The 71,070-nt window shown below is 43.5% G+C and overlaps 3 protein-coding genes across 7 annotated transcripts; all 3 read right to left on the bottom strand.

Annotated features, from left to right (window-relative positions):
• Nucleotides 1–13,072: 13,072 nt before the first annotated feature.
• LOC130252290 (organic solute transporter subunit alpha-like) lies at nucleotides 13,073–25,241 on the bottom strand. Its single transcript, XM_056489717.1, has 8 exons — nucleotides 25,092–25,241; nucleotides 22,895–23,046; nucleotides 22,699–22,772; nucleotides 21,207–21,365; nucleotides 18,328–18,439; nucleotides 17,313–17,459; nucleotides 15,874–15,979; nucleotides 13,073–15,403 (listed from the first exon to the last, which is right to left on the bottom strand). The coding sequence occupies exons 1-8, from the start codon at nucleotides 25,168–25,170 to the stop codon at nucleotides 15,216–15,218; spliced, it is 1,017 nt and encodes a 338-aa protein (XP_056345692.1). The 5' UTR covers nucleotides 25,171–25,241; the 3' UTR covers nucleotides 13,073–15,215.
• A 13,627-nt stretch (nucleotides 25,242–38,868) lies between these two features.
• LOC130253401 (collagen alpha-1(VIII) chain-like) lies at nucleotides 38,869–40,921 on the bottom strand. Its single transcript, XM_056491955.1, has 2 exons — nucleotides 40,832–40,921; nucleotides 38,869–40,353 (listed from the first exon to the last, which is right to left on the bottom strand). Exons 1-2 carry the CDS (start codon nucleotides 40,919–40,921, stop codon nucleotides 38,869–38,871), a joined length of 1,575 nt encoding a protein of 524 aa, XP_056347930.1.
• A 4,934-nt stretch (nucleotides 40,922–45,855) lies between these two features.
• Nucleotides 45,856–69,056, bottom strand: ZFX (zinc finger protein X-linked). Of its 5 annotated transcripts, none has more exons than XM_056485165.1 (8): nucleotides 68,967–69,056; nucleotides 63,111–63,199; nucleotides 62,102–62,668; nucleotides 53,589–53,738; nucleotides 53,251–53,394; nucleotides 53,026–53,160; nucleotides 51,088–51,228; nucleotides 45,856–49,684 (listed from the first exon to the last, which is right to left on the bottom strand). In XM_056485165.1, exons 2-8 carry the CDS (start codon nucleotides 63,169–63,171, stop codon nucleotides 48,498–48,500), a joined length of 2,385 nt encoding a protein of 794 aa, XP_056341140.1. In that variant the 5' UTR covers nucleotides 63,172–63,199; nucleotides 68,967–69,056; the 3' UTR covers nucleotides 45,856–48,497. The 5 variants fall into 5 exon arrangements, with proteins under 5 accessions (XP_056341140.1, XP_056341149.1, XP_056341157.1 ...); XM_056485174.1 differs by lacking the exon at nucleotides 68,967–69,056 and adding an exon at nucleotides 68,758–68,877; XM_056485182.1 differs by lacking the exon at nucleotides 68,967–69,056 and adding an exon at nucleotides 66,465–67,193.
• Nucleotides 69,057–71,070: the final 2,014 nt, after the last annotated feature.

Here is a 71,070-nt window from a genome sequence, read left to right as displayed (position 1 = left end):
TCGAGAGCATCCCAGAGTGGTCCAGATTTACTGCAAGCATCCTTCTTTGCTAACAGAGGCACTTAGAACCAGCTACAATGGTTTTGCTTTGCTGTAATCATTAATCAAAGGCAAGTAAAATGCATGAAGGAAAGCAAACACGCACTCCATCCCACAAATACAAGCAAGTATTTGAAAAGCAGGGTAGCTTACCATGGCTAATTTGGGGGAATGGAGGTAGGGAAGAGGGAGGAGAGGACCTTGGAAGGCAAAAATTTGCTTACATTGAGGAATTTCATTCACAGCAGAGATTCCTGAGTTTTTGCTTCACATGAGCAAAAAATGTCAGTCTGCTGAAAGTGGCTTGTTGCAGAATGGGATTAGGCTGTTTGATCTGTGAGATTTTAGTCACCCAGGTGCTGGAAACATTCCTGAAACTAGCTCACCAAGTCTCCTCCCTTTAACAGCACTAATTCTCTTCTGTCACTGCAGTCTAGCATCCTCAGCAATACACTACTGCAAGCCCATCTTATTTGCAAGGAGTACATCAGCACTAAAGGCTAACCTCTCTGGCAAGTCTGACAGTGCAGTCCTCTGAAAAAAAGGATTTGATGAGCAAGAAGAGAGTCCAGGCTGGTCTGCCATTCACATTCTTACTTTGCAAATGTTTTCATAACCATCAGTCCTGAAAACTGAAAGTGAGATCCAAAAGAAGAATTAGGAAGGGGGAGAGAAAACAGATTGTTTCATTGATTGCAAGATTTGTAGATTATGGCTATTAGTAAAAATGACAGCACCTCTAGTCTATGAGGTACAGTCTCAAAGCCTATTAATGCACTAAAAGTATCATGATTTGGGGATCTGAAAAGAGAAAAATCACAGTATGAGATTTAAATCCTACTTTGTACTTTGAAAGCCCCTGTTTCAAGAGGGAGATGTCCAATATGCCCCATTCACATGCTAATTCACTTGTTTCAACAAACTGGTATTCTCCTTCACCTCTTCACATTAGCATAAAATGAGAAGTTTGAATCTGCATTTTTCAAAAGAAAACCAGGTTTCAAAATCTCCAAAATGCAACTATTCAACAATGGTTCATACATGCTAAATGCCAGAGTATTGTAAATGCAATACTCATTTGCCTCCTGCATCCAGAATGTAATTTCCATTTTTATTTTAATCGCTAGTGATCCATTGTTCCAAGTTTCTTTAAATAAATGTCCCCCACTGCTGCCCATAGCTTCTGCAGAAACAATTTTGAATATTTTGCAGGCAAAAATAGCAGATGTGTTGAAATTTATGCCATTCCTCTCCAGAGTAGATGACTGATGAAATGCATATATCCAGGCCTGTGGAAATATGAGCCAGAAATAAATAGCAAATGAGATTATCCTTAAATTGATTTCTCTGCAGTATATTCTGATTAACCAGCAAATCAAAGACTTTTTTTTCCAGCTGCTCCATAAAGATCACACTCTTCATTCTCTGCATGTGTAGCTTCTGGTATATAAGCGATTCTCTCAGCTATCAGATTATCTGAGGGCTTCGCTGCTCTGCTGTCCAAACAGCTTGGTTTTCTTCCTTTCTGTCTGAACTTTCAAGAGGTAGATTCTAATATCTTCTTTGTTCTGCTCAAAAGACCCCACCACAAAATTTGTTGTTCAGATCTGTTACAGCCTGTTTCAAAACCAGCAGTCTTGCTGAAAGCATTCTGGTGCACTTGATCCTTCTTAAGGTGTTAACCCAACCATCACACAATATGTCTGAGCCAGTGGGACATTTTCTATCTAGATTTTTTCAGAAATCAAAATGAGCGTGTTTATCTAATAGAGCACCTGATCTAGTCAGCAGTTACTTCAAGGACTCTGCTGCTGGTGTCACGATGAGCTCTCCAGCCTGAACTTCATGATCATACCAAAGTATCCAGAACTGTGTTCTAACTTGCCCTAATCATAATTTAACACACCTCCCCCCACGTTAATGGCCAGTATGACACCATTCTAGGTGTCACAACAAAAAGCCATATTATGCCTTTTCCTTTGTTCTGGTGTGAATGTGTAGCTAACTTTCAGATGCTGAACAGTGGCCAGATGTTCAGCTGCCTGTGATCCAAGGTTTGTTTGTGCTGTAGCACAGCTGTGATGACTTGGCTGAGTCTTGCTTAGAACATTCTTGTCCAGCTGCAAGAAAGAATGTAGGTTAATGCCACATGAAAGTAAGTTCACAGGCAGAAGTGAAATTGTAAAGGTGGTAACAGTTAGCTGGAAAATCCTAAGGAGGGACAAAAGGTGTGACATCCTCAGAAAGAAGGCAGAGACTCAGCATACAACAGCTTAGCCAGACGGGATCATGGGCCTCTCCAAAGAGTCATGGAAATGGAAACTCCCCCTCAACCAAAAGCTGCCTACTTGTTTGGTAATTCTTGTAGTAAGTACCTGAAGTAGCCTGTATTAAGAACTTAAGTCATAGTTGAGTACTGCTTAGCTGAGTAGCCTCTTAGTTGTACTTGTGAAATGTTGCCTTAGTTGATACAAATACCTCCTGTGTGTTTCTAAACCTTGCAGTCTTTTAGCATAGGAGAAGATGCCCAAGGAAAAACTGACTCACTGAGGAAAGATTACCGGTGTGAGCACTAATCCTGGCTCTCTCCTTCCTCTCACTGCCCCTGCTTCACTATTTGCCACAGTCACACTGCAAGGCCCAAAGCTACCAGATACCATCAACTAAAACAGAGATGATACAATTAAGTAATGCATGTTGTTGCTGTCTAACAGAAGGGGTTGCTGTGAAGAACATTTTTCCATGACTAAGTGGTATCAACCAGCCCTCTCTATCCATATTCAAAGAGATTAAATCAGGGCATTAAATCCTGACAGTGCTTCTTTAACCAGAAGGAAGGAATGGGCTCTCACTAGAGGGCACATTGAGCTTGGATTTTATACATCCTGTTTCAAATCACAATGATAAGGCGACAGGAAAACCAGCCAGGTTGAAAACATCTGTCCTGTGTGACTGAATTCTCCTAAACCCAAATTGCAGCATGCCTTTAAAATGTTTCATCCCCTTGGCATCATAGGGTAGGACAGGGGGTGATGCTGCTTCTCTGTATGAAATAGAGTTTTTCTTGGGTCTGGTACCATGTCCATCAACACTGCAGAAGAATAAATCCATGGGGCAGTCCTGATTGGTACTTTATAGAGACAAGGAGAAAGGAGGGAAGAAAAGTAGCACACAGCAGGCATGTTCTTACTGATCAGTGGCAAAATTCTCAACAAGCTTTAATTTAAAGGCAACAACATACATTATAGATATCACCAACAGACAAATTCAAAAACTGCTCCTACATGAAGACTGGGAGAAACTTCACAATAAGTATCAGAAACAGTATCTCCACATGTATTTGACCACTTGGGTTGCACCACAGGGCTATGCCTGTACAGTGCAGGGGTTTGCTTTGAGGGTGATATTTCCAATTGTTCACATTTTGGACTAGCTCTAGATTAGTCCAGTGGGCAGGAGCAGCCTGCTGGCAGCTGGGGGGAGCTCTAGGTGCTCTCCTAGGCCCTTCTCCCCCTGTGGTTTCCCACAGCAGGCATCCTGCTTGGAGGTCAGCCCCCCTAAGGCATCATTAGAAACACGATTAGGAGATTTGCTTCACACCCACTAATCCAATTTAAACCATTACTGTGGACACAATCAGACTGACAAACTGTAAAAATGCATCCCTGAGGAGCTGTTTGCTTTGTGCCAGGCAGGGAGTGGACTTGAACACAAGCTGGAGAACCAGCCCAAGGTCCTGGCACGTGTCTCCGTGTGGAGGGCAGGGTTCAAGAGCTGCATGTGTATAGCCTCACATGCCTTTAACCTTCTTGTGCTAACAAGGATAAAATTCAAAGCAAAAGCTATAATAGGAGTAATTTCACTGAAATTGTGATTATTGCAACACACAGGAGGACTGTATGCTGGAGGAGATGCAGAGTCCACCTGGCAGGACTAATAGAGTAGGATCTGAGCAGAGCTGAGAATGGCACCCCCTCACCTGCTTTGATTTACATTTTTCATCTACAGGGATGGTTAAGAGGCAAATAAGCCTTAATTCTTACTGTTTATAGTATTGCTGACAGCAATCTTAGGTCCTATTGGGAACTGCAAGTGAAAGGATGAAAATGGTAAAAAGATTCTGTAAAAATTGTTCTTTCAAATCAGCACTCAGGAGGGGCTGCACCACACATTATTTCCCCCCAGATAAATCACAGATTCCCCTAACCTTCCAGATGTGACTGCTGCAGGAGTGGCAGCCAGGGTTATATCACTGCTTGCAGACATTCTTCCAAAATCCAGGACGGCAATATTACTTAATTCTAACCGAAGGCAATGAAATTGAGTTTTGCGTGTTAATAATAAGCTGTAAGGCTGCCAGTGGAGGCAGGGAGCAGCAGCAGGAGCCCAGCACGCCCAGAGGCAGGCTGCTGAGGAGGAACGCGTGTCCCGTGGAGCGCTCTCAGTGTGCCATCTAGTGATGCAGGGACTGCGGGCACCGCCGCGGCCGCGCATCCCTCAGCAGCTGTGCGCCCAGATGTGCGCCCAGATGTGCGGCCGGACGCATCAGCTGCTGGTAATCTGCTTGTTGGAGAAGCTAAGAGGGAGTGGGTTCAGCCTGTAGAGACCACTTATCCTTCGGTGGAGTCCCTGAGCATTCTGCGGGGAGATTTACTCTAACCTGTGACATAACTAACATAGGCTGCTACAGTAAATTCCTCACCTGGAAAGAAATGTGGAAACAAAGAGGGGCTGGGTAGAGATGTGACAAAATTACTTGATCATATTCTTTCTGCCCCACCCCAACAGGAGCAGGGAATTATCTCAAATACAGTGATTTTTACCTCATTTGCAGAATTAAGTTTCTTCTCATGGTATGGTAGTGAAACCCCTGGAGAGACTGTGGAATAAAAGGAAGTTAAATGGGGATGAACTGTATTTTCCATCATGGCACAAAGTTTAGCCTCTTTTGCTATCCTGGTGACAGTGTGCTGGAACCTCAGAGGCTAATGATACTAATCATCTCTCACTGCAATTTTTTTAGTGCAGCACAATTGAAGGGGTTTGTTCATCCAGCTTTGGGTGGCAGAAGAGTACAAAAAGAAGATAAGAAAACTTGAAAGTAATTAATCACATGATTTTAAAGAAACAAACAGCCAGCTGACACTTAGTCACATTGTCTCACCTCTCTGTGAGAGTTTCAACAGGATTGCTGAGTCATGTGGAGGAAAAGCACTTATAGCAAGTCTCATCTCAGCTATAGCTGTTTACAGAGAGGATTTGCCATAGTGTCAGGGAAATCTGTTTAGTCTGATAGTGGAAATCCTGCTTGAGGATGGGATAAGGTCAGTAATATTAGCCAAATCCAATTAAACTAATGAAGGACCAAGACCATTTCCTCAAAAAGAGCCATTCAAAGAGAAGGTTTAATTCTAGAAAAATAAGACTGATAAACCCAAATTAAATCCTTTTAATCTCTCTCCATTTATCAGCACTATTTTCCTTTAGTGAGAGACAGGCTAAAACTTACGAGGGGTCGCTGGCAAAGACTAACATTGTCTCTTTTAATGTTACAAAAGCAATTCAAATCCCACTAAAATCATTACAAGGACAATTTTAATTCATTCCTTTGCAACGGATTCATGAATGCAACTTTGCTAAAGATGTTCTAGCACAGGACAGAAGTGAGCTCACCTGAGAGCTGGTTCTTTGTGGCACCTGGTTGCTGCCTTGCAACACGATGAGCCTCTTTGGCTGTTCAGGGTCTGAACAAAGCATACACCTCCCTGTGTTCTTCCAGGGGATGCTGTCTGCTGGGCCAGCACTGAACAACAGGGCTATTTATATGAAAAGCTTGAGACTGCTATCAGCTTCCAGAAGCCATCTGGTTTTCTAACATATAATTATACTGATAGCAAAGACCATCTTAAACTCACAGCCACTTACCTGGGGGCTCAGAGCTGCCTTGGGACCCCTGCAGGCAGCCAAACAAGGTAGCATCTCACAAAGGGACTTTGGCAGACATCTCCTATTCCAGTAAGGGCCATTTTCCCCAGGTAGTCTGGGACAGGAGACTGCCCAGATGTTTGGGTCTCCCATAAGAGAATTTCAAAGGGAGGAAGAAGCATGAAAGAAGAGGATAAGAGAAAAATAAAACTATTGATTAAGTTTCATCTGCTTAATATCATTCCCAGGCAGACAACAGGCAGGACTTATTCTGCCAGATGACCTAAAGGCTTTGATCTTCCTTAGTTATTCAGTGTGGGTTCTTCAGCAACTCCCAAGGCAGCTGGCACTGCAGGAAAAATTATCCCCAAGTTGCCAGGTGTGTCTTTTGTAACACAGTAGCTGTTCAGTAGGAGCCAGAGTGAAATGGCCAGCATTACTTCACCAGAACTTGAAATTCGATCTTTTTTAAAAGTAAAAGCTAAGGTACATAGGGAAAACAAACAGCTTCAGGAAAATAAGCAATCATTTCCTATCTAAATCATGAGTGTTAACATATTAGCCCCTCTCACTCAGTTAACCATGCTCTTTTTACCACATTAAATACAAGCAGTGTGGGGGAGATGCTCAACACAAGAGAAGGGAAAAGAAGGTGATCTCACAGCTCTGGATGTTTGATTTAGGAGATATTGCCCATAACCAAAGCAACCAGATCAGCGGTGAACAATTTCTTTTGAAGCACAGAAGCCACAGCAGCTGATGTCATGAACAAAATTAGGCAGCTGAACAGAAACAGAGCAATAGAAAAAGAGACTTGCAGCCCAGAATTTCACAAGCAATAGTAGTTCATAAGCAATGAGCTATACAAAGCAAAACTGACCAAGAAAAGGAGTAATCTGCTTGCATGAAAATGCAAATCCCTACCACCTCTGTGTAGCAGTTCTGGCAGTGTGAATGGGCATGGCACAAATCACAAATGCTTCCTCTATGAAAGAAGAAAAGCAAACTATTTACATTCATCAAAAAATGCATTGAGAAGAGAAAGCTCCAGACAATTATGGTACTGGAAATGTTCAAAATACGTTACCTAAGTCAGAGATAGTACGCCAGTAAGGGAATTCCCAAGAGCTGACTCACAAGTACCTGGAACACAATTCCTATCTCAGGGCAAACAATTGCCAAGGATATCTGTGGACAAGCAAGAAGACAGAGCTGCCCAGAAAGAACCACATTTCTGTCCCAGGGCTTCTCAAGGCAGCCCTTCTGCTGAAGAAAGCTGCTTGACAAAGCTTTGGGAGATCAGATGCCATGTAAAGCTTCCCTACCTTTGATGGCTTTCTTTTTTGTGTGAGGCTCTAGTTGGAGGTCTTAGGAGTTTAAAGGCAATGCTGTGAGAAAAAGCAAAGAAAAGCCTCCCATGGCAGTCGTAGGCAAGCAGAGCTTACATACCACGCTCTGTGCCACTGCTTCCCTGGCTGACACTGCACCTCTGGTGGGCTGCCTGCTCACACGGAGAGCGCTCTTGTCCTTGTCAGTACCTGGCAGGTCACACCCTGCTTGTCAAAAGCACAGCAAGCTAACAGCAGGACTAACATTTGGGTGGAGCTGGCTACCAGAGATTAAAGCCACTCCTCTCCTTTTCTAGCCCTGTGCTGACAAGGTCACTAATGCACTGAGTTGTCCTAGTGCCATCCTCTGAGCTGCAAGGGAAGCATCATTTACCAGAAGATAATACCTGGTTTATACCACCAACTGCTACTTAATAATACAGAGCCACAGAATATATTGAGTTTAAAGGGACCCACAAAGATCATCAAGTCCAACTCTTACATGAATGGCCCATACAGGGATCAAAGCCACAACCTTGGTGTTATTAGCACCATGCTCTGACCAACTGAGTTATGTCAAGATGTTAGAATTCAGGGTTGCTGAAACTAAGGTGGAAAATTTGTGTTTTCCAACTAAATTTGTTTCATCCGTGTACACATCTGCTTTTCTAATTAATTGTCCTACCTAGACATCCTTTGTTTCTAAGTACTACAGGGCATTTACACTCCTAGGAATGCTCTGCAGGATCAGAACATGGGTGTCTTAAGAAGGTGCATTTGAAAGTTTGCAGAAATCAGGCTAAAGCCTAATCAGCTTATTGTCTTCTCTTTAGGGAAAATACAAACAACTAATTCTAGGAAAGTCTGCACTAACAGGAAGAAGAAGAAGAAAGAAATACAGCATATTTCAAATTTTAAAAAATACCCACAATTCTGGAGGATAATGGTTTAATTTTTCAAAATTATCATTAAAAAGTATATCTCTTGGGAGGAACAGTTGAAGTAAACAAAAGAACAGCTTACACAGCAGATAACAATGCTGAAAGAAGAGTAATAGAACTCTGAGGAAACCAAGCATGCCACTTTCATGCCAAGGAAATTAGTCTTCCTACCATTAGCCTTTATATAGGTTCTGATGTTATACCATGTGTTAATTATTTCCAAAACACAAGTGCAAACACTCACCCTGATTGGAAAATTAGCAGATTTCAAACTCAGGTAATTTCACCCTAATGAGGAACTTGTTGAACTGAATTTAACAATTAGCTCACACCCTTTGCTGGCTGGGTATGACAAGGTTGCAAGAAGACACTGAAAAACTCACATTTTTCAGTAATTAGCAATAAAGGATTAATATAAATTCAAAAACTGTTGTCATACTGCTTCTAGTTCCTGCTTTGGCTCTTAAGGCAGGGATTTGCCAAGGGGGAGAGATGAGGAGGTGCTGCCTGTACTGAACAGCTCTCCCTTTTGCTAGGTACCAAGCCTCAGCAAAATGGACTTCACAGCTTAAGAGAGTTAAACTTCTGATTTATCAGTCAATATGCACAACACGTGGGTGGAGCTAACAAGCCAAGGTGCTTGCCACCCTTGATAAGGCAGGAGCAGGCTGGGCTGCTTCAGCCAAGACGGGAAGGACTGGTCTCTGTAGCTGCTTGGAGAAGGCTGAGCTTTGACATTGCTCAGCTGCTATTATTGGGCTACCCGGTTTTGCTTCTACAGAGTTTTGAATGCTGCTTGCCTTGTTTTTTCCTCATTGAGAGCCCTTGAGCTGCTGACTGTCTCTGTGTCAATACTCTGCCCCTTGGCTGCAACCTTCCTTTTCTCCCTATGGCTCTGCAGAATGTCTGGCAGCACCCTCTCAGAGCTTAGCAGTCTGCACTAGCTTCAGCTTGTGTGGAAACTGTTCCTTAGTCCCCAGATGGCATCTGTGATCTGATGCCTGAATCTCTAGAGGTGACACTTCTCAGCTGCTGAATTGTATTGAAGGAAACAAAAGAAATTTTATCCTACCACTAGTTCTCTACACATGCTGTGATCCTACCTGGACAAGGGATGCTGTGCAGTTAGGTCTTAGAGACTAGGGCCAAAGGGTAGTTGTGAAGGGAAAAGGCACCTGCAAATGAAAAGGAAGTTGCCTTTGGATGCTCCTCTCTCCTCAAACTAATCAAAACCGTCAAAAATATTGTCAAGATTTGTCTGAATTCTCCCACAAAAGTGTAAAGGCTATTGAATAAAATCTTCCTGGTTTTCAGTGCACTTTCCACAGGAGGGATTTCTTCTCCTTGTTTGAAGAACAATAAAGGCTATTCTGGGACTTAAGCAGCACACCAACTGCTCAATTATTTCTCAGGAAGCAGTATCAGTATAGGTGTAATAAACTTCTTTTGCATGCAAAGAAATGGCAACAAATAGAGAAATGGGGAGAAAGAAAAAGAAAATTTTGCAAAAAATAGGTTTTGAGCTCTTTCAATCTACTGCTTTGTCTTCATATTGTCAACCAGCACAACGCAGAGACATAGTCCTCTAGATTTCCCTGCTTTGGGTCCCTTTTGCTAAAACAAAGGTGATCATGCTGATTCAGACAATTGTTAGAATCACTTGGCTAACACTTTGTAAGGGATCTAAAGCAGTTAAGAGGTCAGTGTTGTTAGATAAACCTCTTCATCCGAAATCCAAGTCTTAGCAATAGCCTGGGAGCTAAGTAGGTGCAAGTAGTTTCATGAGCTGTCCTGAAGGAACATGTGAATGGCTGTCAACAAAAGCACCAGTCAGACTTTTTTTGAAAGGGTAAGGAAGCCAAATGCCTCCAATTATTCAAATTATTGAATAGGTGGAGTTGTTGCAACAGACCTATTCTAGCATTTGCCTTAGGTGTGTAGCAAGTGCCTGCTGTCTCCTCTGTTATCCATGAGTCTTCAGGGCTTCTCTACTGCTTACTCTAAATCTACCTATGCCCTAACTTGTCCTATTTGCCATTGATTGTATTCCAACAGAATCACAGGATATGCTGAGGTGGAAGGGACCCATCAGGAACATCAAATGCTGCAATTATGTTGAGGTGGACATGGCTGGTATCACCACCAGTCCTTTAGTAGCAAACTCTACTAAGGCATCACTACATGCTTTCTCTTAACAAACTTCTTTCCTTCGAACTCTCACTCCTTCTTTCATAGACCTCTTTCAGGCAACTAAGTCCTTTTCTTATAGGCAGCTTCACACAGTACTGATTCCTTCTTTCATTCTGCCCAACTGGCTAAACCCAAGCTGTCCCTTTCCTGGCCACCCAACCCTGTCTGTCCCTTGCAAGACCTCATGTCCCTTACCTGCTCACAGCACAGCCAGTAGCCTCCTGCTCTTACTCCAGCAGCCTCTGAGTCTCAAGCTCTAACTGCAAGTACCACTAGCTGGTGGTTAGCTAACCCACTCTTTTATAGCCCCCAAACTGGTTGAGCAGTTATAGATGTTTCCAGTGGAGCTGCAACTGGGAATGATTCCCTCCTGCACTATCCTTTCAGCCTAGCTACCCACAGTAAAGTCCAGCTCCTGGCCATGGACAGTACATCCCCAAAATCACACCCTGTGCCTGAGAGCATTGCCCAAATGCTGCTTGAACTCTCTCAGGCTAGTGCTGTGACCACTTCTCTGGGATCTATTCCAGTGCTCAGCCACCCTCTGGGCGAAGAACATTTTCCTGATATCCAGCCTAAACCTCTCCAAACACACTTCAGGCCATTCCCTCAGTCCTGTCACTGTCACCAGAGAGAAGACATCCGTTTCTACCCCTCTTCCTCTCCTCACAAGGAAGTTGTGACTGCAGTGAGGTCTCCCCTCAGTCTCCTCCAGGCTGAACAAGCCCAGTGCCCTCAGCCCCTTCTCACACAGCTTCCCCTCAAGGCCCTTCACCACCCTCGTGGCTCCTTTGGACACTCTCTAACACCTTAATGATGTTACCCAAATTCTTCCCCCTGCTCCAGTTCTGGGAACCATAGGATCACAACTGTTGCTGTGGGTATTTTTCCTTGGCTTTTCTTTGGAAACAGACATTGCATAGGAAGTGGGCTGTAGCTGTCCTGGGTCTGCAGGCACGAGCCTACACCCTTGCACATCCTCCCTGATGGGTACCCACAGGATTTTTTCTCAAGCAAGGGAGAACAAGGCAGAGGCAAGTGTGAAGGAGCAGACAGGACAATTGCAGGGTGGGATGGAGGGATAAGAAGATCTATAGCCAGCAGAGCACCCTCAACTCCTGAAATACATCCTTGGGGTATTAAGTCATGAGAGGCCTGGGACATGACAAACACAAAGGCAGGACAAACGTTGCCTTTCAAGGAGGTCTGCTGAGGGAACCTCTGCAAGGTTCCAGAACTGCCCATGCTGCAGCCAACAGAGCCCACAGTCTTCTGAAACAAGAGGGATTCAGCTAGCACTGCTTTAGAATTAATAGCTTGGAGGACAGGTGGAAAAGAAGAGCATGGAGCAGATTCTGTTTACCAGCCCACCCCTGCAGCACTACAAGGTGTCAGAGATTTCCTCCCTTGTGTGTGGGCTGTGCGCCCCTACATGACCCCCCAGGAGATTTTATGGCCATTGTTCACCCTCCTGCCTGCATTTTAGCACATGGACACCCAAAGAATATGACTCATCTTTTCCCATGTTCTAATGAATTACTTCCACGTGCCTGAAGCCTCTTAACCTCAATCACACACCTCTGTGCATGCTTATCTCTGTTTCATGTGTTAACCACAGAAAACACTGATAATATTACCTTTACCCTTCCTCACACAATAATCCCAGGCAAACGCAGCATAAAGGTTATGCACTCACCCTAACATTTATTACTTTACTACAGATGTATAAAACAAGTTGTGAAGTTTATCTTCTTGCTCTTGTCAACTGTTTTCAAATACTTGAATCACAAACACGTAGTTGAAAGTGACCTGAAAGGGATGGTTATCAGAACTGAGACTGGAGGAATTTCCAGCTCTGTTTTGTTTTTCCATCCCCAGACTGATTAAGGTCCAGCTCAGAGGTGGTGACTTGGATTGTTTTTATTTCAACAGTACCTGAATGAAGGCCCTGCAATGGAGGCCACCTGCCTCTGTCCTGTCCAGGCAGGACACAGCTATTGGTCTGAGACAGAGGAGGGCAAGAAAGTCTTAATTAAATTTAAAAAAAAAAAAAAAAAACAAGAAACAAAAAAGCCCTAAAATTTGTAACAATAAGGCCCACAACATTTTGCTACAGTAACATATGCTGTAAATCAGTTAAGCTCTTAGGCATGTGTTTAAGAAAATGCATGTCTAATTTTGCTCTGAAAAGGCTTCTGTGTAGGTAAGTGATGTTTGGCATGAGATCTCTGTGACTGTACATAGTAAACAGATTTGCTGCCAAAACCAAAGTCTGCCTGACAATCACCACAGCACACCTTATTGCTGAAATATGTCAGATGAAGGTCACAACAAGTATTAAGTAACTATCCAAAAACACAACAGCTAGCGATACCTGTGGCTAAATCAGGTCCACACTGATATTCACAAGACATATTTAAAGGGCTGCAGAGACATGACAGAGACCAGCCCAGCAGTGATGAGTGAAGACTTTTGCTGTGTCCCAGCAGCCTACTCTGGACCTTCAGACACCACTTCTTACACACTCCATCTGTTTTCAAGTGCACTCCCCGTGCTACAGCACATGGATCTGCTTTTCCATGCCACAGATCCCACCCACCAAAGCATTCCCTTGCAGAACTGCTACAGAAAACACAAAGACACCTTATTAACTCAAAATATTTTATTTTCCAATTTTGAAGTTGATTGAACTAGCAGCCAACCACCTCAAAGCTGTTATATGAAATTCAGTATTGCTCTTCAAACCTATGTATGTACTTGTGGCCTGGATTACATTGATATAAAGCAAAATCAGGAATATGCTAATAGTCATAATGTTAAAATACATTAAGAAGATTTCTCATGTTGAGAATAAGTTAGCTGATCCCAGTTAATTCTAATGCACTCTAATGAAGAGTAAAAATTTTCACATAAATTATTTTTCAAGGGAAAAGTGCAGATTCTCTCAAATTACTGCAGTTCAAGAGTCTGTATTAATTTCCCAGACTGTCTACTTAGAAAAAAAAAGATTAAACATAAAAATTGCACCAACCGTTTCAAAACAAAAATAATTCAAGTTTTCTGCTATAATGGAATCCTTCAGTTGTTAAAGAAAATATTGTTTCTGATCTCAATCAGAAAGAAGAAAACATTTTAAGTCAGCCCCAATTTCTACTTCAGGTGGTTCACTAGTTGTTTTCAGAATATTTCATTTCCCACCAACTCTCAAACTGAATGCAATGTTTTAATTCAATGCAAACCATAAATAAAGCCCCACTGTGTGTTGGAGTGGGTCCAGAGAAGGGCCACAGAAATGATGAGAGGGCTGGAGCACTTCAGCCTATGAAGACAGGCTGAGTGAGATGGGACTGTTCAGCCTGCAGAAGAGAAGGTTCTGGGAAGAGGCCACCTTATTGTGGCCTTCCAGTACCTAAAGGAACTGCAAGAAAGATGGGGACACCCTTTTTAGCAGGGCCTTTTGAAATAGGACAAGGGATAAAGGTTCTCAACTACAAGAGTGTAGAATTAGAGTTTATATATAAAGAAGAAATTTTTAAGGTGAGAGGTGTAAAATAATGGAATGGGTGGCCCAGAGAGGTGGCAGGTGCTCCATCCCTGGAAACATTCAAGGTCAGATTGGATGGGGCTCTGAGCAGCCTGATCTAGGTCAAAATGTCCTGCTCACTGCAGGGACTTGGACTAGATAACCTTTAAAGGTCTCTTCCAACCCAAAGAATACTGAGACTCTATCTGCCTGGCTTTGCTCTCTTGCCCTTCTCTGGACACACTCCAGCACCTCAATGTCCTTTTTGTCATGAGGGGCCCAAACCTGAATGAAAGATTTGAGGTGTGGCCTCACCAGTGGGACAGTCCTGCCTGGTCCTGCTGGCCACGCTATTGCTGACACAGGCAGGTGCCACTGGCCTCCTTGGCCCCTGGGGACACACTGGATCGTGGTCAGCTGGGGGTGACCTGCACCCCAACAGTCCTTTCAGCCACTCCATCCTCACAGACCCTGTTAGTGCAAGGATCCTGAGTATCATTGTCCCCATTTTCCAAGCAGAGAACCAAAGCACCATGTAACACCACAGACCAGAGGCAGAAGATATCCCAAACTCCTACTTTCCTTTTTCAGGCCACTGGCAGAGAAGCTGCTGTCCACAAGAACACCTGACATATTTGCAAACAGTAACTGTGTATTTACCAATTTAAGAGGTGAATTGCCAAGGAATGTAAAAAGTCTTGCACTAGAGAGATCATTGTTTCTGTAGGTGGAGAGCTCACATGGGTTTGGGGATTTCAGAACAAACACATGAGACTGTATTTACTGACCAGAATTAGCTATGGTGAGCTCATGGCATAGAGTGAGAGGTGATCTATTGTAATGGAGGAAGCATGGAAAAATGCTGTGTTGGACATATGACAGCAATCCAGGGTGAAAAAAAAGGTTTAAAAGTCAAAAAAATGAAAAATAATCACTCTGAATTAACTCTAAATCATAGCCATTCTAATCAATAAAAAATAAAAGAAAATAAAATCATATTGTAAGACAGATTGGCACCATCAAGTGCTCAGTAACAGTATAAAATGGTATCACATCTTAATAAATTACATGGTGTGAAAAGACTCACACCATGCATACATTCTTGGATAATCAACAGGATTATCTTTACTAGTCCTTTCAGTACTGCAGCTCACAGGCATTTATGCCAGAAGTTGTTTGAACATGGGCAGTGGCGATTTTTGGTGTAAGAATATGCTAGTGCCTGAAGTTGATCTTGCAGCTCCTGCATAACAGGAGCACAGGAGGCTTCTAAACCTTTGGCAATCCATCTTCAACAATTGCACCATTCAGGGTAATCTTAGGAGTCTGCTTCTTGTCCCTGGGTTCTTCAGCCACACACTCTGGAGGCTCTAGGTCATGGTATTTTCTCCGATAGACCACTCTAGAGATTACAGTTATCAGAAACATTTCCATGATGAGCAGCTGATGGGCTATATCTGCCAAAAAAAAAAAAAGAAAAAGGGAGACAAAGAAAAGCCCCCAAAAGGGGAAATTACTATCAGACAAAAAATGAGTAATTGGCTTATTAATTTTCACCTGTGCAAAAGGAACAAACTCTGTCATCCTGTCCCCACATCTCTTGCACTCAGCAATGACATCAGTTACAGAATTACAGTATTACCCATCAATAAGCATCCAAAACACAAGAGATTTAACAGTAATTATGCAGGTTGATTTCTTTTCCTATCATTTCTGATTCCAGCTCTTTTCATTATCAAGTTGTTCTCTATAACCATGACAGCTATAAAACTTTTGCTCTTGTTTTTAAGCTAAAAAATTAGATTCTCCAACAGCTAGTGATACTATGAAATTTGTATTTTGGGAAAACACCAGAGATTTCCATTAGCAGCACTGAACTGGTACTTTTATAAGTAAATGAAGAACATTTTTACCCCAGAAAACTTACATGATCCTCTTACTGTAGAGGAGAGTGGTGGAGCACAGGGAATGATTTTTTGTGTAGCGAGCATGTTGATAATAGTGATCTGCAGGTGGTTCAGAATGACAATAAACTGCACCAGAAAGGGAAAACAAACACCTTAGCTACCAGAAAGGGGTTTATAATTCACACAACAATTCTGCTTTAATAACAGAACCTCTTTTGCCTCACTCCTCCTTGTTTGCCCTCCCTTTCTCTCCATCTACCAGCAGGGTGCCTGCCATTCTGCAGAATTCATCTCAAAGTCAGGATGATATTGCTCTGAATAGGAGTATTATATTAATCCTGGACTTGAAAAGTATTTCTTCTCAGCTCTTCATTTGGGAGGTACATTATACACAGACTTCCCAGCAGGGATTTCAAATGATACTGCCTTCTAATTAATTGGTAACAATGTTTAAAAAATGCCAGTTAATTTGACCCATGAGCACATGTTCTTCCTTAAGAAAGACCCAAAGAACATTTTTCCTGTTGTCTCCTCTTTTTGCCACAGCAGGGAGGTGTAGTGGTCCCCAAATGATATGAGACTGGCTTCTTTGCCAGAAGGTATGAGGGACTCTTCACAGCTCGAGTTCAGCAACCAGCCCTTGCACATCCACTACACTGAGCCAAACCTTCACTGCCATGGAGTTATCCAAGTGCCTCAGTGGAACTGCTGGAGTCTTAACCCTCAGCTCAACAGAGTTTGTCATCCTGAACCTGAATTTACCCCAACACAGCTTTGCAGGTGTGACCATCCTGTTTATTTCCTTTATAAGTGCTTAATCATTTACCTAACCTCAGTGCACCAGCCTTGATGTATGTCCTGTTCAAGAAGGATGCACATGCAAGAATTCTGCTGGATTCTATTCAGAGTGATGTGGAAGAGTGGGGCCTTGTCCCTGTGCTTTTTCAATCTAACCTATTCCTTACTATTTAATGATTCACAGCCAGTATTTTCACTATTATCTAATTCTGAAGTGCAGAATGGCCAAAAAAATAGTGTTAAAACATTATATTGTGGAATGCTGAAACAGTTTGAACAAGAGCCACCCACACAATGCAACATATCCTCCCTGAGGTACACAGCAGCACTTTAACATTGCATTTCAGGACACCACATCTGCAAGGCTTCCTTCAAGCCTCACAGAAAGTGCTGTTGTGATTTCTGTGGTCTTAACATAAATAGATATTATATGGCTTTCACATCTCCAGCACTCCTGGAAAGCACTCAAAGTGAAACTGAACAGCAGCCAAGGAGAGGGCTTCAAAGGGATGAAGCTTTAATAAGGTAAAAATATGGCTTTGCACAGTGTATTTAATGGGAAAAAAATACCATGAATTTTCAACAAAGGAGCAAGAACTAGAGAGGCAGAGTGGTATCAGCAGTTAAGAGAAATTCTTACCAGAAATATTAAAGTTCTCACCTGATAAAGAGCAAACTTTGGGATAATGTTCTTACACTTAAGGAGAATCCTAACTTTTCGGAACATGATTCCCACCGCCCACAGAGCAAAAAGGGTGAGGGCACCAACGATGCAGCTGATCCACAGTGCAGGTCCTCTGGGAGACAACTGAGAAGCAAATCAGAAACCTGATAGAACCTTCACTGTTTCCAGGAAGAACTTGTGAACAAGTTAAAATACTTGTTTCTATCTCCATGAAAGCTGCAGCAGCAGTTGCTGGGTTTTGCAGGGAGAAACTGCCCAGTACCAACTGGAGTGTTGGCTCTCCTCCTGCAGGCACCAGCACGGAGATGTGGTCAGTGCCAAGTGACAACCCCTCAATGGTGCAATTGCCAGCCATGGAGTGTGTGCCTTTTCAGAGACCCCAGCAGCACCTGGCAGTGCTCAACAGCTCATGAGAGCATGTTCAGCCTCACATCTCAGATGGGTCATTTGTTTTATACCATGAAACAACAACAAAAATATTACTTCTAGTCTGAGTTATCCAAGAGGTGCCAAATTATTATCAGATACAGACTTCTCCATCATCTTGCAGGCTACAAGTTGCATGGTACAAAGAAGTACAGTACTATCTTTTCATTTTGCACAGATATAAAAATCACCATGACTTACTGAAAAAAAAAGAATTAGGCTTCCTGTCAACATGCCAGTACATACACTTGTTTTGTAAGGCTGTACCTTACAAAACACAGGGCAGACACATCCCACAGGGCAACTTGCAGTCCTGCTGTTCTAACCATACAAGCTGGGAAATGTATTGCAGCATAATCTGATGCCCAACCCCCCTGATGTCTAATTTCTTTCCAAGAGAGCCAGGGAAAGCAGAAATTAGATGCTACTGGTCTCAAAAGAATACAGGAAGGACTCACTTGGAAGTGGTCCCAGATTTCACAGTTTAGTTGTAGGCTAAGATAGTTACATCAACCCTGAAACCTATGGATTTTGAGGCTGCTCTCTGATTAAAATAGTTACTTACATTGTAAAGGATGTAATTGTCATTAGTCCAAAGTACTATTGATAAAAATACGAGCACAGGCCGAAAGACAGCAAACTGAAAGGTGCTCAGCTGCAGCCAAAAGAGGGTTTTCCTGGCCAAAAAAAAAAAAAAAAACAAACAAAACAACAAAAACCAAAACAATAAATAAGTTAGTTAGGCCAAGATCATATTAGCAACCTTAATAACATGTTCTGGATACTGTCAACTGCAAAATGTTTTCACTCCAGTAGCAGTGGCTAAAATCTGGGGAGGAACAGCTTCAAAATTAGAAAATATTTCCAAGAATTTCCCAATGTTTATTTTAAATTTTTATTTAAAGACTCTTCAAAAGCAATACATTCCCTGCTCTGCAGCAAGTACTACTAACCAAAGCTGGGCAAAACCTGATGTCTTTCTCTGCCCTGAAGCCAACCAGGAGACAGTAGCTGCATAACCGGTTTCTGAACAATGATGCCATTTGCTCTTGCCTTGTTGCCTTATTATTTCAGTGCTCCCATGAAATTGGACAAATCAGCCTGTTCAGCCACTTCCTAGTCCTGTGGTAGATCAAGAAAGGGAATCACACAGACCTAGGTGAAAGGACTGTGGTTTTCCAGTGCATCATGAGGAGTACCATGTAAGCATCTGGGTTTGCTCGTCTGTGGTGTAACAGAAGGAAGGAACAGTCTCTCACTCAGCAAATTGCACAAGGCCAGCAGGACAGCTCAGGATTCCTTCACCTCTGTCAGTGTAAAGTGGGTCCAGAACACAGCCTGCTGGCCAGCCAGCACTAAAGGCCACCAGGAAAAAGGCAGATGAACTTTCTAACAGAGGGCAGGAAAGCTGACTGGCCTGAACTGTCCTTCAGCTTCCACAGAAGTTGCAGCTGCTACAGCTGCCTCATGTTTTAGTGTGTAACTGTGCATTATTTCCCATACTTTCAGTGTTGTTTTCACTGGAGTTCCTTGGGCCCTTGACACTGCCACCAGAGATGTCTCACAGACAACAGGCTGCCATTTAGTGTGCTAAAGGATATAGCCATGAACGAGGAATTACAGAATTGCTCAATGAAAATAGCTAATCTCGTGGTTACAAAATTATCAACAGCACATGTGGAAAAACCTGCAATGGGCCAGCCACTTAATGTGTGCTTTTTCAAAGATTTAATATTCCCAGAGGGCTTTAAAGGATAATACATATGACAAACAGTGCAGTCACTGCAATGCCACGAGTTGTTTCCCTCTTTAACATGGGCCCATCTTTATTGATCACCAGACCTCTTCTGACACATCTCTCCCTATTGCATGGGTTGTTACATTGCCTTATCTGTACCTTGTTGTGTTCCCCAGGACTGCAGATATATATACATATTTTTTTTAAAAAATGGATCTATCCCTTGGGGTAGCTCCCTGTTTTGCCATAAAATACCTATGGAAGGAATGAGAAACTGACTTTTCTCCCTATAATTTGCCAATATATATTTTTTTAAAGGTGCCCTGCAATGGGAAAAGGCTAGAGGTTAGAAGCAGAGAGCAGATGGGTTTCCCAGTAGTACAGACACAGGAAAAGGAGACCTAAGCCCTCTACAGAGCAAAAATCTTTTTTTGTTTTTTGGTTTTTTGGTTTTTTTTTTTAACAGGCAGCTGTCCTTCCTGCCAGCTATAATAGGCACTGTCTAGTTCCTGAAATGAGTTCATATCAGCTGACATTATCCTGCATAAGCTGCCATTGGGCTGAACAACAGAAGGCAGAGTAGGGGATCCTCTCCCAATATACAGAGGGTTCATAGATACGGGATATGTATAGATAGCTATACAAAGGGTGATAGACATGGGAAGAAAAACAAATAAAAGTATATTTTTTTATTGGTTTACTACCTCTTCTTCTTGGTACCCCCTCCATGTAAATATTTTTTGTTACTCTATTAAAATAAAAAACGGAAGCCAAAGTTTAAATTCTAATACCAAAGGAGGCAGTTTAAGGAGAATTTATTGTAATAAAAAATTAGAATTTTTGAAAATGCATCAGAAACCACTATGCTGTGTTCTGTTTGATGCTTTCTTTTAAACAGATCATAAAGTCCCTTAGGTCCCTCTGACACTTAAGTCCACACCCTCATAGAAAACTCTCCTTTATACATTCAGCCCCTCAGATTTTGCTTATAAGGAGAGAAAGAGTCTCCTGTTCTATGCCAGTAGGAAAGCTCAGGGAAATACACGAGGCTTCCAGGCTGTGGAGAGGTGTGTAAGTGACAGGGTGGCACTAACCAGAGGAGGAGCTCTACCAGGCAGAGCTCAAAGGACAGATTTATGTTACAGTATATTCGTTCCTGTAGCTCCCCATCCTTACCCCTCTTCTCAAAGATGCTTTAATACTAAGTTTATAAAAAGAAAACATCTGCTTTTGCCTCACCAGACAATGCCATTTCATTGAGAACAAAGCTTTACAAGAATTACATCTACTTTTTGTTCTAAAAATTATTTTAATCTCAAGTAGTTTTAAAGTCAAAATTAGAATGAAACATTTCCATTTTATCAAAGTGAGAGAAATTTTCTATAAAGAGAAACTCCATTTGATAATTCTGCTTGTGAAAAATACCCAATCTCAAGACATTTGTTCCCTTCTGGAATGAAAAGAAACTGAAATGTCAGTTGTTAGGTTTTCTAGAGTAGAAATTTCTCCTCCCATGCACCTCTGCATTATAGAAATGAAATCAATTAGTGGTGGTGTAAAGCCCCAAAGAGATGATATTATTTAAGAGACAGTTTGAGATGGCTGAGACTGACTTTTGGGAAGTTTTACTGTAATCCTGGCCCTGCCAAGCTGGCTGAATTCCAGCAGCTGTTTTCAAGCTGAGAATCCTTAAAAGGGTGGCTCACCTGGTGATGGGCACGCGAGGGAGGCAGGGGCAGCAGCAGCAGCAGGGCCCGGTGCTGATGGTGAAGTGACCATTTTCAAACCGTCTGAGGAGCACCTTCTGGCCTCCACACTCTTTAATCATCATCATCAGAAACTTGTGGATAACTATAGCAAAAAATCTAGGAGAGGAAGAGAATTCCAGCTTAAACTTGCCTGTGTGTCTCATATGCCTGTGCAGGCCAGTGCCACCTTCTGTACAGGGTTTCTACAGCTTCTGCTTTGCAATCAACAAAAATTCTAACTTTATCTTTGAGACATCTTCTGCTTTCCATCACCTTGGAGGAGCAGAGCTGCCCTAACCTCACTGAAAGAGAAATAAACTGAGACACAGAGTAGGTGTGGGATTCCCTAAAGCCACTCTGGTGGCTGGTGGCAGAGTTGGTATTAAAGCACAGGCTTTCCTGGCCCAAATCAGTCTGGCTGTATTTTTCCATAAGTTATCTACTTCTGACTAGTCAGAACTTTTTTGAACAAGTCCTCTTCCTCCTCAAACATGGCTTTCAACCAACAAACATGGCTAGGTTCACATAAATAGCTATCATTGAATGTGCTGGCCCAGGCAGGGTGTGGCTCCTCAGCAGACAAAGCACCGATTGCTGCAACCCCACCTCTCCCTCCTTTCCCAGCTGCACATTCTCAACCCTACCCAGGAACTACAGATTATGCCACCAGACATGGAAATCAAATCAATAAAAGAGGTCCTCTGCTGCACTGGCTGCAGCTTGGGCAAGGGAGAAGAGGGGATTTAAACATGCTTGAAGTGCCACAGGGCTAGATTTTTGGAAGTTTCTGCAATCTGCACTACCTGCACACACTGTTACATGCCAACAGTATTCCCTACTGTGTTGTCCCTTCTCTTTTAGTCATCTCCAGATCTGGACTTCTCAGGGCCACAGCAAACCCCTGCTTGGTCCTGCCCACCAGGGCTGTGCCATCACCTCCAGAAAGCAAGGACCACATTTCTCCCTTCTCTGTGCATGCCAGAGCTGTCATGCTCACACATAAAGGGCTTTTTTCAGGACAACTGTGGAACATTTTTACATTGATATTCTCATTGGGGGCTCACTTGGCACCCTTAGTAATAGACCTCCACAGCTCATCATTTGTAAAAGTGCAGGGAAGAAGTCACAGGCCAGACTCTCATTCCACATGTCATGCAGAGAGAGAAAAGACAGACTACTGCTCCAAAGAGACTGTCAATTCAAGGAATCAATTACATGCGAGTCATAGATCCTTCACCCTGATGTTCCCACACCAGGGGACTGTAGCACTGGGAACTGTTTCAGCATTTTCCACCTCCCAGGAGAGAGCTGCCAAGAGATTTCAACTCAAACAAAAAAAATTACTGAATTGTTAAATTTACAGAATGACTGTGTTACCAAGAACAGCAGATGTTTAAAGGGAAGAAATTCAGGGTTTGGAGCAACACCTAGAAACAAGCAGAATACTCACATTCCTGCTGTGAAATCTGTGAACATTGCTGAGCGAGGAATCCACATGCCAATGCATGAAGTAGTAGAGATCACCTAAAGAGAAAAGGCAGGAAGGTTGTATGAAAGGCAGAGATGAAGCTCGTGTGGCTCCTGTGGATTTTCAGGGAAGCCCTATTTTCAACACTGAATTTTATCTCATTTCTATGTTAACTTACTGGAGCTGCAGCATTAATCCAAATAATGATTGATCTTTTGGAGGAGGGGATTTTCCTGTAGATGTAGACTGCTTCCTCTATAAACACCAGAATGGCAATGAGCGTCATCAGAGTCAAGGTTGCAAAGAGAAATCTCCCTGGTAGGTCAAGACCTGCAGAGAGAGAAAAGGAAACAGACAGTTCTGATTTATTTCATGAGGTTTTCAAACATTAATGTAACAACACCATCTCTGAGGGGCTTCTTTGCCCCACTCCTGCAAATACTTGCACTCATCCCTAGTTACACAGGCAGACCACTGACTCCACAGAACCCATTCAAATACTGAAGTTCATGACTAAATCTTTCCAGGATCCACAGACAGCAGGTGGGAAGAATACACGTTCTGTGGGAGCCCAGAGTATTCCTCTGGCTTCCCTGGGAGGTTTAAGACCCCCCTGGTGGGGTCCCCAAAGACCCTCGAATGAGACCCAGGTGTCTCAGGAGCTGGATTTAGCTGCTTGGAACAATTTGCCAACATTGAGAGAAGAAATGCAAGCTGCAAAAATAAATAAAGTGTAAATTAGACTGTTAGAATGTAGAATAAGTAGATTTCTAGAATGTTTATATTAAGGGGCTCGTGGCCAACATGGAGAATTTGGGGCATGGATACTTTTTCCTCCTTCTTCTCCATGTCATCCATGCTGGGTGACATGCTGGCACTTTTAGATTGGATGTGAACAAAGCTGGACCATGTTATAAGACTGGAGTGTATTGGGAGTCAAGTGTAAATACCTAGTACATAATTTAGAGTATAAAAGATAAGTCTTGCCTCTACCAGGCAGGTTCTGCCCTGGACGTCTGGCGAGCAGACTGCTGTTCGCTGGACAAAGCATTCCTGAGATAAGCAACAATAAACAACCATGAAAACCTCTAAGAACAGCCTCCTGCAGTCTCTCATCGGTGGGCATCGGAAAAAGCTGGGTTCCAAATCACCTGCATGTCCTCCAGAGGTGATCTCAGGTTTAAGGAGACACCTCGGGTTGTGACAATGTTCACCTTCTCAAAGCATTACGCAATAGTCCCTTGTAGAAAGGGGGAGTTCCGGGACAAATATCCTTAGGTGAATGTAAATATGTAGCAGAAATAAATACATAATCTGGGAACTTTTCCAGGCAGGCTACTAGCAAACATGTATATCACTTAGTATTAGTTCTCTGTTTCCATCATATGTTCATAGGCGTGCTACGTGCAACTTCCTTAGGCAGGCAAACTTACTAGAAGCTCGGTGGAATTTTGCAGGGCACATGAACAATGTAAGGAAAAGCTCCTGATATACCTAGCCTGAGATAAAACTTGACGTCTTCACCAAAACTATTTTTGCTTCTGCCTTAAAGCTGCATATGGATATCAACACCTGCCCATAGGGGATAGGTTTTATGTCTCCATTGACACTGGGTATGGATATCAACTTTGACCCACAGCTGATGGTTGAAATGCATTTTCTCCCAAGGGATGTGTTTCCAGAGACAGAAAGAAAAAGGCACGGCAGTGGAGTCATGTTTAATTTAGGAGAAGTTCATGTTCATCATCAACACTAACTTCCGCTGGCCCTGCAGCCTATCTGAAGGCAAAGCTGAGCCTCTGCCCCAGCCTCTTTAGCCTAATCTGCTTCAGAAAACCCCGGCACTTCCAGACTTGGCTGCAGGCGGGGCAGTGCACGTCTCAGTGGACATCTCCACTCCTTAAATCTCCCTGCACGGAGCCTGAGACCCGGTGCAGCTCCGGGGCCGGTCCAGCGCTCGGCTCCGCAGGTCCCGCCCGACCCCGCTCGGTGACATCGCCGCCGGGGCTGGGGCTGGGGCCGGGGCCGGGGCCGGGGCCGAGGCCGGGGCCGGGGCCGGGGCTGGGGCCGGGGCTGGGGCCGCGCCGGGCTCTCGCCCTGCCCCGGAGCCAGCGCGGCCCCCAGACGGGCGGAGGATCGGCCGGGACGGGCGGATGCCGGCCTCTGCTCGGGGATTTCCTCGCCGGGGAAGGACGGCGAAGGGGCACGGAACGGCAGGGACAGGGACAAGGATAGGGACAAGTGCAGGGCAGGGCCAGGGCCAGGGGCAGGGTCTCTCCGCCGTCCCGCCGCGGGTGGGTGCCGAGGGCGCTGCCGGGCAGGAGCCGCTCCCGGGTGTCCGGCGGGCACCCCCTCTCCTCCCGCCCCACACTCACTCCGGAGAAGATCCTCTGCGTAGGGCGGCTCCCTGGAGCCGCAGGATGAGCGCAGGGTCCCGTTCGCCTCGCCCTCCATGGCAGCGCCGGGGCTGGACGGGCGGCGGGGTCGGTGCGAGCCCGGCCGCCGGTCCCTGGCGAGTGCGGGCGGCGATCAGCGGCGCGGTGCCGGCGGCCGGGCCCGGTTAATGATTACCCCGGAGCCGGGGCGGGCGGGAGGCGCAGGGACCGACCCTACGGGGACCGACCCCGCAGGGACCGACCCCACAGGGACCGGCCCCATAGAGACCGACCCCACAGGGACCGACCTCGCAGGGACCGAGCCCACAGGGACCGGCCCCATAGAGACCGACCCCACAGGGACCGGCCCCATAGAGACCGACCCCATAGGGACAGACCGCTTCACGGGCACCGCCGAGCCCGGGGCAGCGCCGAGCCCACCCCGCCTGCCCCGGCCGCGCACGTTCCCGGCTGTTCCCTGCTGCTCCCCGCTGTTCCCCGCTGTTCCGGCTGTTCCCCGTGTCTCTGCCCGGTCTCGGTGGAGCTGCTCGGGGAGCCCGGCCGGCCCCCCCCGGGCCCATATTCCCAGCCCCAGGGTGTCGGGGCACCTGGGGCCGAGGAGCGCTGGCACCGGCCGGGGGGCGGGCGGGATGCCCAGGGCCGTGTCCGCCTTCGCTCCAGCCCCGGGGCACGGGCGGAAAGCTGCTGGGTCAATAGGGCAGGTGTTGAAGGGATTTTTCATGAAGCCCTTCACCAAAGACTTCCCGATCATCTTGGCTGCAGCGAGGTGAGATGCTGAAGGAGAGCACAGTGAGGGTAGGAATATACCGAGAGACTGTCCACTTTCCCACACGTTTCCTCTGCTGGAAGGATTCTTTCTGCAGCCTTAGCATTTTCAGGCTGTTTCCAGGAAAAGGGAATGAGTACTGAAATGATGGGATTTGGTGACCCACCAAGTTGTTCGGGATACTCGGGCTGAAAGCTGGCTAACCCTGATGGTTACAGCGCTGAGTGATGGAAGGACGGAGACACACCATAACAATGAGCAGAGAGAGGTGTCAGGGGGAGGACAGTCCTAATCACCCGTGCAGTGATAAACGATTGCCCCTCACGAAAAAGATCCTCAGGGTACAATGGATAGTCCTCAAAAATGACAGCAAGAGTCAGTATGGGACAAAATGCAAAGGACTGAGAAATTTGTGGATACATAAAGGAAGACACAAAACAGCAAAAATACATATGGAGGTCTCCCTTCACCATGGTGGTGTTCTAGAAAGTTGAACAAATTGAAGTGAGGTGGTGAGGAATTTAGGGACATTTTTAAGCACCAAGGGCCCCTGTGGTAAGGGCTGCCATCTTGCAGTTATCACAGGATTTCCAAAGGTTTTACAGGAAGGGACACTGAAACACTGCTTGATAGCACAAGGAGCACAAGGCTGCAGGGGAGAACTGGACTGCTTATTGCCTAACACCAGCACCCAACTGAGAGAAGGCAGGCTTCTTCCAGAGTGGCAGGATTGGGAGCAAAACAGATGAGGCTACTGGCAGAGTGTTCTGTTACTGTCAGGAGAGCTTGGTTACAGATCAAAGTAATTTATTTTGAGTCCTCTTTGGCATTGTTGACATTGTTTGCACTGCATTGAGAGGTGAGGATGAAAACCTTCCAGTTTTACCAGAAGGGATGCGACAGTGAGTAGCTGTTGGAATGTGGTATCTGCCCAATTTTCAGAGTCTGCTCAGAGCATTCTCCACCCAGCACATCTGCTGCTGCCCAGCTGCAGAAACATACAGGCAAAATCCATGAAACACTGTTCCAGCTTATTTTCTATTTGAAAGTCTGTTTTCTCATCCTGAGGAAATGGTAGTATAGAGGGAAGCGACCTTAAAAGACCATTCTTTTTCTACACAGTTTGCTTGATTTTTTTTAACCAGCTATTTTCAGGTGGTCACATATTCCAAAATGAAACCGAAAGCTCATTAGGATTGCTGAGATTTAAGGATGGCCCAAGGCCTTTGAATGTTCTTCCTGAGCAGACACAACAGGATTCCAGTCTGTTGCTGTTTTGGTTGCCAGGTCCTTGTATTCCCTGAAAGCTAAAAATAAAAACCCTTACCTGTGAATTCCTTTTTCTGAATGAGGCAGGTTTGGCAATGCTTATGTTAATGACATTCATACACTAAGTAAAAGAGACTCAATAATTCCTTGAATTCCTCTTCAGCAGTGCCCTTTCTGCTCTGCTCTCTAAGCCAAATGCTGTGTCTCTACATCAACAATGGATCCTTCAAACTCCCATAAGCCTGAATATTCTTTCCTCCCAGCTTCACTATTCCAGTTTTTGGTTTAACCTGTTAGTTCAATATATTGTATTTTCCATGAAAAATCAGCCAACCAACCAACAAACCAAACCCCAAAGCACTAGAAGAGTATTTATAAATGGACCACCTATCCATTTAGATGCATCAAGAGATTGTCACAGAATAAAAACCACCTCTGAAAACAGTTCCCTGCCTCTGTTGACCAGGGGCTTTTGAGAATTTTGTCCCTTCCAGACATTTCACAGCTCAGACTTGTTTCTTCTTAAGAAACTTTTGCTTCTACTTTGCCCCTTTTCTTCTACTTGTGTTCATCTTTTAAAGAACATTGCAGATGCTTATCTTTCTTCCATTTTTATGATGACTTTCATTTTCCCCTGCCTCACTGCAGGGATTACTGGGTCATCTCAGCTCTGTGGAACAGGATGCCTGCTGTGATCATTGCCCCATGGCACATGGTCCAGAGGAGCTGATGCCATCTGTGGTGTCTCCCTGAAGGAGGAATACTGGCCTCCAGAAGGGGACACAGTCCCTCTACCCCATACTCATGGACCCCATAGACAAAAAAACTGATGTCAGCCCTGGCTCAGAAACTGAACAGCAGGAGATCCTGCTGCTATCTCAAAGCTCCATTGCACAGGATACGTAGGACAGGCTATTGCATTTTGGTTGTAGAAGTGCAGCAGATATCAGCATCATCAGTGCAGGTGGGAAAGGTGGGAAATGCAGCCCCTCTCACAGCATCATTGGGTCTGGGAAAGACCTGGAAGATGATTGAGTCCAACCACAAACCTAACATTGCAAACAGTTCTGAGGCAAGGTTAACTCACCTCCTGGAGGGGTGCACAGACTTCAAAACCCTTACATTCCTTTAGTCAGTGAAAATGTACATCACCTGGAGAAGGTTCCAGCTGATTCTGAAAGGGCCTCAACAACTTTGAACTCCAGGGACAGATACCAATATGTGGAACAGCTGCATTGGCTAAGTGAAGTTAAAAAACAAGGTAGGCATTGAGTTGTAGATGAACATTCTCCAGAAGTGCCAGAAGGAAAGGTTACAATTCCTACCTGATTCTCTTCTGCTGACAGTTCTGGTCATGAGCTCCAACCACACAGGTAAATCAGCCAGTTTGACAGGCATAAATTATTTTAACTGTTTAACCTCCTCCCACTGTATTTGCTTCAGACAATTTGGAGACTAACTGATTCAGAGTGGTGAACTGAATCATCCCAGAATGAGCCTAACACTCATTAATGGGAGAGGTAATTATCCTTTTAAGTGCTGTTGCTGGATTTGAAATGCTACATTTCTACACTAATTTCATGAAAAAGGAGGTAGAGCTTGAACAGTACCTCTTCTAGAGTGTGGACACAGGGAGCACTATAAAAGTACTTGCAACTATGCTTATATGAAAGGATGTGATCTATACTGATGCAAGAAACTCATGTCAGTAAAAACTTGTGCAAAGGAGTCTTTAAACTTGGGTTAATATTTCAATACAATGAAAGCAACTGGTTCTTCATTCATTTTTCATTCATTTCATTCATTTTGTGATGTACAGAAAGCAAAAAGAAATAAATATAAAGAAAGGAACATTCACAGAAAGGAAAGAAAAAATGAAAGATGAGAGGAAAAATAATACTGACTGATGATTTAAAATAATGTCAAACCTAGACTTAATTAATTCACTCTCAGGAAGAGAGATATCCCCAATTCCCTTTAGAAATAAATTTAAATTCCCTCTGTGTGCTCTGCCAAAACAAAGCTATGTTTTAGTGAAACATGAAGCACTAGGTGAAAATTCAGAGGAACTGGGTGAAATTTCAGGAAAAGAAAACCACTTTTTGAGGTTTTGTCCTGTTGAGCAGAGTTCAAGATAACAGAACAAATTTGTGTTAGAAAAATAAGTCATCAATTTTCAGTGCTATAGGAGACTGTACATCACATTTCTTGCAGGTTTGGATACCCAGATAAGAACCAGGAGTGTAATCTAAAATTGTTCAGATTCCAAGGGAATGTACATGTTTAATAATTAAATTAAATCTTGTTTTTCAGCTATAACACAATATACAGTTGGCATGCAAGTCAGCCTTTTGCACTATAAATCTGTTGATTTTTCACCAACCACCAGTAATAAACTACCCATTTCAGGAAAGATGGGTCATTAATGTAAGAAAAGGAACATCTATATCGCTGTAAAAGGAAGGGATATGCTTGTTATCTGGTTCATGACACCAACCATAAAAATAAATAAATACAGTCATGACAATGAAATAAATTAAGATAACAAAACTGAATCATAATTTTAGTGCTTATTTGGGTGGACAAATTTCTACCTTAAAAAGAATATCAGGTGTGCCAGAAGCTTTTATGCTCTTAAGATGAAAGCTTAGACAAAGCCCCTTATCAGTACAGAAGCAATAAAAAAGGACAGAGGGAAGCTTTCATTAAATCTGAAGCTAACAGGTTTGATTTTATCTTGCTTCCAAAGTAGCAAATCAATTTCTGGCAGTCAATAAAGGGGAGAAATACAGAGACAGAATCAAACTCTTAATTTTTAATGTATTGTTACACTTTCCACCAGTTGCAAGTAATTATTTGCTCTGTCTTACTCTTTTAAAGTAACTTAGGAGCAATTGCCTGTGTCAGTAGAAGAACAGAAAGGAAATTCAGAGTACTTCATAGTAGAACAAAGAGCTGAAAGAACCTTATAAAATTAGGAGCCCAAATTGGTGGTGGGGGGGCAGCCAACAATCAGCATCCTGAGGGAGAGCAGAGGCAGGAGTGCATTTTCCCTGCCACTGCTCTGATAAAGTACACATATTTGATTGCAGAGCTTTTCAGCAATGGAAGAAGTTTTTCCCCAAAGGAGTGTTGATGAGCAGTAAGACAAATACGCCTTAAGGACCAAGTAAATGCCACTCTGAGAGCATCTCATACGTATCCAAGGGCACTGATGGGCAAAGACAAACCTCACAGACCTTGAGCATCAAAAGGAATAGATAAGGATTAGGAAGTTCTGTCTCCAGGGTGAATTTCTGTAGATTTTTCCTTTCTAGTCCTGATTTATAACACCCAACTTCTAGAGCAGAACTGTCAAGGATTTTGAGGTTTTGTGTCAAAAATGCCAATTCATCTGAAGGGAGGCTTCTGATAAGAGGGGGGATTTTTAAAAGATTTATTGCCAGGAAGCTATTTTGTAACTTTGGTTTATGTAAAAACATTTCAGCTTGACATTTCCTACAGGAATCTGCTGTTCAAAGAAAATTTTGAAATACTAAACATTTTGAAAATCATTAAAATAAAAAAGTAATGTAAATAAGTAATGTAAATAAGTAATGTAAATAAAAACACAATGCTTCAAAATGAGGAAATTACACAAATTCATTGATATTGATATTGATGTTGATATATTGACATTTTTTTTTGTGGAAGTTTCTGCTTTTCAGCTTGATTCAGGACACCAGACCCTATAAAAGCTGAGGACCTCCTTATGGAGTAGAGTTTCCAGAGACAAAACCATGCTGGATATAATGGTTTGCAGCAGTTTTCTGCAGGGGAGAGCAGGGTTCCCTTCAGAAGTTACTGATGTTGATCTGACTGGGGCATCTCAGGCACTCTGCCATTTATGACTCAGACTGATTTTTTCACAACAGTCAGGTGCTGGGCAGGACACATCATGCATTTCTTCCAACAGGTCATGACATGACAGAAATGCTTTCTGCTCTCTCTATACTGCTATTACTGGGAAGGAAAAAAAAAACAAAAAAAAAACAAAAAAACAACTAAACCCAAAAGCATAACATACACACACAACTGAAAAACTGTAATATAATATTACAATTAAAATATAGTAATATAATTTAAAACCCAAAACACAACATGCTTCAAAACTAGGGATATACTGTTCTGTGGAGCAAGCAGAGCACTCACCAGCAAATGAGGAGAAAAGAACACACGTGTATGAATGCAAAATATTGTGAGCATGGACTTTAGTCACCATGGCAGTGAGACTGCCAGTGCCAGCAGCCTGGGCATGGGTGAAATCCTGCACTGCCTGCCTACAAAATCAGTGCTACAGCCTGAAACTGTACTTTTTACCTTAATATAAAGACAGCCTGTGAAAAAACTGAAGCTTCTATTTTTTTTCCCCTCTAAGTAATCAATAAAAATTATATTTTTAATGTCACAGTCAGGAAAATGTTTGTTGCTGTTTGAAAACTACCTCAATGCTATAGCTCTTTCTACATGCATGGGAAATTCATGGTTTAGAAAACACTGAAAAGCCACAGGCAGTGTCTGAGTTTGTAGTGAACTGTGAAGGTGAAAAAAGAGCACAAACATCCATATTAAATTTTGAATTTTTGTCCTGTAGTCCATGCACAGAGTCAAATGGAGAGGTGAATAGGTTTGGTAGAGAAGCAAGAGCATTTGGAGCAGAGTTTGGCTGGAAAGAATACAAAATTATTCTTCAAATAAACATTAGGCACACATTTGTAATAGCTCAATGATGCACTGTCTGCAGATGAAAACTGGAAGCTGTGCTTCAGAGGAACACCTAAAGTGTGCAGGGATAGCTGCTGGTCTGGGATGTTATGAAATAATACACAGATCACAGTAAACCAGAAAATCACGAAACTTGTTAGCAAGAGAAAGACTGCATAGCTGTCTGTAGTGCATCTCCCTGTCTTTGTGCAAATGGTGTCTGTCCCTCTGATCCATGTGTTGAGGAAATGTGCCCCAGACATGAAACTGCAAATCCAGGGGCAGCTCTTGTCATGAGGCTGGGGGTGCCCCCACTCGAGGACTTATTAACCTTGCTAAATTTTTTGTAGTTCTGCAGAAAAGGAAAAAAAAACACCCTGAAACACTAACTTGCAAAAGACCCTGCAGCCTTCTTTTGCACACCCCTGGATGTTTTTGCAGCCTCTGACACCTGTGGTGACCTGTGAGGGTTTTCCCTTCTGGAATTGGTGTTTCTGGTGTACCTGCATTGACACCCCTGGGGGTTCCACTGACTCTCCCCCAGCTCACAGAGACAGGCAGGGGCAACCCACACTCACAGAGGAAAACAAGGCATTGAAGAAAGCAATTGGGTCCTTCCCAAGGATACTGCCTTTTGTGGTGATTTTCAGTATAAAACAGCTAAATACCCACATTGTGCTGATATTGCCTTGATAATGAATAACCTCTACCACTCTGAGGGTTTATGATACTGTTCTCTTAAAATATTTTTTTCCCATTGTATTTTCATTTGGACAGAAATAGGGGTCTTGTGAATACAGTGAAGGAGATTCACAATAGCTGTGATATCTGTTTACTTTTGGCAAGAACTGTTTTGGAAGTCAAGCAGCCTGAGTTTGAGCTTTTTTTCATCTGTGAAGTGCAGTTGTGTGGAGGAAAGGGTCCCTCCAGAAATGGATACAGGAGGACAAGAAGCATTAATGTTTCTTTGTCATCTCACAAATAGAAAAGTGAATTCTTCTGATGCTTGTCCTATTTGGAATTGTATCATTTTTCGGCAATATTTTAAAAAGTGGCAATCAAATTCAAATGTTTGTCTTTGCTGGGCAGAACTGCTATGATTTATTCCAAAGTATAGGGTTAAAGGTATAAGGTTTGCAGAGGGAGTCTGGATAGCTTTATTATCTGGCATTTGTATTAGACAAAAGACTTGTTCAGATCAGCTTACTCCTTGAGCATAATGAGCCATAAATTACTAAAAATCCTATCAGCATATGTCACATCATCTTAGTAGCTGTCAGGGGGTACAGCTCAGAATTTGTGGCTGTCCAAAGAGAAAAATGGAGTCTGGAGTAATATAAAAAGTCATCACCAAATAATTGTAAGAATAAGCACAGATCAGCCTTAAAAAATAAACACAAAGTGTTATATAGTGAATATATATTTATAATTATTTAGAAGTTCAATTTTCTCTGCACTTTTGCCCCCTCAAGTCTTTGAATGGAATCTGATAGCCATGCTTCATTTCTTATGCTTCAAGCAAATATGCTGCAAAAATGCCACCTTCTCCTAATGCAGCTCTGCTGAAGCAGCACTGACACACTCCTGACAGCATTAATTCTCATGATCCATTGATATGGAAGACTACAAATTAAGCAAATTTGCTAAGACCTGCCAGAGATAAAAAGCAATTTGAAGTGGAATATGATTCTAATGAGTATTGTCATCTACTATGTACAGATCTTGATTTTATCTGAGTGCAGTTTTCTTCTATTCCTGGCACACATTCATCCTGCTTACTTCAAAGTGTTGATTTGTCATCCCCTTCCATCTGGAGCAAACACATAGGCACACACCACAGCCATCCTGAATGGAGACACAGGCTCCTGAGTGACTGCGGATTCAGGCTCCAGTTTGGAGAAATCTGCAGGGCAGGACTTTCAAGATATACCTTCCACAACCCAGGAGGGGTCTCTTTGGTGAAGGCTGGATGCCCATTTCATTAGGTGAAACTCAGAACCTCCCTTCACATAAGGAAGCAAAAGCAGTATCTTTCAGTAGACAGCTTGGAAGGTCCTAATTGTGTCTTTCAAGCTGAAATAGAAATTCCAACTCCAGGTCCACACCAACCTGGTGGAACACTGGGACAACAAAGGTACATTGAGGTGACTTACCTTTGGCTTGGTACACCTTGTGCATCCCACTTCTGCTCCCTTTGTAGGAAGGCTGGGGCTGAAGGAGAGATCTGTGTGATGTTTCTAGTGAGGACTGGGACCTTGGGTATGCAGGACTTGCTTTGGGCTCTCACCCACAGCCAGCAGCTGATATTTAGCAGGTGACCAGCCCCATCTCTACGGGCTGCTCTGAAGGCAGCAAGCTGATTTCTGTGGCATTTCTACCAGAATGAGGACAGCTGCAGCAGCATATCCCAGATGCCCATCCTGTCTGAGTACCAGCAAAGCCTCTTTTCACACCTGTCTCAGGACACTACTCTCCCAATGCAAATGCACGTACTGGATCAAGGTGAATTTCATCAGCATCTGCTTCAGGAAGGAAGGAGATGATTTAGTGCCACTAGGAATTGCACTGCTGAGCACTTTCTCCATATTTCTTGAACCATTTTCAAAACAGCTGTTACTTATTCCTCTTACATTTCATCATCTCAGGACATGGAATAGATATACATATTCCAGAGTTCCTGAGGGGACAAAATTCATTATACAGAGATTGTTAAAAAAATAGGAAAGAGAAAGAAAAACAGTTGTTTTTGCATGGTAGTGAGGCAAAGTTGTAGGAAGTGATAATTTTATTAGCCTCACTTGGGAAAACCAGGAAAGCTTTCAGATGTAAGAACCATCAGAGGCAGTGGTGTGTCAGTGACATGGCTCACACTGTAACCTTGGGCAGCAACTAAGCTCAAAAGGCAGAAGCAATTTTAACATACTATGAGCTACACTATAGAGAGACATTTTCAACACGTCTTTCTCTTGTCTTGACAAATTCATTAAATATTTCCTGATACTTCTTGCATTCCTGATAGCCTCCTTCTCTTGTCCCCTCATCATTTTGTTATTTTCTTAGAATATATTTTTGCTTCACAGTAGACATTGTTCGTGTTAATGTGTAAGTTGCAGTGTGTGTGGTCTCTCTGACACCCAAGCCAGGTTTTCTACTCTTGCTTGGCAGTTCCCATGGCAGCATCTGTTATCTCTCCCTTAGTCTAACATCTGTCTGATTTATCTCTACTTGCCTCTTCTATTATCTCCTCTTGCCACCAATTTCCTCTTTTCTAGCATCTGACGAGTTGACTAGCACCTTCATACAGCAGCTATCACAGCTCCCCCAGCATCCTTCAGCCCTTGCTGACAGCTGAATAATACGGTACCTGTCCTGGTTCAGAACTGTCATTCCTGCATAATAATTTTCAGAGGAAAATTTCTCTGATGCCCTTTGTTTCTTTTCCCTCTTCCTCTCAATTCTACCTAGTCAGTTTACAGTTTCTCTGATATTTACTCCCCACCAATTCATTCTGACAGTGTAAGTGGAAGCAAGAATTTGAATAAGTTCCACCCAAATGTTGAGTTGTGTATTTAGGGGTAAGGGGGAGGCGTTGAAATCTGACGACAGAAAATTATTACCTTGTCTGACTGACAGGTAATACTTAGGGGGCAATTTCTGCAGTGCAAACACATGCATGTCCAGAAAGTAATTTGTATAAACATTTATCAACAATTGCTTAGAGTTTACTATGACTGCAAACATTCATGACAGTAAAGCATATTCAGTAAAATACTTGCAAAAAGCCACACTGTTATCTCTGTAGAAAAAAAACAGGAGCCTCAAAATACTTGGTATTTATGTTTTAAATTATTTTAATAATTAAAATTTTTCTTGAAGTCCTATACTCTGTGAAAATCTCAGCTGTCACTCAAAATAAAAGTCCAACAGTCCATTTTAAAAGAGGTTTTTGTCCCAAAAATATTGAAAATGTTATCTGTATCCTAAAGAAAAACCAAGCAAACAGACACAATCAAAAAATTAACAGAATACTGTAAAAAGGGGTGCATATACATATATATATACATATATGTGTATGTATTTACATCTCACAGTTGTCTGAAGTAGGCTTTTATCAGCTTAGTTGAATAAACTAGAATACTGGAGAAAATGTATTTAAACCAAAAGCATATTTTTTATAGTTCTTGGCAATTTTTGCAGCACTTGACAAAGCAGTTTCCTTTTTAAAAGTCAGGTATAATGCCTCATGTATAAAATCAGACACAGACATTCTTATATACTCAGCACAATTCCCAAATGACACATGTGCTCCTGGTCCTTGCAGTTCTGGAAGAATGGGTGTCTCCCTTGCCTTCACTCGCTTTTTCCTGCAGTTCCCACTGCCACTGGTGACCTCTTTGGAAGCTGTTTCTATCCCAGTGGAATTCCATTGCCCTGTATAACACTGTGTGGAGCTGAGAAAACAGAATCAGTAACCACTTCAGGAGGTCAAGCCTGTGCCCAGGGCACTCACTGCAGTCGTGCCACTGCCTGTTCTCCACCCAGCCCTATCCTGTGGGCAGAACACCCAAGGACAGCAAGTGATGCTCTCTTGAGGAATCACCTTCTTGTCATGCTGGATTTCATGGCATTTCAGACTGGCTGAGGGCTTTTGAGGACAGACAGCACCCTCAGAGAGAATCTGTTCTGCTTTCCTGCTTGGGGCAGGGGCACTTAGAGCAGGTTGCTCCAGGTGTGTCCAGCAAGGTTGAAGACAGAAAAAACAGAAGAGAAATAGAGAAAAAGGCAGGGTTCAGGCATTGCATAGAATATGAGCTCCAATGAAATTGAAGATGGGGTTGTTCTCATTAAAAGTTCTTGTTTAACCAATATGTGACATTTATGATGACAAAATTATTAAGTAAAAAGTTCTAACAGTATGTATACTCAATTCACATCTACAATTCTTCATTCTTTCATTCCTCAGAAAACCAGTACATTTTTCTTCTTGTTCTCTTTTTCTTTAAAGAAAAAGTACCAAACAAAATGACAGAATAACATCCATAATTTTGTAAAGAATCCTATTCTCTTGCATATTATTTTTGTAAGAGTCAGCCATAAATCAACCTGCCACTGCATTTTTTCCTTTCAGTGAAGTGGTAAAAAATGGAGCTCTCTGTAGCTAGGAATGTAGTTGTAAAGACATAGATATTGTATCCTTAGCCATTCTAGGAATATTTATCCCAAGATGTGTCTCTGTGTCCTTCAGAGCAATAACTGTAGCAACTGAGAATGGGATGAGGGAGCTTAAATGTGATGAGCAAGAACTCATTTGTTCCCAGCACGTGCAGTGCACTACAGAAAATCCACAGTAGTTTTAATGTAAGGGACACTGTCCTGTACTGGAGAACCTTTAAAGCTGTTCAAAATAAAATATAAACCATTAAAGCTGTTCAGGTACTTTTTATCTTCCTGTTTAAGGCACAGACATGGAGGATCACAGTTGTGTTATTCAGTCTGATGTCTAGCAAAGGGCTGTGCTTTCATGTTGCCTCCTCTGTAGTAATAAGGAAAATCAAAACAAGCTGAGCAAGCATCTTCTTGTGATGCTGTGACTATAATATTCATGCTAGATAATTCCATTAGGATGTTAAACACCTTCTGCATGTGAAATAATCTCAGTCTCCCTTTTGCAGCAAAAGGATTTTTATTTGTTACCAAAAAAATAAACAGCTTAACTTGTGGGGTAGAGTTGAAGGTCAGGAGATGTTTGGTAAAGGAGGAGCAGCCTGTGCCCTGTGCAGGAGGAAAGGGCCAGACCCAGAGAGGAGGCAGAGCTGAGGCAGAGCAGGAGAGAAGGAGTTGTCTGGACAGCCTGGCACTGGCACTGCAGCTGCTACACAGAGCTGGCAAATACTGAGCTTTTGTTTTGCAGCCTGTTGAGGAACTGGATGTGATTTTTACAGGTGAGCTGTAAAAGCCCTATACACAGGAGTGTATTTTCCCACAGAACAGAATGGTTTATAAATTACTCCAGAGCCACAGACAAAAAGAATGGGAGACATGCAAGGTGCACCAGATATGGTATGTTTCTGAAAGATAAGCAGCAAAGCTAGAGACAAAGGATCAGATGGATGCACAGTAAAGAGATTTGTTCTTACAAACTGGAGGAAATCAAGATTGTAATTCAGAGTCCTTTAGGATCAATATCTTTTCATGTGTATCTGCTGAGAAATGATGGCTTTTGCTTATGCAGCACTGCCCAAGTTTATAATGAAGACAAGAAGTTTCCAAAGGCTGCTGGACTCCTTTGGCACATCACTTCTTTAAGTCTCTTACAATCACAATGAAAACTGTCACACAGCTTGGAAAAAATTCCCTGCATCAGGTATTATTCTTCACAAGAAAGCTATACTGCAGTTTAAATTAGCTAGGTGCTTCTGACCCCCTATTTAAAATGTGTTTGCACTGACATCCCAAGAAAAGAGTTTCGTTATTTAATTGCACAGTCAGTGCCAACGCTTTCAGCTAAACCCATCTGGAGTTAGACCTTTTAATAGAAAGTGACAACTTAAATTGCCACGATAGCAGCATAAATGGTGCTTAAAGTCATTATTAACCTGATGCTGCAGCTGGCTCCAGACCAGTATATTAAAGCAAAATCAAGGTGGAGGGAGGAGGGGAAGAGGAAATTAAGTGATGAATCATTAATTCCTTTGTTATTCGCTGAAACAACGGTGGCTGTGGTGAACGAATTTGCCTGTGTGAGGGAGACAATGTATAATCCCGTCCTCCCATTGCCTTGAGCATCATCCCTCGCCGAGGATCGGCGGCTGGGTTTTGAGCTTGCTTTCCCTTGGGATGCTGCCCTGCTCTCCTCGCCCACTGCCATGGTCCACAGGGTCATTTTGGGCTTTTGTCCGGTCCGGGGGTTTGGCAGGACACGACTCACGTTGAGCCTGAGCAGAAAGTTTGGGGCAGTCCCCCTCGCTGGTTGCCCGGTCAGCTCCTGTCTAACTCCGTCTGGGCCACGGCAGCTGTGCCGGGGGGGACCAAGGCTCCCACTGCCCGCGGGGCTGCCCGAGGCTCGGCGAGCCCTGGGACACAGCTTTGGCGGCAGGGTCCGGGACACAGCTTTGGTAGCAGGGTCCGGGACACGGCTTTGGTGGCAGGGTCCGGGACACAGCTTTGGTGGCAGGGTCCGGGGCACAGCTTTGGCGGCAGGGTCCGGGGCACAGCTTTGGTGGCAGGGTCCGGGACACGGCTTTGGTAGCAGGGTCCGGGGCACAGCTTTGGCGGCAGGGTCCCCCAGCTCCGGGGCACAGCTTTGGCGGCAGGGTCCCCAGCTCCGGGGGCACAGCTGTGGCCGCAGGGTCCCGCAGCTCCGGGGGCAGAGCTTTGGCCGCAGGGTCCCCAGCTCCGGGGGCACAGCTGTGGCTGCAGGGTCCCCAGCTCCGGGGGCACAGCTGTGGCCGCAGGGTCCCCAGCTCCGGGGCACGGCTGTGGCCGCAGGGTCCCCAGCTCCGGGGGCACAGCTTTGGCCGCAGGGTCCCGCAGCTCCGGGGCACGGCTGTGGCCGCAGGGTCCCCAGCTCCGGGGGCACAGCTGTGGCCGCAGGGTCCCCAGCTCCGGGGCAGAGCTTTGGCCGCAGGGTCCCGCAGCTCCGGGGCACGGCTGTGGCCGCAGGGTCCCCCAGCTCCGGGGCACAGCTTTGGCCGCAGGGTCCCGCAGCTCCGGGGCACTGCTGTGGCCGCAGGGTCCCGCAGCTCCGGGCACAGCTTTGCCCGCAGGGTCCCCCAGCTCCGGGGGCACGGCTGTGGCCGCAGGGTCCCCAGCTCCGGGGCACAGCTTTGGCTGCAGGGTCCCCAGCTCCGGGGCACGGCTGTGGCCGCAGGGTCCCCAGCTCCGGGGCACGGCTGTGGCCGCAGGGTCCCCAGCTCCGGGGCAGAGCTTTGGCCGCAGGGTCCCCCAGCTCCGGGGCACGGCTGTGGCCGCAGGGTCCCGCAGCTCCGGGGGCACAGCTTTGGCCGCAGGGTCCCCAGCTCCGGGGGCACGGCTGTGGCCGCAGGGTCCCCCAGCTCCGGGGCACGGCTGTGGCCGCAGGGTCCCCCAGCTCCGGGGCACAGCTGTGGCCGCAGGGTCCCCAGCTCCGGGGCACAGCTTTGGCCGCAGGGTCCCCAGCTCCGGGGGCACGGCTGTGGCCGCAGGGTCCCCCAGCTCCGGGGGCACAGCTTTGGCCGCAGGGTCCCCAGCTCCGGGGCACAGCTTTGCCCGCAGGGTCCCCCAGCTCCGGGGCACAGCTTTGGCCGCAGGGTCCCCAGCTCCGGGGCAGAGCTTTGGCCGCAGGGTCCCCAGCTCCGGGGCAGAGCTTTGCCCGCAGGGTCCCCCAGCTCCGGGGCACAGCTTTGGCCGCAGGGTCCCCCAGCTCCGGGCCCCGCGGTGGAGCCGCTCGGTGCCTGAGGGCCCGGCCCTGCCCGACAGCGCCCCCTGCCGGCCGCGCCCGGGCAGGGACGGGACAGGGGAAGGGGAGCGGGAACGGGAAGGGGAACGGGAAGGGACAGAGGCAGAGGCAGAGGCAGAGGCAGAGGCAGAGGCAGAGGCAGAGGCAGAGGCAGAGGCAGAGGCAGAGGCAGAGGCAGAGGCAGAGGCAGAGGCAGAGGCAGAGGCAGAGGCAGAGGCAGAGGCAGAGGCAGAGGCAGAGGCAGGAGGCTTCGCCTGGTTCAGCTCGGTGCTGCCGCAGCCCGGCTGGGACCGTGACTCTGGCAGAGCTGCAGCAGCCGGGCTTTCCAGCTCCACCGGAGCCGTTCCTTCCTCTCTCCCCTTCTACCTCATGCTGGCCTCAAAGAGGAGCGCCACAGTTCAGGAGCACCCTTTGCTTTCTAAGAGCACATCAACCTTCCTCTCGTTTGGAGACGTTGCCCAGCGCCTCTCCCCAAAGCTCTCACAGTCGGTCTGGTGCTCAAACCCGCTCTCTGCAGCCGGGAGCATCACACGCTCGCGGAGCCTCCTCCGTGGTGACAGAGGAGGAGAAGCCGTGCACTCCTGACCCGGCCATCACTTGGTCGGTCAGCAGAGCTCAACTCGGCCAAGCCAACCAAACCTGTGATTTCTGCCCCTTGAACTTGGCAGTCCTAGGAGGGAACAGGACTCCTGATACTGGTCCCACTAATGGGATCACTGATTTAAGACCCACAAGCCTCTTAATACTAATAAGCTGGTCTGATAAGGCTTTGGATACAAGAATTTACTCCCTCATGAAATGGAGAAGAAAAGCCCACGTGCAGGGAAGCAGCAAGGTGTGCTGGCACTGGGCTCAGTGGTTCAGATGGTATCCCCAGCACTCCTGGGGTGATCTTGCACCCCAGGAGGGACCCTGGGCAACCAAACAGGCAGAAGCCACCAGGGCGACTAAAGGATGCACATGATGCCCTCAGCATTGATAGTCTCCTTTAGATGTGTTTTTCTATATCCAGATTGCTGATTACTCTAGGCAGAGCCATCAGGACTAGTTGCATGTTACCTGCCATTTGCATTACAGCTCGTTGTATGCTTTTCCAAAAATTATAAATAAATAAACAAGGAGAACAAATGTTATTTTTAGGCACTTGAAGCTCAACTCTATGAGGCTGCTCTGTAATGTGGAATCACTTTCAAGTGTCAGAGTCAAGATCACATTAGTTTCATTTTCTTTTAAGTAAGAGCTGTGTCATACTGAAGAAACATCACTTGCCAAGTCTTTTTGTCTTTCAAGCACTGGTGTATTTCACAGATGAATGTGTATTCTGGGGGACATCACTAGTCCTACTTGTATTTATTTGAAGGCAGATGGTAAATCAAGTTCTTCCCCTCCCTGAGAAGCCAGGGATGGCCCTGCATGTACAGGGCTTTCTCTTTGTTTTAATGGTCTCCTGCATTGGGAAATGCAAGGCAACTGGTGCTTAGCTGCTGGTGCACCCTTCCAGCCTCCTTGTCTCCCTGATGCAAGAAGGAAATCCCTTTTTATCCAGTCCTTTCTGCAACTGGCCTCCTGCATGTGGCCAGGCTGGTATTTGGGTTTCATTTTATTGTCTTCAGCTCATTTCAAAAGCTCCCAATGAAGAAAAGGAATATATAGTAAGAAAAGGAGTTGCTGCTCAGCTACTCTTGCCAGCCCAGCAACCATTCCTCCTTCCAGGTAGAGCCAGAAGAGGAGAGGGGGCTGGTTCCATCTCTGTGTGCAGTTGTCAGGAGGCCCCATGACAAACTGGGACTCCCAGGAAAGTGTCCAAACCAGAATCCTGCTTGCCAGCCTTGCCAGAGCAGGCACTTAATATGCAAGTTGTGGGGAAGGTTTTGGTCTGCATTTGCAGGTAAAGCTACCTGGCCTCAGTGGCATGGATCCATGGCCCCCCAGCCTCATGCAGGAGCCAATCCTGCACTCTTGCCAGGATTTTCTTGAGGCTTGCACAGAAATCCTGGCCCAGGCCTCTTGCAGCACAGGCTCTTTGTCTTTCTGCAGCAGTAACTTCTCCTGATCCTTCAAGGCTCTGTGCCTGCACATGTGAAGTATCTGGATTTGTGGTGACAGCCCTGAGCCCCAAGCTGCTCTAACAGGAGGAGGGTCAGGACTCCTCTTGCTCTGCAGTGACCATGAGATGGTGTCACTATCCTGGCCTGCTGGGTCTTTCTGCAAGGTGTTTTTTGCACTAAGGGAAGATCTTTTGCATGGCAATATAGGGCTGTGGGTGTTTTCTCCTGCATCCATGTTAGGTTTACTGTGGAACTGGTCAGCTGTCCAGTGCTGTGACAGCTTTGGGTACTGCTGCAAAGGAGCTCGGTGAGTCTGGACAAGTGTTGGCATTGCTCTCACTACCCACAGAGAATTCACATTGCTCCATGCCAGAAACTTTTCAGCAAAACTGCTGCATTAAAAGCCTAAGAAGTAAGGAAACCAAAATGTTCTCTTAGCAGGTCCATGACAGATAGGAAAAATGGTATTAATGATACCATAATGACATTTAAAAATAGAGTAAATATATAAAGTATATATTAATTTTCCTCATTTCAAGCACTTCTTTATTCTTAGCATTCTCTGCCTCTGCCAGTCATTTGACTGGCTGTAACACCCCAGCTTCTGTACCTGTGAGTGCTTGTTAATTATGATTCATGCTTTCAAATGGATACAATCCTGGCATTCTTTGTTTTCCTGGGCTGTGTCAAGCAAAGTATCTCCTAGTTTTCTTAGAACTAACTTTACACTATCAGACTCAAGAAAAAAAATTCTCATGCCAGTGCAAGAGAAAAATCAAGTCTGTGTTATGTCCTTTTGTCTGTCATGAAATGTCTTTTCATCTGTACTTGTTTCTGGGCACACTATCATGCACAGATTCCCCTCAGGACCTGGGAGTCCCAAGACAATCAGTCACAGGTGGCTTTTGTGCCTGAATGTGAGCAACTGAACTGTGACCAAGAAATCTAAATAGGACAAGGCAGGACTTTCCAACCCTGTCAGACATTGTGCTCATAGGTTGGTCTTTTAGCTTCTAGACAACCTGCTAGATTTTAGTTTAAAAATCTCAAAATGTGGCTTTCTGCTTCCTAGGGCAGGAACACCTGTGTGGTCCCTGTTAGAAACACTCTCGTTGAGGCTGGTGCTTTGTGTTGGGCTTTGACTACAGAGAGCAAGTTTTTCCATGAAAACCCTGATTTCAAGCACTTGGCTCCTCAGCATTGACTCACTCAGGCTTCTCAGCCCCTGCACAGGAGCATTGTCCTCTCAGGGCAGTGGGCCTGACATTCCCCAGCCAGGAGGCAAGGAGAACAAGCACCACAATGGGAGTCACCTCTCTGAAGCTGTTGACACCCCACCCGTGGCTCCACAGTGGAGCTGGTTAATGTGAACCTCCAACAGTGGTTAAACCACAGCAGAAAATAAGGTGAGGGGTGGAGCAGGGGTGAGTAGCTGTGGTATGTGGGACTTGGCTCTGGAGAGTTGTGCTGTCACACCAGGGACAGCCCAGCACACAACCCTGGACTACCACAGCACTGGAGGAGTTTGTTCAAAGCTGGGGCATATGTGCTGTAACTATAATACAGGATGTGTTTGTTGTGTTTAACTCTTTTTCTGTTCCCTTCTTTACTTGGTCCCAGCAGCTGTAATTCTTTATCCTGATTTTGTCTGGGCTGGTGCTGAGATGATTCTCAAATTTTTGTCTTTATTAGAACAGTAACATTTTGTCCAGATCTGTGGATTTTTCAGTAAATATTACAAAAGCCTGTGTTGTACATGACCTCTGAACCACCTATGCTTGTAGTTTTTAAACGCTCACAGGTCTGGAAAAAACCATCCCTAGCCTTATTTGATACTTATGCTACTTTTATAGAAGAATTAACTATCAAAACACTTGCCTTTTCTGCATCAGCACTTACAGGAAACCAAATCAACCCCCTTTCAAACTTCTCAAAAACCAAAGCAAAAGTTTCCATTTTTGTGTATCAACAGCCACTTCTTTGCCCCTGACCCCTCTACTCACTTCCTTATTGGTTCCAGCCAGCCCCTCCTTGGTCAGTTTTCTGCATGTCCTAATTGTAAATGTATTATTTGTATTTCCTATTAATGATATATTATTTAATTTTAATTTAATTACTACTTTAACAAGCCAGAGAACAGCAGTGAGCAGCTGCTTATTTTCCTCATTAGTGACACAGCCTTTGGCTTGCAAGTAAGGCTGTTAAAGAACTCTCAGGCTGGCATCCAGGCTCTGGGTGCCTTGGCTACTGTCTCCAGTGTGGGGGATGTCACCCATGTGGGCTGCAAGCACCTGGGCAAATGGAGGATCCTCCAGCAGAGCAGTGAGACTTCCACAGCTACAGCAATCCAAGATCCTAGAGGAGGGGGGGACTTGCTACTGTGCAGGAGCCTAGAGCTGGTAACTGCTCCTGGCCCTTCCTCACAGGTGAATGATGCAGGCAGAAGCAGGTACATTTGTTCTCCAGTGCCCTGAATGTCTCTGCTACTCAATGTACAATTTCCTGATGAGTGGTTCAGGAACATCAGGTGGATGGAGAAAACAAAAAACTGAATCAAAGGGAGATTGCTGGCTCTGCAGTGTGACAGATTCTTACTGTGAAGAGCTCCCCAATGCCAGTGGGGCTGAATCACTGAGGAGTAAGTCAGCATTTCCAAGAGATACCAGCGAGTGAACTCACTGGTACAAATGTCCTGAAGGTATGTGGGCCAGCAGACACACCACCTCCTCCCCTGCCAGGCAGGTGCAGATAGAGGGCAGTGACACCCAGCAACACCTCTGGCACTGTGGGACCAGCGGGCTGCCACTGGGTGACGCGCTGTCAGTGCAGGATGGCCTGTGCCAGACAGACCAGTGCCAAAGGAGCTCCCACTGCCCAGCTGGGTTTAACTGGGCTGAGGAGAGCACTGGCACGGCCCTCTGCACCCCCAGCCAGCCACTGCCTGCCCTGCACAGGGAGCAGCGGTGGAGAAGCTGGGCAGAGCCCAGCTCAGGCATCCTCCCTGGGGAGCTGCACCGTGCTCACCCATCCCAGCGGGAAGAGGGGGAACTGGGCTCCTGCTCAGGCTCACATGGCAGGAGCAGCACAGGAAACATTTATTCAGTCCCAACAACAGCAGCACCCCTCATTGGTTTCAAAGTCTGGTGGGGCGTTTTGGGACAATGTAGTAGCACTTAGTAAGTAACCACCTTGCTAAAAAACACAAAGGCATTATCAGAAATTTATCAGATGTGAATTCTTTAATACAAAACCAGGCATTAAAATGGATTTCGAAGACCTGCCATCCCTTTCACTTTTGCCGACTTCCAGGTAAAGGAACATTTCAGTCACAGCAGAGACTGAATCACCCCTGCCCCAGTACTACACAAAACGAGCTGAAGAGCAGGGAGCAGAAGGGAAGTTAAAGCAGAGCTGCAGATGACCGTGTCCCTCAGAACAAGGCTCCACCTCAGAACTGGCATCAAATAGACTAAACGTTCATTAAAAGGAAAATATTTTGAATTTTATTTTTTTCACGTTATTATCAAGTACACAATTACAATAATGTCACACATCCCTATATGGTTCTATGTATTTTGTTTTTTTCTTTTGTCTTTTTTACAAAGTGTACAGAGGGAAGGACATATACAATATTTAACAGGGTATTTTCTACAGAACAATAATTTATATTATGTCCTTGTAAAAATCTGTACCTTTTTTAAACATTAAACTGAAACATCCATTTTATAGCATTTGCTAAGCAAATTATTTAAGAATTAAAACTAACCTGTAACTAATGTCAGTACATTAACAATAACTATAATTTCATTTTCTCTTTATACAGACAAATACATTTTACAAAATCCACTTGACCAAACCCTTAATTATTAAAAAAAAAGTTTCAACATTGTGCTTTAAAAAAAAAAAAAAAAAAAAAGAAGTGTATGATTCCAGGCTACGTAAGAGAAAGAAAATGCGTTAAATTGTGTTCTTTGTCTTTCAGCTTATTTAAAAAAATAAAGTTTAAAATGGCTAAAATCCTCAGCACTACAATGGGAGTTTATGCAGATTTTTTACACTTTCCAGGTTTCCAGTTAGAAAATGCTTGAACATAGGAGAGAAAAAAACGTAGTCACAGGCAGGTATTTTGCAAGAAGCGAGTGGGCATCTCTGCTGGGTTTTACTGCATCAGGTTTGGCATCAGCAGGCAACGGACACTACAGCCATGTAGGAAATCCACTTGCTTCAGCGGGGATTTCAAGGAAGGCACAGTGCAGCACAGCCAGGAATTACACACTAAAGGGTCACGGCCTGCTGGTAGCAATATTACACAAGAGCACACCTGGCAAGTCTGGGGCACTGCAAGCAGGCAAAGAAACAAAAATCCATCCTACAACACAGGCAGTGACATGGCATTGGACTCTCCTGAACTGCACACTACAGACGAGAATTTCAGCTTACAGTGACACAGGAGGGATGAGCAGTAGGGGCAGCGCTCAGTAACAAGACAAAACACAAAAGGCCTAGAAGATGCACATCCAAAAAGGAAACCTTTCTCCCTCAATCACCCCAGATTTGAAACCATCACTAAAATTCCTGTTTGATTTCAACTGGAAGTTCACCTGCCTAGAAACAGGAATTAACACTGGCCCAGTCTCTGAAGCCTTTCCATTAGTGAATTGTTGGTTACAAATCTATCCTGATCTGGCAGGCAGCCGGGACTGAACTCTGCAATCCAACAGTGGCTGGGGTGGGAATTTGACCAAGGGGAGCAGGGCCAGGTTCTAAAATCTGGCCTGTAATTAAAATGGTTTGGGCTTTTTGCTCCAAGGCTGTTCTTAAAGTACATGACTTTGTGCTTGGTACATTACACTGCAATTAGCAAATGATATGGAGCTACTTTATAATAGTCTTCAGGTGGCAAAATTACATCTAATAATTGTAATATTCTCCCAGCTGTTTATAAACAGATTAAAAGAACTGGGTTAATTCTGGATACTGTACTAATTAATAAACAGCAGCTGAACACAGCTACTAATGGCTCAGGAAAAACATTTAATTTAATAACAGAACTGCATCTATCATAAGTTACTTTTCTTATTAAGGATATCTATGTTACAACATATCTACTCCTTATGAACTCATCTGCTCCGCTCCATTCCCTTCTTAAGCTCTCACTGCCAATACTGGTTTCCAAAATTGAGGCACCTCTTGGTCTTAAATTTTATTCTAAAACAACTAACAATAAAAATGTGACTTGAACCACAAACTGCTCTTTCAAAGAAATACCAACATACATAAAAGCATAAAGTTTGAGGTACGTTTACCAGCACATACAGACAGTTGTGATCTACTGTTAACTCTGCAAATGGAACAAGAGTACTTTACTTTTCCAACATTTAAGACAGGAGTAAAGTGGAAAAAACTCAATTCTTTTGTAACACACAAAACCTTTCAAAGACAAAGAAGCACAGAACAATAAATGTAATATTTGCGCATACTTTTAAATTTGCCCAGGAAAGATAAAAACTGCCCCAAACCATTTTTAAAAATATTTTTCTCTCTGAAACCAGAATGAAAACACGACATGAGACTTGTAACTCCTCAACCGGAATATAATTAACCTGCCACAAAGTCTGTATAGTTAAAACAGGACAATAAGGTGGGCCCTAGTGACTTTACTGTCAACATGACAATTCCCCATTTTATACACACCTCTGACAATTTTATCAAGAGAAATTTCGTATTTCTAAAATTCACGACAAAACTGCATTAACATGGACACTGTGAGTATCAACGAGGTCAGTAAGATAAATATACTTAAACTATTACGGTTGAAAAATTCAGTAAGAGACAGGGTTTACTTTATTAAATGCAACTTTATTGTTGCCATCTTTTCTTCATTTATTAAACAAACTGAATAGAATTCAGAACACGCTATTGAACAAAAGGTATAAAAGTCAACTACAAGCAATAATCCTATTTTTATACAGCAACAAATCAAATGCACAGTATTTTTTTGTTGTTTTTTTCTTTTTTGTGTGTGTGTGTGTGTGATCGCAGGTGATTGGCTTTAAAATAAGCTAACTGCCTGAAAGGCAAATTTCTTTTATAATTCCAGCCATAAGTCTGTGAAAGAGACTTTAAGGCAGCCCAACATCTTTATGATGTCGCATAATGTGCTGGTTCTTCTCTGAAGGCCTTCGGAAACCTTTCTTGCAATACTCACACCGGTGAGGGTAGTCTTTTGTGTGAATGGAAATCACGTGCCGTTTGAAGCCTGAGGCGTCTGTAGTGCTATACTCACAGTACTCACACTGATAAACTTTCCTGCCACTGTGTGTTTTCATGTGTTTTTTCAGCTCGTTTTGTTGCCTAAAGCCCTTTCTACATCTCTTGCACCTGAATGGAAGATCCTTTGTGTGAACCGAGAGTATGTGGCGACTCAGAATGAATGGATCTGCAATTTTAAAGTCACAATGTCTGCATTGGTGCAATTTTTTACCTTTGTGAGCCGCCACGTGTTTTTTCAGTTCCGAAGGCCTGTGAAAGCCTTTATCACACATATCACACTTATGAGGATAGTCTTTTGTGTGGACTGAAATAATGTGTCGTTTCAGATCACTCGAGTTTGAGCTCTTATGGTCACAATGCAAACACTGATGTGTTTTACTCTCTTGATGCATAAGCGTATGCTGCTGTAGCTCTTTGGTATCTGAAAAAGTCTGGAAACAAATATCGCACTTCAACGGCGTTTCCTTACTGTGTTTAGTCTTTACGTGGGTTTTCAAGTTGGAAGAGTCAGCAGATCGGTATTCACAATATTGGCACTGGTAGGGCTTCTCGCCGGTGTGGATCCGCATGTGCTTCTTGAGCTCCGACGGATGGCGAAACCCTTTGCCACACTCCACGCAAATGTGAGGAAAGTTCTTGCTGTGGACAGCCAAAAGGTGGTGACTCAGTAACCCTTGTTCTGCTGTCTCATAATCGCAGAATTTGCACTTGTGCATTTTATTAACTCCTTTGTCCCTGTGCACCATCTTGTGAGTAAATAAAGTTCCTGCATGAGAGAAGGTTTTCCCACACTCATCGCATTCAATAAGCTTTTCTGTTTTGTTGGTCAGCTTATGACTCTCCAAGTGGTTATGTAAACTTATTTTTTTATTCGTAGTGTAATCACAGTCTGTGCATCTGTATTTCTTCTTAGTAAGAAGGTGCTCTGGGTGGTTTTTCATGTGCCTTTTCAAGAAACCTCTGGATTTAAATTTCTTTCCACAAATCATGCAGGGGTAGACTGTCAATGGATGACCATCAGGGCCAATGATTATTGCTGAAAAAAAAAAACCTTTTATCAATATTATACAACAATACTACACTTCAGTAAATGAGAAAGACAGCATGTATATGTTGTACTATACAATAAACAAGCTTGTTACTGAGTTAGGCAGAAGAAACTGAGGGAATTACTATTTTCACTAGTTTTTATTACTAAGGGAAAGGAAACACAGTTTTTTGATTGAGACAACCAAAGATGTTCTTCACCTCAATTAATTATGTTTTGAAGAATTCAGACATTTGAAGAATTCACATATTAAATACATGCAGAAACCAATGGCTGGTGCAAAGAACAGCAGCCAACTTTTTAAACTGAGTATCATCTAGTAAGCAAAGCACACGATCTTCTCTTGACTCTCCACAAATCTGTAGATAAAAGCTTAATCTGGCAGTTTAATCACCTACCACTGACTACAATTCAGATGCCCCCAAACTAACACCTCCTTCTTACACCATCTGTCACAGCTACAGTCTGAAGAGGTATCAAGCAGGAATCAATAAGAACATGCTTCACATACAGAAACCTGAAAGCTTTGGAAATGCTTTGCACTCATCTATCACCCTGATTTGTTTACCCTGAATTTGCCTAGGCATGTTAAAAAAGCTGTCTTATCCAAAAATGTTTTATAAAAAGAACTGACTAGCTGGAAATAGAAAAGGCCAACTTTAATTTGCACAGTTTACTAACTCGTGCCAAACAAAACAGAACTCCTACAGTTAAGTCACAATTTGGAAAGAAACTTTTAGTATTATTTAAGGCAAGGCTACTGAAGAAAAAAGTTGTGTTTTTTCAGCTTTATCAAACCAAATAAATATTCTGACCGTAACACAGTAACAGCAGAAACCAAATTATGCCATAGAACACTTTTGTTCTTACAAATGAAAGGAAAAAGATAGGCACAGACACCAAGGAAATTTTATTTTACTATTAAAGCAGGAAAGGGTATAGAAGCTGTACTACTGAACATTAATATACAATGTTCAGACTTTCCAGTTACCTACTAAGCTGATATAACAAAATGCATTGTTCCATACATTTTTCAGTCAAGACAAAAAGGGTTTTTAAAAGGCAGTATTACAGAACATCATTTATCTAAAATCACCTTTTAAAAAGTTACATTAAACATTAAAACGGGTGTGGCAATTTAAGTACATAGCTTTTTAACCTTTTGCTATGATACTTTTTCCTGTGTCAGAGATGGCTTCCTTTAAAACACGTGCCACAATCCAAATCACCCATGTATTTAAAATTTGTAAAATAAAATATGCACTCATTTATAAAGCAGAAGTGTTGTCAACCAAGTAATTTCCCAAAATGCTCTTTTTATAAGACATTCCACGTGCATCTGTTTATGGGCAAGTGCCTGGATGAAGGAGAGCCAGGCACCACATACTCACCTGTCTGATACTGTCTGGACTCAGGTCTCCTCTTCTTCTTTGGTTTTTGCTTGGCCAGTCTCCCAAGTCCAGATGACTCATCTATGTGCAAAAGAGCACTCGCAGTGCCATTCCGACTTTCGATGCCATCATTATTATTACCTACCAAGGGAAGTTAAAAAGTTACCTACCAACACTGCAGGTAATTCAAGCACAAATTCTACAATGGTAGCAACAGAAATGATAAACTATGATCTGGACATTTAATCAAACTGTAATCATGTACAGCAAAAGCTGCAAAACGTTCCACCATTTAATTTAGGAATTATGGAATATGAGCATTAGCTTTATTAACCTAATTTTACAGCAGTGCATAATGCACAAGAATTAATGGCAATTAATACACAAATGGTATCACTGTACGTAAAACAAACATAAAAACTACAAATACATTCAAGAAGGTATTTATTGGTAATCAGTTTAACATTGGTGATTTAAGGACATAAGTAAACTTTTAATAATAAATTTTGTGGTCAAGTATTTACTTGAATCAATAAAAGCCAAAATTTCCTAGTGAATGCAAAGCACACAAATAAGACAGGAAGACTCAAGTGGAAGAAAGTACAAGATGCTCAATAGCTGTTCCTTTCATAGAGCACTGAGAATGAATATTCATGATTAATGTAAGGAGACTCAGAGCCAGGCACATGTGTAGAGCCTGAAGATTCTCATCTATGTGCTAGCTCAAGTGTTCCTCTGCCATTTTCAGGCCTTCAGGGCATGCTTAATTTCTCCCTGTCCCCACCATCTCTCACCCTGAATGCTAGGTTGCTTACTGCTGACAATACAACCACTCCACTGTTTCCCACATTCTTAAACTCTCCTTTCAATTATATCTCACTGTTTTTAATACATTCTGCTCAATTTTCTCTGCCTCCTCCAAAAAATCACTTAATGTTTAGAATCCAACTTTTCAAGTTCATTTAATTTCATTTTTAATGCCCACTCAGAACTGGCTTATGTAATTTCCTTCTCATTCAAACTGGGCTCACCAGTACATGGCCTAAAATAAGACTTTGGGTGCACTACCATCCATCCCCTAAGTAACTTTTAAACACACACTGCTCCCTGAAATCTCGCCCTTCCTGACTTATATCCAAGATTCCAGCCCCCACTGTATTCCCAGGACAGTATCTGCTGGCACCATCACCACAATCCACATCATGCAGACATGTAAGTTTTGTCCTCTACTCCACTATTTCTTTTGTTTTGTTTAGAAGAAGAAAGGGGCAACACAGAAACATTTTTTCAGATGAAATTCTGGTCTTAAGCTTACAAAAGTTTGGGAAATCAGTTTGTGCACCAGTTGGTGTTCACATACCAATGACCAAGAAAAGCAGTTCTGCATGCTGGAAATACTCTCAAGGTTCTGCTACAATTTTAGTATCTCCCTCCAACTTCTTGTCATTAATCAATTAATTATTGTTAGTAATGAAATCATGTATTTATATGATCCTTCTAGAAAGCACCTAATCAAACTAGAGCTCAGTGCTGCTTTTCACTGCTACACTGAATCTTATATATTCCCATCTGCCTTTCTTTGCGCCCCCCCGAATAAAAATACTCAGTTCCACTCCCAAGCCAGCTCTCACTGCATCCTATAACTCTGAGGAACAGATGTACTTGAGATTCAATTTTTTAGCTGGAAGCTCATGTATTTCCCCTTTCACATCATGAAAATATGAAGGAAAATGTCTGTTAAACAAGAGCAAGATTAAGCTGGCCTCACAATTTCCCTCTTCCTTTCTTTTTAAGGCTCACTATGCTAAGAAACCATTCTTAAACTAAAACTCCAGAAACAAACACAAAAGCATGAATACTGTAGACTACCCTCCAAAAACCAATCCCTGGCACTTTGCTGCGGCGTCACCAAGAATAATTTTTTTGCGTATTACTTACCATAAGCTGCTGCCCAAGCTATGGGCATGAAAGTTTTAATTTCTGTGTCATCAATTTGCTGTTCATGGGCGGCTGCGGCATCCTCCTCTCCTACAATCACCTCCATATAAACCTCATCAGCTATTTCTGCAACATCTAAGAGAAAAAGAAGTTTAAAAAAACAATAGGAATGCTGCACTGCTGAAAGTGAAAATCCCTGCTCCCAAAGGAAAGCCACCTACTTACTTAAGTCTTCGTCTTCATGCTGAGAATCATTTACAGTCATATAAACCATTTTCTCCCTTGGAATACGAATACTGCTATTTTGATCCAGCAATCCAACTGCGTGGTCATTCTCTGGCTCACTCTCCACAATGTCTACTGTGCCCCCTAAATTAGGAAGACCAGAGCAAAATATTTTAAATATGCTTGACCAAAATCTATGCTAAACCACAAAAAATTGGAAGTTTGTCAACTCTTTAGTATCAGACTCACAGGTCTTTACAGACCACTTGAGAGAAACCACAGTCTCATGCAAAATTTCAAGTGTCAGGTTGGAGTATTCTCAAACAAGTGTATTTTACCTAAATCGTCTTCTCCAGGATCTGCTTTGAATATATAGACCTTGATGACTTCTGGACAAATGCCATCCACTTTACAAGAGCCACTTTCTGACTCTGCTTCCATGGTAATTTCAGCAGAACCTTCGTGTTCTATCTTACCAGCATCATCCACTACAAAAACAAGTTATTACAATTACCCAGTCATATGCAGACAGACATATATGAAAGACTTTATTAATTTATGACTCAAATTTGGAAGCAGTTTAAAATTAAAAAGCTGTGATAAAGAACCTACCCATTAATATTTTTTTTCATATCTTTGAAAACAGTGACATGAAACACAAAAATAAATTCCAGCTGTTATCTTCTAGTTAAAGTGGAAGTGCAAGAATGCTGCAGTGACAGAACTAGAAGCATGAGCACCGCACCAGCCAATACTAATAAGAGAACTGTGATCTGCAGCAAGATGAGGGTAGGAATAAAGTACACATCAGTACTTCACTCTGGTATAATTTCACTTATTCTCAGTTTTAATTGGTTTCTCCTTCACAACTAATAAGCTATGTTCTTTTCAAAAGCATTATCTGTTCCCTGCAAAGCACTGGTACTGATGCTTTTCCAGCTGCCAGGAGAGGAAACCAGAACAGCAACTCCCGAAGAAACTCTTCTACTTTGCTCGTGCCCTGCACAGCTGGGGATGGAGCACAGTGCCTGAGCGCCGCCTTGCACTGCAGTTCTGGGAACCTGTCCCTGGTGCCCTTCCTGACAGGGCCCTGCTCTGCTTTCCTACTGCAGCCCTGTGCACTCCCAAACTTTGCTCTCCCACCTCCAGAAGGGCACCCACACCAAGCTCCAGCCTGAACTGCCGAAACTTGCCCAGAATTTCACATACCCTTGGCTGACAGCCAGCTTTACGAGGAATACACTTGGATTTTTGAGGCGTACTGTACATGGGCACCTCCCCCCATCTTACTTTACCAAGAACACGTTTTCAGAAAAAAACAGTAAGTATGCATTCACAAAAATCAAATCCAACATCTCAAGACCTCTGGAGAATCTTCCAATTTTAAGAAGCCCCTGGTGTTTCTTCAGTGCTGAGATTATTTATGAATTCTTAATGAGACAGAATACTTTTTTAATTTGTGACTTTACTGTCACTCACTCAGAGTCATGCATGACTTCAGTTCATGACAGAAAAGACATGGAATTTATACTAATAGAAGTCTAAGAACTGACCTATAAATGGTAAAGAATTTTCACCTACCATGCCTAGCACATACCAAATACTTCACAAAGTATGCTTACTTTACTGGCACTCATTGAACTATCCTCATAAATAGATCATAGCTTTACTACTCAGTAACTGCATTCTAAAATTTATTTTAATACATACTTTAAAAAAGCCCAGAAAGCATTTAAAAGTAAAAACCTCAAGATGTTATTCTTAATCACATTAACAATGTAGTTCCACAGTGTGTATATTCAGTTACCAACAGACTTTCATGACTTCTTTGTCATATCCATGATATACCAAATGTCACTGGAACTCTAACAAAAAAGGAAACTTGCTTTTGCTCCTACACTACATTTATGTAGCTGCATCCCTTATCTTGGCTGTTTCCAGTGTCAGGCACATGTACTTGGAAGGCTTTCAAATCACTGTAGACTGACTTTACACCTCTGAAGCCAAAAGGAAAGACTGCCACTAAGATCAACAGATGCTGGAACATACTCACAAGGAAGGAAAACCATGGCTGAGTCAATCAGAGAGAAAACAAACCTATGTGCTAGATGTGAAACAGGCCCATTTCTTTTAACCAAAGCAGAGTTTTTAAATTCCATTTATATATGGAAGTATCCACTGGTAACTTACACATAGAAGAAGACTTCTAGGTCTTAAAAACATGCTCTATTCATGCTTTGAAGTAAGCTCTCCAAGATTCTAAGTCTAATTTTATCCAACATAATAAAAAAATTATACAATTTAGAGTTTGTTTATCCCTGAATTCCCTTTATATTCAGCATTGTTTTAAAAATAAAAAACTGTTTAAATATTTTTAACAGAGCCATTAAAATGTAAGGAAACTGATGTGTAGGAGGTACGAGGCCAACTTTTCTTTTCCAAAAGGAAAAACATCCACTTTTGACTAGTGGTAATACTTTAAAAACTTAAGTTCCTGATGAGCTTGAAAAGCAGTAGTATTTTTAGAATAGTAACAAACAGGTAACAGGATGAAAAATAGGGTGGAAAGAAAAAGATAGGGAAAAAGATAAAAATCGAAGGAAGAGACAAATAAGGTGAAAGAGAATGGGTATCTATTACAGAAAGTACCATTTCCAAGGTAATTTGTCCTGTGGCTACACAAGCATTTATTTATACTGATTCACTGGCAGCATTTTATGAAATTTGCTTTCCATTTAACATTTGCCCAAAGTTTTTGCATTCTCTATGTATCTCAGTCTCACAATCAGAGAAAATGATATTCAGAAATACTTGACTGATCAATGTGTGAAGTTGGAACTCTGATCAGACATTTAATTTCTCATTTGAATTCACAGCCCATCGAGGGGTGGCACAAATTACCATCCACGGCTGATATTCTTTCATATAGCTCCTCTCTGACACGAAAATAAAAACCAACAACAAAAAACCCCCAACCAAACAAGAAAGTACTTAAAATAATTAGTTAAACTTCTAAGAGGCCACTTCCTTTTAAGTAGAGCCACAGAGCATTACTAAACTAATCACAAGTCACGTGCTAGAAAAAAGTTCAGGCTAGCATACTCCAGTGCTGTCATACCTTGTGCCTCCATTTTATCAGATATGAACTGGACACTAAAAACTTTACATCTCTGATTTTTTTCCTCCTATACTAGCTGGTAGCTTTCATTCAATAAACAAGTGGATACAGACTAAATCTCAGAGTTTAAAAAAAAAAAAAAAAAAAAAAACAAAACAAACCAAAAACCAGGAAGAATTACTAGCACAGTATTATTTTACATGAATTGCAAGAATGCAGTCTATGGTTAGTTTGCCAAAATTCTTCACAGACTTCACTGATTAGAGCAGCCTGCTCCTTGCATACTGTGAGCTGCAAGAAACAAATAAGTATGTGCTTCTCCAATGTTGCAATAATTGCTTCCATATAAATATAATGATAGAATTGTTATTAAAAGCACAAACAGATGAGAAGGAAAAGTGTCACACAACATGAAAGCCATGGCATATTTAAAACCTGTCTAGTTAGCACTTATAAGGAGATCAACAAAGAGACCAACAGGTAAAAAACGAGTAAGGAATAAAGAATAAAGCAAAGAAATAAAAGATAACAACAGGTAACAACAACAGATTCGATGTGATCTATCACAATGACAGCATTTGTTTCCTAGAAAGTACTAAATTTAATTTTAAAACATCATGCAATAAACTAGTAACAGCCAAAGAACAATTATCTCCAATATCTCTACCCTACTATTAAAAAACATTCAATGGCATTTTTGGGACAGAAACAAGCTCCTATGCATTGATAATAAATTCCATATTTAAAACCCAGTTGAGGCCAGTTTCCCAACACAGAAGCATAAACATTAGGCCAAGATCTTGACTTGCTTCAACACAACATCTTTTATTTAACCATGACACACACACTTTCACCAAGAAGTTGTTTTTAGTTTTTCATATCAAATATTTGAGGGACAAGCAGATAAAGACTTTGTACCCTTACAGTGGTTTATTTCTAATTAAAAACTGCAAATATAACTGCCTTCATTTTTAATAGATTCCATAACTTTTTAAACTTATTCTTTCCTACAATTTCTCCTCTGTGTGGGATTAATGAGGAAAATAAAAGGATTGTGAAAAATAAAATTTACTTAAGCACAAAGATTTTTCAAGTACCCACTGCTCATTGCTAAAAAACACACCAAAACAACCTAAAGAAAAGTCTATCTACACCAGTCAAACAGATCTTAAAAATATGTCAGCGGAGCAATTAGACAAGTATCATCTATTTTGTCAGCCTTTTTGTTCCCAAATGGTTCTCTTTGCTGCTTAAAAAATGTGTATCATGGGACACTTATCTGCTTACAAAATAAACAACCCTATTTTACTCATTCTTAATGAAAAAAGCCATTACTAACTATTCTCTCTAAAATAGATTAAAAGCATTCTGTTTTTCCCCTGACTTTGTTCAGTGATTTGTGACAAAAACATCTACTTCACTCAACAGCAGACAACTCCTAGCCCACTGAAGAAGCTATTTTTAGCATACACTTATTTCTTGAATGGCAAAGCAGGTTTCCTAAACCTATGGGAAAAGAGAGATGTGCCCCATTTTCATTTTAATCCATTGCCTTTACACATGAGTATATCCCATGCATCCAAAGGTCCCTCCAGGGTACTGATCTAGTAGAGGTGCAACTCCTGAGCTCCCAACTGAGATCTAACACTTGTCCTTGTCCTCTGCCCCTAGCACACAAACCAGACTAAGCTCTGAGACATCACTCAGCCCAAGGTAACTCTTATTTCCATCACCTCTCAGGGCTTCCTCCTGAGCAGCTTGAGCTGCAACAACTGTTGGTGGCACTCCAGTGGTCAGACAGAGGCATGGCAGCAAGTTCTACCTCTGGGAAAGAAAAATGTCATTTCCTGTATCTTTAGCAACCTCCAGGGAAAAAAGGGGGGGAGATATTTACACCAAAAAAGCAATTAAGAGCATTTTGCTTTCTTGACTTGAAGTCTATTGGATGGCCCTAAGGGAAGGCATGAACCCTATGGCTTGGTTCATCAGATCCATTGCTTTCAACTTGAACATCCACCAAGGATGAAAAAAGATTGGTTTCCATAGGCCTAGATGAAACCTTTCTCTCTCTGTGAGTTACCCTGGGTTCAGACTCCTGTAAGGAAAAGTGTTAATTCAAATAAAATAAACAAGAGACATGTGTAACTCAGAGAACAGCAAGGGGATGGATGGGTGGATGGATGGATGGATGGATGGATGGATGGATGGATGGATGGATGGATGGATGGATATAACACAGCTCCCTTATTTGCAAATATTTAAATTCTTAAAGCTGCAGTTTAAGCCTTGTGACGCTGCCCTTCACTCTTTCCAGACGACTCTTGCCAAGCTTCCATGCCTCATTATTTTTACTGCAGTAAGAGTGTATCAGGATACATTTCATCTTATAGAATCAGTTAATGCCAGAGGATATATCTATCTTTGCCAAACAAAATGAAATCAGATTAAAAAAAAAATTCAATTTCCACCTTGCCACTATTGCCAGGCGCAGGGCACTACTTTCCTTGGTTAGTAAATGCAGGATGTTTGTTTTGACAAACACCAGCTAATCTCACCACTACTGTTTCACTTACAGAGAAATGGTTTTTCATGCTACCAAATAATTAGTACCAGTGAGTCACAGCACAATTTATACTTTCCTGACCTAACTCATAAATTGGCTTGTTATGGAACATGCAAAAGAGAAAAAAAAAAAAAGTATCAACTTGAACCTCCTTTTGTCTTTTTCTAGCCACTAACTGCTAGGTTTGTATTCTGCTCTGCTGTAAGTGCCCCAAATCTACCATGGAACAAGAATTAATCTTGAGGGCAAAGACAAAGTATCCAAGAAAAAAATTTAGTACATCAAAAAGTAACTGGTGATATAAAGCTGTGCCAAGAAACATTACCTTTAAAATGAAGATAGCAAAGTGATACTAATGCCAAAGCTAAATTAAATCTAACTGGGAAAATAACTATTAAAATACTAAGCTCATTGAAGCAAAGTCACAGAATGAAATCCAAAGGAACTGTACTCATTGAAAAGACAAACCAGCCTGAAACCAAGAAAGAAGGTAGAAACATAACATTTAAAAAAATGTACACACAGATTAATCACTTCAAACAGCGAATTTTCAGGAAAAACCTAAGAAAATTATCTTAAGAAGATATATGTATACCCAGCTCATTAGAAACAAAAATGGAAACACTTAAAGAGAGACACAAAATAGGAAAAAGCAAAAAGATCTTGCCAATAGCTTCCATGGAAGAAAACAGATGGAGAAACCTAGGACAGAAAGAACACAAAGTGACATCCCTTGCTTTTCAAGTGCCTAGCCTATCTAAAAGAAGACAGGCAAAGGCACTCTGAAGAACACAGTCTAGCTCCCAGATCTGGGAAGCAGCAATTTGGCTAATGTAATGGCAGACAAGATTACACTCCAACATCTGCCCCTGCAGTTCAGGAGGTTTGCCAGAATCAAACACAAATTTACAAGTTAGGATGAAAACCTGAAACTGAATTGGCTGATGTTACTACCTTTTGAAAACTAACTACTGAAGAACTGACACAGACATTAGATCAATGAACATACACACTGCTGATGCAAACAAAAAAAAAAAAAAAATTTAATTCAAATCATACTTCTCATATAACAAAGAAACTGTTTGGCAAGACAGCCTTTACTTGATGGAAAAGCACCAGACTCTGCCTTCACAACCAGAAGAACTTGTTATGCAGGCTTTAAACACAGTAGGTGGTAGTAGGGACTTCCCTTTAAAATGAACATTAAACACAAATAGAATGCATATTTTGTAGCATAACGATTATTTAAAATGCTGGCTTATTTGAGGTTCTGGATCTAAACAAAGTACATTGCAAGAGACATTTAAAAATAAATAAAGTATGAAACTGCAGAAATGGACTGAAAATGGAGAATACCCCAGCACAAGCGAACAACTAAATTTCTGTGCTTCCTGCCAGTCAGCACCTGTTGACAACTGGTACATCTAAGAAGCTTTCCCAGCTAGATAGGGATCATCCAAAACGGCCTCTACCAATACATTCTGTCCTTGTTCAGCCACTGCCAGCAATGAACACGACACACATCCACCCAGCCCTCTCTGTGATTTACACAGGAATGGTTTGCAAAGTGCTCCATGGCAGCAGCCCAGAGGCCCTGCTCTGCTGCAGGAGGAAAACCTGCACAGGAGGGGTGAGCAGAGACAGGAGCAACAGCGCCTTGAAGAGCTACAGTCAGGGGTCTGGAAGAGGGAAGGATCACGATCAGAATCAGGCCTCAATTATCTATAGGCAGATTATCCAGTTTATTGTCTAACTATGCAGCAGGTTCAGAAGCATTTGAGATGCTTTTATCTGATTTAACTTGGGTTCAGAATCAGAAAGTTTTATCTGCACCACACTAGACAAGAGTGCATTTATCAGTCTGGATCAATACAATTTAAGAACAGATCCCCTGACCTATTTCACCTCAGTACAATCCTGCAGTTTAATTTACAATATTTTGTGTGATCCATATTTTGCATTATCCCATTTCATTGTTTTCCCAGATAATAGAGAATTAACTGTACCTCATATAAACTCAAAACATGGCTGCAACAAGGTTACTCAAGGAACTCAAGAGATGATAAATTAAGAAATGCAGTGATCCTAGGTAAGGAGAAGCAACATTAAAATTCGTAAGTACAGAATATAAAATTTAAACAAGTTATTATACATTTCAAAAATGTGTCCAATAGTAAAGAAGGGGGAATAAGGGGGGGAAAGGAAAAAAAAAAAAAGAGAACAGGTAACTGAAGCAGAGCACAAAGTACACCTCATCAATGGAATCATTTAACACCACACAAAACTGAAGTGCCTGAAATGGCAATTAAACGAACCAGCCTAACAAGGCTTTTCTATTTCTACAATAAATAAATGTTCAGCATGACACTGATGCTCCTAGGTGTTGCACTGAGTAACCACTATAATAAGTAACATACTTAGAGTAAACTCTAGTTCACCAAAAGGGATATATCCTCAGTAGAAAAAGGATTGATGATATGCTCTATTTTTCTCTACCCTCTATTTAAGCCTTTTGAAATACGATTCAAATGATCATGCCACTGCTCCTAAGGGAGATTAAGATATTCACTTCCCAGTTTCTCAGTTATGAGCAGCAATAGCTACTCTTTTTGTTAGCTGCATATCTCTGTCCTTTGTTTAATCAAGAGAAGAAAACACAACAGCAAAGAAAACCAGACTGCCATCTGTTTCCAACAATAGATGGAGTGCAAAAGGTAGGGGCTTAGAAAAAACAAGACAAGGATCAGATTTTCAGAAACCGTGAGTTTTTACTCTTTCTTTTCCATGAAATATTCTTGTTTCTTTAATGTCTTGGTAGTCATCTTAGTAACCTGCACATATAAACACTTTTAAACATTGTCACATTAATTTTCTTTCAGTTCTTATTAAGTATATGGCATTTGGTTTACTGGAATTCTTACTCTTTTGTTCATATGCTATAAATTGCTACAGAAATAACTGATAATCAGAGGAGCATTTGCCAGTATTTCTCTCCATTAGCTTCACCAGAACTTTTCGCGGGTACATGGTCCCCTCTGTGTGAGTACATTTGTGAGATCTGCCTTTCAATAAAAAATAGAGTAACTCTGCTTCGGTATGATCTTAAGCCCTCCCTCAGATATTTCAAGCCCATATCATAAGAACTTTGATGGCTTTACCCAAGCACTTACAGGAAATCATAAGGTAATCATCACAGTTGCCCTTCTCATCTTGATGTTCCACAGGGATTCCATTGGCATCGATCACTGCCTCTGATGCACAGTCTGCCACCAAGACTTCCTCAGAAACAACATCTGTTCCCAGAGTATCAGTAACAATATCTGCTTCTTCAACGTTATCATGAACTACGTGTTCTACATGTCCAACTTCAGGTACATGCATTGACTCAGTTGTCAGTACATGTTCTGGTATAGACATTGTCTCTGCTGTTATGTCAGAAGCTAAAACATCATCCGGGACAGTGCAATGAGCCAAAGAAACCTCTTCGGCTACGTCTGTGTCCAGCACTTGTTCAGGAATAATGACTGTTTCAGATACGTCTGGCTCGTCCATGATATCTGGGCACTGAACATCCTCAATAACAACATCCTCAATGACATCCTGGATTACTACGGAGTCTGGATCATCAGGAACAAAATTATGCACAGTTATATCTGAGTCGACTACATCTGAAACAAATACTGTTTCCTGTACTTCCACAACAATCTGATCTCCATCCATATGTGCTGCATCAGCCCCTGAAAAACACAATTAAAATGGCACTTAAATTGTAAAACTGTCTCACATGAGGCGGCTAACAATTTAAATTACTTCTGTTTCACTTCAACTTTTACAGCATGATGCATTTTAGCAAAACAGGAATAACAGTATATGAACTATTAAGGTAGATAAAGCAAGTCCTCAGCAGATACTAACATAATTAAGATGAACAAGATTTTCTCTCCCAGAAAAGATTTGCAATTTTTAGACTCTCCCCAATACCCAAACAACTATTACTTGACTGAAAGAACAGTAGCCCATTCATATTGCTCTGAGTAATAAAAACAACCCAAACTCAAAAGCAACTACTCTATGGAAAAGCATTGATGCAGCACAGCACTTCTAAGCAAAGGCAGAATAAACAATAGTCAATTGCATCTAATGTGAACACTCTTATCTACGTATTATCTCCTTACAGACCTGTTGGATCAAAAAATGCATTTGGCTCATGTGGCTGCAATTCAAGCCCATCTTCATCCATGGCCTTTAACTCTCATCAGTCACAGTGTCTGTAGAAGATAAAGAAGAAAGGTTATTTCACTTCTATTAGGTGAAAAAGGTTGTCTCTGTCTATGCACTGAAACTTGAAATTTTGGGTGCATGGAAGTTAACACACAGCACTTCATGAATTTAAGATGAAACAGATTTCACTCAGGGTCCCTCAGACTGTGATTCTATCAATACTACTCTGGATGACCAAACACCTACTGTGTGAAAAAGAGTGTGAGGTCCAACACTCTGGATCCATTTCTCAAAACCCTATGGCTACACAAACAGAGAAGCAGCTCATAAAGCAATGTGAAAATACTATTTCCTTATAATCTTAAAAAAAAAAAAAAAAAAAAAAAAAATGAAGACAAAGCCTAGACATATTCCTACTCAAGGAACTCAAGTCCTTGTTGGATGAGGAAGAATACAGAACTGTCAAATCATTAAGGCTCAATATGGTAAGTTAAACATAGAGAGCTCATTAGCTGAAATGCACACCAGTTCTGATGTCCTCATGTTCATTCTTGGACAGTCAGGGAGAGTTCACTCTTATGTCACTTCAGGAACTGAAATCAATGTAAACTGCTTCAGAGCATAACATCAAATGTTTTCAAACCTAGATCTGTAAATATTTTCAGAACTCTCGCCCTAAGATAAAGTACCATAAGTATCACAAGTTAGTTCTCAAAAATTACCAAATGTCAAGTTCTACCAAAATTTTTGAACAGCATGCCAACATTTCAGTGCACGTAGTATTTCAATCTTCTTAATGAAAGAACCAAACAAGACCACAAAGTTAAAATACTTGCAAAAATGTGAAACTGCAATCTAAATTCTGTGGCTTATGTATGTGCATTACATCAGGCAAACCTAGTTAGGCAAAATGCAGTCTAACATAAACTTCTCCTATTCCCTTGCACTTAAGTCCAACTATTTTCCTACGTGCAGAATGACAAGAGGCAACAGAATGTTGGTTCATGTTTCTGCTTGTATTTCTGTAGAAGATGTTATTTTTCTTCTTCCCAACATTTCTCACAGTCACAGGCAGAAACCTCCCCATCTCTGGGATACTTTCACAAAAGACAAAAAAAAAAAAAAAAAAAAAAAATCAAGATTCTACCCAAGATTTCTAAAATTACATCAACTAACATTTACATTAATGAAGTCTTTATCAGGGAAACTACTCTACAAAAGAAAAAATTACTAGTCCAAGATATAAATCTAAACCCATAATCTAGAACAAGTATTTTCTAAACTTGCCCCACTTTTTAGCCCAAATTTTCTCAACTCTTCACCTCTGGAACTCTCCCTTGGGTGTTGTCCAGCCTCCAGTGCAGTCACTTGGGCCTTGTCTTTTATAGAAGTCCCAAAGAAGAAATATAGCCAGACATTGAACTGGATGAAAAATAGTGAACACTAATAATTTTCCAAGGTGTTTTATATTTGTGTGATGCTCAGCTGAAAGGCCTCTGTATTTTAAAGACAGCTGTCCTAACAAGTCATTGTGGTATCCAACTGGACATAAATCACCTCCCAATTATTCTGACTGTCAACCAGAAGTGCCCACTATTAAGAGGAACAGCTCTTCACCCAATGCTTTTATTCAGAACCAAGAGCTGAAGAGAAGTGTTTCTGAGCCTCAGATGCAAGAAATAGCTTGACTGATGGCAATCAACTTCTGCCATGCCACAGAAACAAGAACAGAGTAACAAAATTCCATACAGTAATTCTAGCAAGAATTATTCGTACCCAAATTGCTCTCCTTCCATCTATTCAGTTAACACCCAGCCAGTCTACTACCAATGCCCTTCCTATTCATCTTGTCATATTTTCCGTGTTGCCCTCAATGCTTAGTTTCCTCTCTTCTGTTGCTTCTTTTCCAACTTTTGGTGTTCCTGCACCAATATTATGTTCATTACCTCACCTTGCTCATTTCATCCCTCCACCTTCTAACTACAGTAGACCCCCATCATTCACACAAACCTCTGCTGCTCATCAATTTGTAGCCAAGATTGTATCAGCAATTAGGAGGGGGGTTTTTTTTGGTAGAAGGCAAAGGGGTAGGAAGGGCTGGCAGAAATAAAAGTGCCTTACCCCTCAGAAAACACACACATAAGAAAATGGAACTCTGTGTCCGGCTCTGTGGGAAAAGTTCAGATGTCCTTTGTGCCAGTGCCTCCGAGGGCTGTATACATACACATCATACACATCAGCCTGTGATCTGCTGTGACCTGACCAGCCTGAAGTGTCAGTTCACCACCAGCTGCTAGAAGAACTGGCATTCGTTTTCTCTGCTTCCTGCTTTCACCACCCACCTATCATTCCAGCACAAATTCCTACTTCTTATGATTCACGCCTGTACTTTATCTATCTATCCTATCTGCTCCCTAAATTCCTCACTTCACTAAGTAAGGCACTCTTTCACTGTCCTTCGGTCTATCCTCTTCACCCATGAGATGCAGAGGTCTCCACCACTATTTTCCAGCTTCCTGTAAGTCCTGCTGACACAATCTCTTCCTGTTATTCTTGCTGCTGCCTAGATTCCAGCAACAGATGCTAAACCCAAAATGTCCCTGTGGTGTTTTGGAGGTGCAGTTTCACAGCAGTGACAGCCCAGCACACCCTCTACCTGCACACTGTATAACTCTGGCCTCTTCTGTACTGGCCAGGTCTTTTCACCTACACTGGCAAAATGTGCTCAAAACAAAGGCTCAGGCTCCAACAAACCAAATACACTTCCTGGGCACATGGGCTTTCAAGTCTGAGTCTTAAAAAGGCAACCAACATTTGCTTTGGTACTTGTTCCAGTGTAGAAACAAACTTCAATGCTTTCACTCAGTGATCTCTTACTAAATAATGTTTCTCATAATGTGCTTTAGCATACAGACCCAGCCAACACATCAATGCACACCAACTCTTACTCCTGTGCAGGACCATAAAGAGTTTGAAAATGCCTCACAAGGGCACAGGCCCCACATCCATAGAAATTTGTCACAAGAAGACCAAAAGAGGACGCAGACACTTAAAACAGGAATTAACTGAACTATCTGAAATAAGGAAAGTGTCCAAATCAGAATCTGCAGCCCAAAAAGGCATAAAGTAATATGTCTTTGGCTGAGGTAACAAAAAATTCAAAAACATTCCCAAAATCACTTCAGGGTTTGAGTATTCTAACCAGGAGATGAGAAAACACTGTTTCCTCCTGCTTGCTCTTCTGAGCAGAGCATGAGCACAGGGCCATAAGAAGCAGCTACACAAAGGAAGGAACACCACAGGGCCCCATACCTGTAACAGCAGCTCTGTGACAAGGAGAAATACCAGAGCTGCTTCTTGCAAGCACCACAGAGAACATCTTCAATTCCTTGGCAAGGACCCAAAACTCTGTGGTACCATAAAGGCCAGGAAGCAATTCCAGCTGTTCACTTTCCTGCAAGATTTCAATAAGGACAGAAACTCCTCTCAGTCCTTCCAAAACATTCTAGCTGACACTCATCTCAAGACTCAGTTGTGGCATTAAAGCCAATAGAATCAATGTTTCAGTTCCAGCTTGGGAACCCAAATTCTCAAAGAAAAGTAGGTGCCCAGCCATGTCCCTATATTTAGTCCTTCTCAACTATGTGGCTCTTTGTTCAAATGTCAGGAATTCTGGTAACACTTTTCTACCACTGTGACAAAAAAACCTGAGGCACCCAGAATCAGGTCTTATAATCTTTGAAAAGAACTAAACATCTACACCTTTTATTTGGCTTGGATCCAAGTAAATGGATCAAATACTAATACAACTTATTGCAATACACTTAATTCTGTTCATACAGTTACTCTTTACAAACTAATTTTTACCTACTTACTCAGACTTGGCTGGTTTTGGCTTTATGGAAGTCAAGGTAACATTTTTCAAGTAGAAGGACAGATAGAAAATCACATATTAATGGAAGAAAAGGTATTACTATATTAGCGATAGTCTTCCAAAATACAAATAATCATGAGAATAATCAGTCAAGAGAAGCAATGCAGACTCTGCACTAGTCCTGCCACATTACAGATCCTTGACTCAACAGACCTAGCAAGGTAATCAAGATGAAATAAAATGAAATAGACAAGCTGTCATGTTTTAAAGAAGGAGCAATTCTAAAAATACAGTTTCTTAAAAGAGGTTTAATATTCCACAGAAACTGTTTCTCTGCTCCCTCCGAAAAAAGAAAAAAAAAAAAGGGAAATGGAAAAAAAGGAAAAAGAGAAAAAGTAGAAAAAAGGGGAAACTTCGGAAAATCCATCCTAGTGAAAAAGAAATACATAGCATAGTCATTTGCCTGCTTCTAATTTGCAATAAGGCCATAAACCAAATATCCAGGCAGTGAAACTCTTACAAACCAAGGCATAAACCATAAAAATTCCCCACGTGCAACTGCTGGCCCCTACCCACGCTGGGATGACTTAGTGTACAGCCACAACCATGTTCCCGTCGTGCCTTGCTACATCCCATTAAAAACTGCGGCACGCCTGGCATGTCCCAATTGGGTCAGAGCCCCGAGCCGCCGAGGCTCCGCGCTGCTCCCGAGGCAGCTCCGCGCTCAGGCCGCGCCACTGCTGCAGTGTCACAACTCGCCTGACGTGACCCACTTGTGGGGAACGCCAGGAACACACAAACACACACGCACACTGCCCTCGGTCGCACACACACGAAAGGCAAAAAAAAAATTACCCTCCTATAGGATTGAATTCCTGCCTTAAAAATGACCCCCGTTATTACTAGGTGGAGAAACAGAAGAATAAAAAAGATGCTACAAATGTAACAATGTGATCGTTCAGCTGCTAATCTCTTGACGCATCTCCCTCAGTTTTGGCAGGAGAAATCAGTGCTGCTGTTCTCATTGCAATTCCGTAAAAAAAAACCCTCAAGACATTCCCCTCTTTGTTGTAGTGCAGTGGTGGGGTATTTGCAGAAAACGGTTAAAGAAACAGGTTTTCTCCAGATTTCACTGCGATGTTGTGCGCCAGACGACAGTAATTCCAAAGGAAATAAGCTAATTCTTAAGGAAACCTGAATTAGGGAAATGACCGATCCCAGGAGCACCTCTAAACCAGCACCAAGGGGGCCCCAAGGGGATTAGGGGGCTGCTTACGGGGCGAGTGGGCGAAGGCGGCTGCGGGAGAGCTCTCGGCGCAGCCGAGCCCGCGCCGCCGGAATCCCCAGCCGGAGGAGAGGAAGGAGATGGCGGGGCAGGAGATAACCCGGCCGGCAGCGCCGCTCGGCAGCGCAGGGAGCCGCCGCGGGCCGAGCGCGCCTCGCTGCGCTGCGCCTCGCAGTGTGGCAGCGGGAGGCGGGGAGGGTGTGGAGGCTGCGGGCGGTCCCTGCCGGAGCCCCGAGGCTCCCCCGCCCCGCCCGGCCCGGCCCGGCCCGCGCGGGGCCCCGGCTGTGCGAGCGATTAATTCAAGATGGCGCCGGCGCCCTCCGCCCCCCCCCCCCCCGCGCGCCGCCATTTTGTCTCCTCCTCCAGACACCTCCGAGCTCCCCCCGGCCGGGCCCGCGGCCCCTCACCGGCCCTACTCGCCTCCCGCCGGGCCCGCGGTCACCCACCTCCACTCCGCGTTCCTCACGCCAACTCCCCCGCCGCCCCGGGCCGCGTCGGGCGCGCAGGACCCGCCGGCGCAGAGCCCGCGGCCCGCTCCTGTGGCGGAGCCCTGTCGCGGCCTAGCTGCGGCCTCCTCGCGGCCTGCGCCGCGGCCTGTGCGGGCAGGGGGAGGCCCGGGCCGGGCGGGCGGCAGGGCCCGGCCCGCGGCTCTTACCGTGCGGGTGGCGGGCGGCGGCGCTCGCTCGACGCGGCCTCTCTCAGCGCGACTGGGCCGAGCGCGGCGGCGGCGGCGGCGGCTGCGGCGGGGCGGGCGGGCGGGCGGGAGGGGAGGGAGGGGCCGAGCTCGGAGCTGAGTGGAAGCGGCCAAGCTCCCCGGGCCGGGCCCGCCGTCAGCACGTCACGTCACTGCCCGAGAGAGCCCAGGAGCAGGCGGAAGGGAGCGCGCCGCCACCGCCGCCTCGGGCCGTCCGCCCGCCCGCCCGCGGGGCCGGTGCGGCCGAGTGGGCCGGGGGCCTGTGCGGGGCGGGCGAGGCGGCGGTCGGGGCGGCGGGGCGGGGGCGGCGCGGCGGCGGCGCTCGGTCCCGCGGCTCCTCCTGCCGCCGCCTCCGCCGCGGCTCGGCCGCGCTGCGGCGCCCGGGGCTCGGTGTGCGCCCGCGGAGCGCAGCCGTGCCCCGGGACCCCCTCCCCGCCCGACCCTTCCATGCCGGGCGAGCTCCCCCCGCTCGCCGCCAGGCCCGCGGCCCGGCCCGGCCCGGCCCGGCCCAGGAGAGCGGGCCGGAGGCTCCGCGCTCCGCCGCAGGCTTGGGCTCGGCTCTGCGCGGTGGGGAGCGGATTGTAGGATGCGGGTTTTTAGGGTGCGGGGGCTCCGCTCTGGGGCGGACGCGGGCCGAGGGCCGCGGCTTGGCTGGCCTCGGGTCACCCCGGCGCGGCGCGCGGCTGCCGGAGGGAATTGCTGGGAACAACAAGGACTGCGGAAAACAGCGGGGTGCGGTGCCGGACTGCGGGTCCCCACGTAGAACACGGACGGCGCTCCGTGGGGGCCGCTGGCACTCACGTAAAAGCAGTACCGGGGGGGGCGAGGGTCGCATTTTGTGGACTATTGAAAAATTAGAAATAATTTGACATTGAAACCTAAGGCCTGTCTAGAGGTGTTTTCTCATCCTTATAAAAGTTAATAAGAATTAATTTTTAATTTTTTTTTAAAGAGAGAGTTGCTGTTGATCCATGGAAAATGCACCCTAAAGTTTTCGAGGCGTCAGAAATTAAGTGGGTAACCTCATGGATGTGAGGAAGTACCTTCAAATTGGTTGCATAATTGTGAGGCCAGCCCTCGAGGAGGTTTTTTTCAAGAGGCATTTTTAACGTTTAAGGAAACTGGAAGGAAATTGGCTGTTGCACTTATCAAATGATGCAAATGTGACTTATCTGGTTGAGAACAGCAAATACATAGTGTTTGTTTTGCCAATTAGCTTCTGGTTCGGCTTTGACTCCACTTTAATTTTATATCCTAGTCTCTTCTATCTTAATACACAGGCGTAAAACTTAAGTTGGGCGATGCTTGGAGTTTAGTTCACTAGAGTGTTTGATAAACATGCACCCTGCAAAGTTTAACTGTGTGTAATGGGTTGACCCTGGCTAGATGCCAGGCACCCACCAAAGCCGATCTGTCATTTGCCTTCTCAGCTGGACAGGGAAGAGAAAATATAATAAAAGTTCATGAGTTGAGATAAGGACCCAGGGAGATCACTCATTAAATACCTAAGGGCAAACAAACTTGAATTGGGGATATTAATTTATTACCAACAAAAAATCAGAATAGGATAATGAGAAGTAAAGTAAATCTCAAAAAACACATTCCCCCCACCTCTTTCTTCTTCCCAAGCTCCACCTCCTTTGCCTCAGCAGTGCAGGGAGATGGGAATGGGGGTTGTGATCAATTCTTCACAGGTTTTTCCTGCTGCTGCTCATGGAGAGGAGTCCTTCCCCTTCTCCACCATGGGGTCCTTCCCACAGGAGACGGTTCTCTGATTAACTTATCAATGAACTCAGCATGAGTTCATCCCACAGGCAACAGTTCTCCACAAACTGCTGCAAGTTGGGTCACACTGTGCACGGGTGCAGTCCTTCAGGCACAGCCTGCTTCCGTGTGGGTCACCCAAAGGGTCACAAGTCCTATCAGGAAGCCTGCTCCATCGTGGGCTCCTCGTGCCATGGGTCTGCAGGGTCCTTGCCAGGAGCCCTCACCAGCTTGGGTCTCCCATGGACTCACAGCCTCCTCTCAGGCAGGCATCTGCTTCAGCCTAGGTCTCCTCGGGCTG

The sequence above is a fragment of the Oenanthe melanoleuca genome, chromosome 1, assembly GCF_029582105.1.
Source record: "Oenanthe melanoleuca isolate GR-GAL-2019-014 chromosome 1, OMel1.0, whole genome shotgun sequence".
NCBI classification, from domain to species: Eukaryota; Metazoa; Chordata; class Aves; order Passeriformes; family Muscicapidae; genus Oenanthe; species Oenanthe melanoleuca.
This window is presented reverse-complemented; position numbering and strand designations above follow the sequence as displayed.

What these genes read in the sequence shown, in the direction of transcription:
- ZFX (XM_056485165.1), bottom strand. Translation starts at nt 63,171, where the DNA reads ATGGATGAAGATGGGCTTGAATTGCAGCCACATGAGCCAAATGCATTT. An exon ending in TCCTGGAGAAGACGATTTAG is followed by an intron (nt 53,395 to 53,588) that starts GTAAAATACACT and finishes TTCCTAATTTAG; the next exon opens with GGGGCACAGTAGACATTGTG. An exon ending in AGCTTGGGCAGCAGCTTATG is followed by an intron (nt 51,229 to 53,025) that starts GTAAGTAATACG and finishes TTCCCTTGGTAG; the next exon opens with GTAATAATAATGATGGCATC.
- LOC130253401 (XM_056491955.1), bottom strand. Translation starts at nt 40,921, where the DNA reads ATGGCCGGGTCAGGAGTGCACGGCTTCTCCTCCTCTGTCACCACGGAG. An exon ending in CTCCCGGCTGCAGAGAGCGG is followed by an intron (nt 40,354 to 40,831) that starts GTTTGAGCACCA and finishes CGCGGCCGGCAG; the next exon opens with GGGGCGCTGTCGGGCAGGGC.
- LOC130252290 (XM_056489717.1), bottom strand. Translation starts at nt 25,170, where the DNA reads ATGGAGGGCGAGGCGAACGGGACCCTGCGCTCATCCTGCGGCTCCAGG. An exon ending in ACAATTACATCCTTTACAAT is followed by an intron (nt 17,460 to 18,327) that starts GTAAGTAACTAT and finishes TTTGCTTCTCAG; the next exon opens with TTGTCTCCCAGAGGACCTGC. An exon ending in CAAAGTTTGCTCTTTATCAG is followed by an intron (nt 15,980 to 17,312) that starts GTGAGAACTTTA and finishes TTTCTGGTGCAG; the next exon opens with TTTATTGTCATTCTGAACCA.